General features: G+C 31.9%; 2 protein-coding genes and 1 long non-coding RNA gene across 3 annotated transcripts; all 3 read right to left on the bottom strand.

Moving 5' to 3' along the window:
- Positions 1-18,358: 18,358 nt before the first annotated feature.
- On the bottom strand, positions 18,359-19,526 carry LOC114712974 (uncharacterized). Its single transcript, XR_003737295.1, has 3 exons — positions 19,444-19,526; positions 19,022-19,186; positions 18,359-18,391 (listed from the first exon to the last, which is right to left on the bottom strand). It is a non-coding gene; the product is annotated as an uncharacterized LOC114712974 (long non-coding RNA).
- A 1,833-nt stretch (positions 19,527-21,359) lies between these two features.
- On the bottom strand, positions 21,360-21,743 carry LOC114712980 (uncharacterized). The gene has a single exon (XM_028897548.1). The coding sequence runs from the start codon at positions 21,741-21,743 to the stop codon at positions 21,360-21,362; it is 384 nt and encodes a 127-aa protein (XP_028753381.1).
- Positions 21,744-28,407: 6,664 nt separating this feature from the next.
- Positions 28,408-33,506, bottom strand: LOC114712979 (ankyrin repeat-containing protein ITN1-like). The gene is made up of 5 exons (XM_028897547.1): positions 33,458-33,506; positions 33,034-33,144; positions 31,774-31,863; positions 29,179-29,534; positions 28,408-29,046 (listed from the first exon to the last, which is right to left on the bottom strand). Exons 1-5 carry the CDS (start codon positions 33,504-33,506, stop codon positions 28,408-28,410), a joined length of 1,245 nt encoding a protein of 414 aa, XP_028753380.1.
- Between the last annotated feature and the right edge of the window lie 37,186 nt (positions 33,507-70,692).

The raw sequence follows: 70,692 nt of genomic DNA, 5'->3' as shown, positions 1-70,692 counted from the left end.
CTTGTGTATTAATATGACTTATTTATATTGACTAGTAATAGTCATATGAGAGTCACTTCATAATCATTATATATATATTGGCCAGAAATGTAACTCTTCCATTATTATTTCAATCTCAACGACCCATCATCATTCAACATTTCTGGTCTAATCCTTTCCTTTTTCTCCAATCCTTTTAATCCTCAGAAACCCGTATACACCCTTGAATCAAAACATAGATGGTTTTAGATTTAGCATTTCATAAAATTATTGTTATTATATTTTATAATTTAAATTTTTAAAACTTTTACATTATAATCATGAACTGCGCATGTCAAAATTTAACAATTTAAGTTTATTTTTATAATAATAATTTTATGACATGTTAAATTTCGACCATCCATTTTTAAATCTAATATATAGCTGGATCAAAATTTATGATATATATTTTTTTAAGATTTTTTGGCCAAATCTTGGGAATACTATCCTCCTACAAAATGCATTCTGACTTGAGAAATTTTTTTGACCAGGGGCTTTACAAAATTAAATATATACTAATCAAGAGTTAAATAAAATTTATTTTTAATTTCTTGGTCAATGATACTTAATCTTTTATTGGACATATGCCATACTTTGGATCGTTACCGATGAAGTGTTAAGGATTATTAGAACACTATTATACGTTATTTCATTATTTTTGTCCACAAAAATGCATAAAAAATTGAAATCCTAATTTTAAAATTGAAATGTTAAATAAATAAAATTTTTAAACCTCAAGGAGAAAGATATAAATACTGTAAAATAATGAACGATTGCCGATAATGTTATACATTGACAAAAAAAGGATCAAATGAACATCATTTTATTTATTTAAATAAATAATTTAGTGTAGATTTTTTTGCCAACAATTTATTGTAGATTCTCGACTTTAATAGTTAGAAAATATTATTTATGACATTGATCCAATTCATATCTTTGATGCGTAAATAAATTATATCATTGACGATCATAGGTCACCTAACGATGATTTATTTAAACATTAATATTTATCCTAAAATTTTTATAGGATCAGTATTGATATGAAAGTATTAATGAAGGAGAACATTAAGATTAACCATTAAAAAACTAATGTTATGGATTAATATTTTTAACAATTAAGGGCCATATTACTCCTTCTTTTTTAACACTTTCATGATGATATTAATGTGAAAAACTATTAAATGTATATATATAGATATATATGCATCAGTATATCTATTTTAATTAGAATAAATTTATTTTTAAATAAGATACATAAAATTATTGGAGACGATCTAAACCTTCTCGTGAGTTGGATTTTTTTAATTATAATATGACCATGCGCGCTTGCGGGAAGGTGTGAGCGTGACCTTCGCTGTTTTCAAAAAGTTTTTAACAACATTAACAAATGTGTTTTAAAAAAAAAATTGGGCCAGCCCTTTCCCAGGTATCCAGCTCTCATGTGTTTTTCCCATTATTTTCTTAAATCTTTTTGGCTCAATTAAACATTGGAAGATGTTTGCCATTTTTAAATTAGGTTAAAATACAGAAAACACTTAAACTTTAGATCAATTGCACACCGCCTCCCTAACTTCTAAAAATTTTAATTAAGGTATCTAATATTTCATGTTTTAATTATCAACTCCCCTCCTGATAAAAATAATGGTTTTTGACATGTCAAAACTTTTATATTTTTTTTATTATAAACCATTTTATTTTAAAAAATAATATTTGCCATTTGACATGTAATTAAGTATTTTTTTAATTTTATATTTAAAAATATGGTCAAATAAATATTTTAAATGTTTTTTGATGTATTTTTTATATGTTTTTGAACGAAATGATGGATAAATGAAATGCTTTGCGTTGTCATATCTAAGATTCAAGTTGTTCTGAAAGGCAAAAGCATCTTTTCCATCCAAAATCAAGCACTACTAGCCGTTTTAATGAAGGCATAAGTAGGAAAAGTGAAAAATAAAATAAAAGATTTGAACGTGCTAATCTACTTATGTTTCGTTTTCCTTCCTTCGTCAGTCATTTTTTATCATCATCCTTAGCTCTTCTCCTTTTTTACCAAATCATGTTCAATGATTTAAAGTTTTGTTTTTTCCCCATTATGAGATGAGACCAGAATTGATTTCATTTTTAGATTTTTCAGACAGAACGACACGGTTTTAGGCAAGTCGAAAGGATAAAAAATAACTAAATTGGTAACCCACTCCAACCCAACACCGTTCATCTGGTTTTACACACTTATGATGGCACGGAAAGCAATCATCCATCATATTAATTAATGATGAACCGTGTGTGTGTGTGATGGGCACAAAGCCAAGCCGAGCATTCATTCTGAGGCTCTGGCCCACATAGACATGAGCGCTGGCCCCATAGATCATGAGGTAATGTAATGTAATGAACAATTCCATCCGTATGTTTAAACAATAACAGGCATACCCTCGTTGCCATTGTAAATTTGAAAAATAAAAATAAAAACACATAAATCTCTTGTATCCTTGTTGTGAAGTTTTCTAATCCGAATAATAGAATCGTCTGATAAAATCATGACAAATCCACGACCATTGAATGTAACACATGATTACATATTCACGTCATCAATTCAATAGCGTCCTCCTAATAACCAAACTTAGTGCCTTAGCATTTTAACTAATTTGAATATTAAGAAAATCAGTTAACGTAATTATGCGAAACAAATTAAATGTGTGTTCTTTAATTATTTACATTGAAACTAAATTAAATTTGGATAACAAAAGTGGATTAAAATTTCATATTTAGAACTATATCCAACTTCTTAATTAGCTTTTATATTAAAGACCAAAGATGGTAAGATGAAAGAATATCAAGTCAATGTAACCCTTCCTTCCTAAAGGACTAAAGCACAATTCCAGAATTTTTTCAAAAAATAATTAGAAACTAAAACAGGATACTTCCGCTTCTAAATATAAAAATTAGCAAAAAGGTTTTCTTTGATTCTAAATAAAAATTCTATTTTATTTTGTCTTTGTTAAATGAATAGCCAAGAAAAATGGAGAGAACCAAACTTTTTATTATTTTATAAGAAAACATTATGAGTCTGCTCTTAATACAGAACTTAAGGCCCATATATATAGACCTGCGCAACAGACACTACGAATGGGCATTGAGACTAAGCCCAATACCTATAACTTCAGAACAATCCATTACATAGGATAACACTTCTGACAGTCTTTCAAATTTATAATTCTTTTCCCAAGCTGTAGGACTAGTTTAGGAACACTTCCTTTTTCTTGGTCATTTGGTACTCGAAGGCGTGAGTGGTCTCCATCATTACCATTTATATACTACCACAATTATTTTTACTGAAAAAATATAATAATTACAAAGCTCCAACTATAACAAATGCTTACACATATCATTGTTTTAAATAAAAGTGATGAAGGTTATAAAATACAAGACAATCACTTAAAACACTCAAACTACAGTATGACGGAGCAAGAGTATGGTAGAACGTATTAGTGCAAACGGAAAATAAATGAAAACATCAAATTACACACAAAAGGGATGAAGATTGGTTTTGTTCGAATAATATAAGACTTCTACTTAATTTTGGTGGTTCAAATCTGTGTCGTTTTCCTTGTTCTCAGTCCTTTGGTACTCAATGGGACGACTGGTCTTGAGTTTTGGGGCGGGAATCCTCGACATGCTAGACAATGTGGGACCAAGAAAAGTGGCGAGTTGAGTGATAACCAAAAGGATGACCACCGATAACAAAAGAATATATCTTGAAAGAGCCATATACAATTTTTGATAGTCATCATCGAGCAGGAAGAAATCACAACCACACAGAAAGAGATCCACAAACAAATGATGGAGCCAAACATGAAGTACATACCAAAGTAGAGTCTGAAAGGAACGAATCTCCAAGTGTGAACAGATTGGGAAGGAGAAGTAGCTATAGACAGGAATAAGATGGTGGAAAGCAGGGAGAATAAGAGGCTGCGAATGAAGAGTCTACAAAAGTTCTAAAAGTAAGTGGATTGTTTCTAAAGATTGCATAGCCTTTGTCATCATAACTGCCTGGCACATTGGTACGTGTGGCGTAGGCCACCGACGCAACTAGAGTCGATATGACTAAACATGCTTGTGAGGTTTTAGTGGCCCACTTTCCCACTTTCCTTTGCTTCTCATAAGTTCTTTGTGACTCTTTTTGAATATGTCTTCTGGGGTTTCTATTTTCCTATTCTATCTCTCCCACAAGCCAGGTGGTGCTGAGGCCTTCACAAATCGCATCACCAATATATACACATTGCATTAAATTCTGAGACGAAAGAAATCTTTGGCACCACCAAGTCAATTTAATGTATTCACTAATAGATGAGTATTTTCTAAATTTTTTGTTGACCTCATGAGGAGCAAATAGGAAATAGCTACGTAGATACACCTCACACCAATTGATTTCTCTGGACATGGAAAGTGTTTCCCCAGGATTGAGCCAATCAAGCTCCACCCCAAGCCTTGCTGCCAAATGCAAGGTGTTGTTTCCCTCTTTATCTTCTTGCCAAAACAGACTTTTCCATAGCCATTTCTGTTTGCACAAAAACCTGAATACCTCAGTCTGCCTATATTCTCTTGCTAATAAAACCATATTCTTTCCCTCGGAATTCACATCTTTAATTCTTGATGGAATAATTTGAGAATTTTCTCCACCATCTCTATCACACCATTCTTCACAGCAATCACTAGGGGTGTCTCATCTAATTATTATTGTACCAAACAGTGGAATCACCATTGACTTTGATTCTATCCATAAGCGCCCTTCATAGTTTGATTTACAAAATTAGTTTATAAATGCAAGACTTTTAGGCATAAAAATATATATACTCAATATTTGAAACAACCTTCCTAAATAAACTTAACTTTTCATAGTAACTTTAAAAAATAACTTTTTCTAACCAAACCATCCTAAATACAAACTCAAATTATATCACAATCATATACACTAACTAATTATATAATATTGTTATCCATGATAGAAAGGAGCAGCACCCAATTATACACCCTATCACGGATAAAAGAACTTTTCTTAACTTATTCCAATACAAACTATGTAAAAAATGACCAATCTCATCTAATATGGTTATAAAACAACATATAATGTAGCTCATAAATCAAAATATTAAGAATTAAATCTTAATTCATACTTTATAATAAATTCATAAACAAATCACATGTGATCCTAGGCCTCTGGCTAACTACTAGCACACATATCCCAATAGTACAACTCAAAGGACATAAGATATAATAATGCATGAATCAATTAAACACAATTTATCCTAAGGTGACAATATACAAGATATAACATAGCTCATAAATCGAGAAGACGCTACAAGTCGCTAATGTAGCTTTACTCCTCTTGAGCCTTCCTTGACGTCCTTCCTCTAAAGCTTTCACTTGCAAAATGTTAAACAATAGGGATGAGACAACGTCTCAGTAACTAAATCCTTACCTATCACACATACTAGCATGGGCTAGCAAGGTGTCAGGTGGGATACACAGGGTTAACAAGAGTCGATAGGCATTTATTTAACATTTCAACTCACAATAACCATATAAGACAAATATTTCTACTAATCTCATGCAGTTGATAATTTCAAAAAAGATTACATACTTTTCATTTATTCAAAAGATATAAACATCAATGAAGATCCCATGTCATATGCAATTCCTGAACCCAAGTCCATCCTTATATCCTCCTTATTTCCATCAACTGGACCCATGGGCTAAGTTCTTTCCATTTGACTGGCAACTTTGACAAGCTCATCACACGAGTGATGTGAATTGGCCAAAGACCACAGAGCACTTGGTGGACCATGGGTCCCTCCTCGAAAAACTAGTGGGGTGTCGCAGTTCCTCGAAAAACTAGTGGGATAATAATAGTGGCCAACCATAGAGCTTCGTATGGAGGCCGATACCACGTGGTTAGTATATAAATCTTAATAACTCCAATCATCTCCTTCCCCCACCCAAACTAGATGTATAGGGTTCAAAATAACACATTTATATATATAATCAACCGAATTCTAGAATAACACCTCATAGTCATAATCATTAATTTCTAACAATACAAACGATTTCAATCCTTTTCAAAATAATATCCCACAAGACAGTTCATACAAAATATAATATAATGTATACGAAACTTGGTTATAAAATCACTCACCAACCTCATACCAATACATGTAACAGATAAAATTTAGTTACTTGGTCTTTTTGCTAATAGTCAAGTACAAACGAGGCCCGTACTCAATAAGATTTATATCTACAACTGAAATTAAAACATGATCTCTACAGCATTAGAGTAAACTACTCACAACTTTTTTAGCCTTTAACACTCCCTCTAATACCTTCAACTGTTGCTCAAAATTCTAGCTCAAATGGCTTTTTCTAAGGTTTGGGGTAAGAACACATATATGTGATTTAGATTCAATTCCTAGATTTTTCTTGCTTAAATATCCTTTAATTATTAGATTAGATTATTAAAATTATCAAATTCATAACGTAAATAGAAAAACTACAATTTATAACTTATGTTTTATCTTCGAAAGACTTAGATAAATAAATTTAATACGAGTTAGGTTATTCTCACTACAGAAGTTAAATCCTTAATCTGACCGTTGAATTTAATTTTTTATCTATCATGATACTATCCTCCAAATTATAACTCAATCTAACAATGGACAAACTTAAATATGCTAATTTACTATTCAGGACTCTATCTGCTAAATCTTTAAAAAAAAAAGTGGAAAACATACCTAATAACTTGTAACTCGGAGATTGAAATGACGATCCAACCTTTGAAATTGATGATTCGGATGTCTCAAATGGGCTGACCAAATTTTAATCCGATCCAACGGTTAATGAACTTAAAACTAGCACTTTTTTGAGGCTATCTTAGATATGTGCGAAAATTATTTACTTATTCCAAACTTCACCCACTACCTCCTATATATAGGCTCCTCAAGCTCCTTCACTCTAGTGATTAGTCATATGGGACTTCTATATCATTGCTATTTTATACATCTTTCTATCATTTAGTTAATGTGGGACTTCTTAACATTGCTATTTTATTCATTTTCTCATACACATACACATATATAAAATTAGAATTATTTTAATTGCATATATATATTTAACCTCTACCTATTGTATAAAAGTTTGTTTAAATATTAGAGATATGAAAGTTAGGATGTTACAGTATTTACTCAATATTTTATCTTTTGGTGATAGAAAACTCACAAATACATCATAAACTAACATTTCATGAATCTCTTTTACCATTATCCTCCTCTGTTCGTAGAGAAATTGAAAGCTGCTCAGTGGCAGTTCTTGATATTATTTGTAACATATTTTCATCAGAAGTATGCTGAAGAGGTTAGTTCATTATTTGAAGTGACCATGTGTGCCTCTTCTTCATTTTTCGTATCTGATAGAGACATCTCCTTAGGAATATTAAAGAACCATACATAGTTCATTAAGGACAAAATGTGTTTAAAATTATTATTTAAAAGCAACTTATTGTTATATATAATTAAAATAATACTACCTCCGGTCCTTAATATAAGACTTTGTTTGACTTTTATTTTGATCCTAAATATAAGACCCCAATCCACTTTGTCTCTCATATTTATTTATTTTTTCTTAAGATAATCCTTCTAACAATAGTAATCTAGCCAATACACTTGATTAGTAAGGATATTTTAGGAAAGATACCACCTATTTATTACAAATAACTAACTTAACTTCTTTTCTTAATCTCCTCAAATTAGTCAACTAGCTCTTATAATTAGGACCGGAGGTAGTATATAACATTTTAGATTTCTTTTGAAAATGTTGTTTTACCAGATCTAGATCTAATTAAAGCCAAAAATGTAAAGAGAAAAGTTAAAGAAAAATCTGCTTTGATAGGTCTCGCCTGTACTTCTATCTTTCTATTTTTACTCATACTCCAATTATTTTTGGCGAAAATTTAATCCTGATTAATATTTGAGTTTAATCAAATAGTCGGTGTGTAAAAAAAAAAAAAAAAAGAGGGAGTAAGATAAAGGAAAAGTGTATATTAATTGCACAAACAAACACGTATGCATATTCAACTTTAACAAGCTTAGATTAAAATATTATATATGAAACAAAAAATTGTGTTTATGCATAATGCATTAAACGAACTTTTTTTTAACCCATATATACACCCTCCCTTTCCCCATAAGGAAGGGGAGGACACCGCTCATCATATTCAACATTATAAAATGATCATTTTAAATGCTGTTATAGGGAGCTCGAAAATGCGTCAGAAGAAAGGCAAGGATCCCTTTCACAGAGAAATAGAACTTACAATAAATTGGCTCAACAAGGAGGACAATACTTTTGAGAGCTGAACGATTTGCTGCCAGGAGGTGAAGTAGAGACAGCCCTTCCTTATTGCGAATCATCATTTCTTTCAAATGATCTTTATAAAGGTGAAGTATTTCGATTGCCACATCTGCATTTATAGTAGTACCTCATAAGCATGTGTATATATATATATATATATATATATATATAAATGAATGAAAGAATGAATGTCATAGTTTAGATTTACCAAAATGCCCTTCTGCAATTGCACAATGAAGAATGGCATCGCCGTTGTCCCTTATACAGTGAGCAAAGTCGGTTGAAGAAACTAGAGGGTGAGACATATACTGATAATGAAGCCAAAGAAAAGCTTCTTTCTGGCCATAGAGAGTCGCCTGAAAGAGCGGTGTCTCACCGGCAATGTTACGTCTAACTTCTTACATATTTCAACTTTTTCCCATTGAAGCTGCTATGTGCAGAGGAGTGTTCTTTCGATCGTTCTCAGCCCCAAGGACGATGTTCATGTTTGAGCTATCCTCGTTGTCTCCATCCACTGTAACCACCAAATTATTCTGAGTGAGACATTTCTCTTGTTGAACTAAGAAGTCAATCATGTTTGCCACTACCTTCTCTTGCTCATTTGACACAGCCATATGTAACACTGTGACTCGTGTCATCGTTATCTTGGCCGTGCGTAGCGCGCTTTCTTATTTGTACGTTTCAAATACTTCTGGCCACTTGCCTCTCCAAGCGTCGCTTTGTAGTTTCTCCAGCTTTTCTTGCTGGTCGCCAACTAACGAACTCATCGTCTCTTGCAAATTAAATCTAGACAAGAAATATATACATCACATCCAAAGACAAGGTGATATATAAATTACCAAGCCTCAATATGGAGATATATGGAGAAAATGAACTCATCAAGATGGACCTAAATATGGATCAAGCCTAAAAGGCTTTTGGACATTAAATCAAGTTAGCTTTTAGGCATGCTTCTTACATAAGTCACGTTAGTTTAATTTGGCGTGTAGTCACCACAGAATTAGAACCCTAATCATCTTCATATGTGCACTCTATTCTAAACTGTATGCAGAGATTACTGAATTTCATTTTTCCAATATCCACAAATATTGGTGAACTGTTGAAGCCGACTCAATTTTCTTTATTGTCAACGAAGTCATCAACTATAATGAAACGGTGTGAAATATGAAATATATATATATATATATATAGACACAGACACATAGAGAGGGAGGGGTCATATGACTAGTTATATGAAAATCGGATATATAAAGTACGACCATGACAGCCAAAAGAAGATAGTAAATAACGTGAAGAGAAAGAAGATCAATCCAAAGAAGAAGAATCCGAAGATGAAAAGGGAGGGATAGATCTAGCCAAAAAATATATATATATATATTTATATAAATGACACAAAGAACCAGACCCTTACCAAGAAATTAAATAGGAGGATGAGATTGTGGCTTCACTAACCAAATCCTAAAGAACTGGAGATGAGTAGAAAGACCAAGGTGGGAAGAAAGAAAAACAAAGAAGCATTATATAGAAAACAAATAAGTAGATGTAGATCATCCTTCCCATGAGCTGCGTTAATTTTAGATTATATTTAGTACTATAAATATAACAAGCGCAGCGCAAACGCAAAAAAATCACATGACCATTTCCTTCCAAACCTAAAAAAAATGAACAATAGTTTTAAGAACTTTGGTCAACCTTTCTCTTGGAATCCAGCTATTACTGTTAATTTTGTTTATTTTAATTGAACATATATGGGATCGGAAATGATTTTTATTTTAAAAATTATTATAAAACTTATTTTTAATTTTAGTTCTTTATTTTTTTGCTCAACGTTCCTTCTATATTAAATGACGAATTAATGGTCTTTTTGCTATAAATACAAATAGTACGGGTATTATATTAATTATATAGTCATACAATTTTACATGATTTTTAGCCAAGTCGTTGTAGATTTTTTTCTTACCGAATCCTTACACTTTAATTATGAACATTCATCCTTATATTCATAATTTGTTGATTTATAAGAAAAATGATGTTAGTAACATGAAACATATCTCTCACTCAACATATAATTGGGTTAATTTTGCTATATAGACCTAAACAAAATCAAATCAAAATCGACCATAGTGCAAATTATACAGATGCAAAGAGACGTTTATAAGTATTATAATTTTATTATCCTAATAATAAATAAATTTATTCTATTATTTAATTTTTAAAAAAATATATTTTTTTATTTTGTATTTTATGATAACCTATATGTTGCTTAATTAGCATTCACATGAGTCATAATTAACATATTATACGCATAAAAACTAATGCCTATAATTTTTGATACTAAAAAACTTAATGAAAAGGCCAAAAAACTAGAAGGACGTTGACCTCATTAAAAATGAGCTAAAACTCCACGGACTTAGGGACTAATTTTTCTCATATTAAATATAGGGAAAAAAATCATAATTGACTCCGATGGTTTATATTTTATCCAATGTTGAAATTAGTCCCTAGACTCTAATCTTTTCTAATGGAGTGGTTTAAGTTTTTGGTTTTTTAATACGTCAATCCCTCATTTTCATCCCTATACTTTTTAACTCGGTCAGGAATATTTATCTCTTATCAATATTAATGATATCGATCGATATTTTTTATTGCAAATAATTTATCATTGATGATCATATGTCACCTGACGACTGACGATGACTTATTTCATGCAAAATTTAAAATGTTATTATACAGCTAAGTCAATCGAAATTGGCAAAAAAGAAAAAATCAATCGACATTAATTACCATTTAATGGCTGTACAATTTAAATTATATAGGAAAAAAAGAATATTCATTGAATGCAAATAATACCAATTTGAAGTCAGACAATAAATATTAAAATTGTTAGATATCATGTGACTCCGTCGACAATAACACTGCTAGGATCACAATATTTCTATGCGTCATACCCATGACATGTGCTATCATATGGATAGATCAGAGGTTATAAAATAAGATACCTGTTAAATTTCAAAATGATAAGTAAATTATTTGAACAGATTTTAACTTGTCAAAGTCATTGCAAGAGTTGTCAACATGATCTATTTATTATTTTTAAATTTGGCAGGTTTTTTTTTGTTATTTCTCCGAGATTTAACTCCCATATCCCTATATATTGACCAATTTTAAGAATTACTAATAGGGAATAATTATTATATTTTTTAATCGTGTATGTACATTACTTTTTTGAACTTCGACTATTTATTAAATAAAATAGACATGAACTTATAAACTCACCCAACAAAAAACTTGAAGTTACTTTCTTTTATATGATATACACGCTTCTTATGACTAACATTGAAATATTTATCATATTTCATCTGGAAATCAATAATATTATTATTGATTTACAAAATTGGATGGTTCATATGTAATATCTTATAAAGTACTAGTATAATACTATTAAAATATAAATAAATGTAAGTTGTTAAAATATAATCTACCCAGTTCGCACCTATAGTCTAAAAAATAAATTTATGAAATATTTTAATAATATTTTTTAATAAAATTTTACATTTGAATTATTCATCTTTGGATTTAAGGATCAAGAAGAAATTTTAAAAAGAAAAAGCCGAGAATTCTGAGATTCCGAAAGGTTTCAAATCCCAGAGGATGTGGATCTGGATCTGTGATGGATGAGATTTTGAAACCATTAGAAGTCAACAGACGACGTGGCAATATATGATCATTCTCATATCCATCGCCATAAAAAAAAGAAAAGAAAAAAAGAAGCTGTTATACGCAACACTGTTGGTTTGCTATAATGCGTCACAACAGGTTCAGTGCTTTTTGATCTGTTATTACTGAATAAAAATTGAATGCACCCCACAGTTTTCATTTTATGGACCAAATACATGGCAAGCAAGACCAAGATTTACTCTTCTTTGATTTCTATAATGTGTGTCTAAATCAACCTTTTCTTTGGCCAAAGTGTCTAAATCAACTTTTGCTTCTGGGAACATTTAATTCTTGGGCTAAAATATATCTTGCAAAATTGACAGATTTTATTAGCTCATAAATAATAAGGATAAAAGCCAAAATATGCACAATTAAATATTAGCGCGTGACCAAGAACATCATGTACATTTTTTTCATTTTTGAGTATTTAATATATGCACAAATCCATCAAAAAGTATCTAAAGTTTAAAGAAAATATACTAAAATAACACAAGATTCTAGAGATTAGCACATCAATATATGCACAAATGCATCCAAAAGTAGCTAAAGCTTAAGAAAATGTGCTAAAATAACATAAAATTTTAGAGGTTAACAAGGTCAGCGCTATAAGTCAAATGGTTATTAAGGGAGTTCAATGGAAACGAGAGAAGATTTTAATTTAACTAAACAAGTGAGATTGTTAATTAATTTTTTTATATTTTTATTCAAAATTTATAACTCAGTTTGTTTTTTTTTTTTAAATTGAAATCATTAAAATCCTTTCAGATTCACTTGGTCCCATGCGTTATGAGGTAATATGATGGTACCACATCAGACATATTGGGATTCGTTTCTATATAAAGCAGATTTCCAATGTAAGAACAAAACACAACTACATATTTACATAAATGCAATAAAATCCTTTAAACATCCAAAATCAAGATAAAAGAATATTAAGTCAATGTAATAATACTTCATGAAAGACTAAAGTGCCCTGCCAGAAATTCCAAAAATATCATGAAATTTCAAGAATTACATTAAAATATCTTCAAATTCAAACTAAATTAATGTGTTACGTTGTTATTCAGATATATAAATCAATACTCAAATAATTAGAAACTACAATAGGACATGCTAATCAGATTATGTTGATTAACATGTACTAGAAGAGCCAGGGAGATTATACACTTGTGTGCGTTGTTAACTATAGAAGACTCAAGCATAGCGGTAGACTTTGAACGGGGAAAATAAAAAAAAACAAAAGCATAATGGTAGACTAAAGTGCCCTCTCCTCTCATTTGCAAGCTCTTGGTTTTCATGTCATCTTACCTATTCCCTTCAAAATTGGCCCTTAACACCTGACGCATCAGAGGAAAGGGAAAGAACCTTCGGAGCACTAGCTCTTCTTTTTCATAAGTTTAAGGTTTAATTTATCAATCATTACATTTTATTATATTTTTCTTATTAATCCCAACTTTATCCAATGTAAAACTTTTCACACTAACTCATATTCATTCACATTTTGGCATCATAATGACATTTACAAGTGATAATTATCCCTATAACTAAATTAATTGATCCAATTAATTAAATTACTCAATAGGTTTAAGTCATATATAAGTGAAGTAGAAAAAAATATAATAATTATAAAACTAAAACTACAGTGTGACGGAGTGAGATATGGTCACACATAGTATTACAAAATACAAACAGAAAAGAAATAAAAACATCAACTCAACATACAAAAGCTTTTAAATATCTGTGTCGTTTGGCCCGTTGTTGGTCCTTCGGTTCTCAATGGGACGAGTAGCCTTGCGTCTAGGGCCAAGAATCAGGTCAGGAAGACACAATGTGGGGAGTTGCGTGATAACCAAAAGGATGATCAGCGATGAGTACAAAAAGCAAACTAGAAGAAGAAGGCGCAATGCTTGATAATCCTCATCAAGCATGACCAAATAACCAGCACAGAAAGAGACCCACATAAGAAAAATGGAGAAGAACATAAAGAGCATGCCACAATGAAGCTTGGAAGGAATGTATCGCCAAGAGTGAACATATTGGGAAGGAGAAGCAACTATGGACGGGAAGAAAATGATGGAAATGACGGATAAGTAGAGGGCTAAATATGAAAACAGTCTAAACTTTTGGAATCCTGGTTTGTTTCTATGGATTGCATAGCCCTTGTTATCATAACCACCTGGCACATTGGTGCATGTTGTGAAGGCCGCGGATGCAACAAGGGTTGACGCCATCAAACATGCTAGTGAGGTTTTAGTCGTCCACTTTCTCTCGCTTTTCATAAATTCTTTGTGACATTCTCTGAAGATATCATCTGGGGTCTCCATTTTCCTATTATATCTCTTCAACAAATCAGGGGGCATTGAATCCTTCACAAACTGCATCACCATATCTACATAAATATCTACTTTCATGTTTATATATTTTGATATCAAATAAACGCCAATCAACTTAAACAGTGATAGGCTTTAATTTATTAATGGGCTAAGGTGCGCCCAACACCCTGAACTATTTACCCAGGTGCGTCCAGTGGCCTAAAGTAATTTTGGGTGCATCCAGTGTCCTAAACTAATTAAAATGGTGCGTCCATATCCCAGGCTAACAGAAATGTTATGTTTAACTGTTACTTTCCTGACTCAGCTTAAAGTTGACCACAGATATTCTAAATGGTAGACATATGGGCATTTGATATGTATTATTCTAACTTAAAATTGAATTTATTTCCTTCCTCTTCTTCTAAATAAATTGACTTTTGAGTAAGGATAATACACATGGGGTGCCCATGTGTCTACCATGTGTAACATCCCGAATTTTCTAACTCAAGATGAGCAAAAAAAGAGAAAGTTCATTAAAATTATTTAATAGCTCAATCACAATTGGGAAAAATTATGGAATATTGATTTTTCAAGGTTTAGAAATATTTTGGAAAATTTCAGAAAAATAGTCAGGAGTGGACTTTTGATCTGAAATTCTTAGGAAAATTATTTATGGGTCAATGAAGCTAATGGATAAGAAAAATCCATTTATGATATTTTGGTTTAATTTCTGGATCTATCTTATATTTCAGAAAAATAGGAGAAGGGATAGGATTGGAGGAGTAATTATTTAGAAGGACAAAATGGTACAGCAATTATACAATATACGTGCTGCCTTCTCCTCAAGACATCTGAATCATTTCTCCATTCAACAGCTGGTCATCCACGCGTCTGATTCACTCCTCCATGTATCAGCTGATCACCACCGTTACGCTTCATTCATTCGGTGTCTAACAGAGGGGAAAAAAAAGAGAGAAGGAGAACGAGAGAGAGAGCACGAGAGAGAGACTGACCGAGAGAGAGAAGTTGGCGACGGAGGTGGTGATCGGAGGAGCTACACTTGCATGCAAACCGGTTAAACTGTCAAGGTGAGCTTCATATGTCCATCACTATCTTTATTTTCTGGTTTCGGTCATATTTCCGGTGATGTCGAAGAGAGAGAGAGATATACGTTTTAGTGAGAGAAACTCCCAATGAAGGCTGGACCTTGATGATGATGAAAGAGTAATGCTTGTTGATGATAATGGAGTATGATTTTTAGCTTGCATGTCCATTATATGTCGCTTATTGTTGCTGTAAGTGAAGGGTGGTTCTGTTTTGTGATAGCCGAAACAGAGATTTATATATTCATAGCTGTGGCTTCGTTATTCCTGGGTAACCAGATAATAAACCTCAGTTCTTGGGTTATAGAAACGTTAATACGATGCTGTTAGGAGTGGAGCTGCTGGGTTGACCGACGAAACTGGGTTTAATAGTTCAGGGGTTGGCGTCGGGTTCTGTGGAATTGAAGTGATGAATATATATATGTATATATTTTCTGGTTGCATGTCGGTTTGTGGCCTTCGAAACAGGGGTTGAATGATTTCTAATAATGGCGTCTTATTTTGGGTATGGAACGATGAAAGAAGGTGATTATATATATGTTTGATTGCACGAGTGTGACGGTGGGGGTGAAATTTTAGAATCTAAGATAGTGTAAATGTATATATTTACACGCTGATGCCATAGAAGTGTGGGGTTAATAGGCTCTGTTTCTATAAAAGGGAAAGAAGTGAAGGCAAATCAATATATACAGGTATAAATATTATTAGTGATGTCCGAAGGGTGTTAGGAAGTAGGAATAGGCGATATGATGGGTATATATATAATAACATGACACCATCTTAGTAATATATAAATAAGATTGATGGTGAAATCGCAAGTTTTGAGGAACCTAGGAATGGCTACAAGGTTACCGGGCATATGTTTGAAGTGCCATAAGTTGTAGCCTAGAGCTGGAAAATTCTTCACGTCAACAAAAGTTGTTGGACAATTAACTTTGATAAATGAATCGGGTCTGAATGCATTAGGGGATGATTTTGAGTTTGAGGATAAAAATTTATTGAGATTCAAGTGTGAGTTTGAGAGATGGAGTTTAATGGAATTCACTAGGAGGAGAACCATGTATGATTTGTTCTTAAGGTTTTGAATGATAATGATAAGTGATGATTATGTAAGTTAATTTGTTATATGATCGAATGGTGAATAGAAATGGTTGAAGCTTGGGGGCTTTTGAATTTTTAAGAGGAAAATTGATTAGAACTCTAAAATGTGAAACTTTGAACCAAGGGATATTTTGTTACAAAGTATTGATCTACCTTACTAATATGATAGGTTTTTATATCTGCTCAAGCCCACCAAGAAATAGAAAGAAAGGAGAATGGTAAGGTTTGATTTGGAGGGATGCGGACCAAGTAGTAGTTTTTTCCTACCTTACACTTGTGTATGATTGCTGCATGTCTGTTTGTGTCATATTGCTTTTCTAAAGCATGAGAACATGTAATCCTTAATTCCTTGCATGGATTATTTAGCCGTGATCACGTGTAGCTGATAGACATGGGGCAGTGATTGCCAATTATTTGCGCATTATTTATTCAGCTTGTCTAATAGACATGGGGCAGTGATTGCCAATTATTTGCGCATTATTTATTCAGCTTGTCTATCTGTCATTGCGCATAAATGCTTAATTGCATTAGCTTGCAAGGTTATGTTCCACTTTGGCTTGTTTTGCATGCTTTATGTAATCTGCACATTTGTTTGATGGAAATTACTACTACGGGGATTCATTCATTCGAATCTCACCCTCCAATTTATGATGAACAGTGAAAGCTAGTAGCTCGAAGGATAAGGAGGTTGTTTGAGAAGAAGGTGAGCTGGTTGAAGAGCAGAGATACCTGTTATAATTCTGTAAATTGTATAGCAAAATATATGGGCAAGTAACTTTACTTGCTCTATGGAAATATTATTTTGTATCCTCTAGAAGAAGGAAGTGAGCATTGCCAGGTGCAAGTATATGCTGTCAACCAAGAGCGTTGCTTTATTTTTAATATAATATTATAAGATTATATAGTATGAAATTATTTTAGGTGACAATAGATTAAGTTGAAAGCAGGGTTGATATTGGATCACTCATCAGTTATTTGAAGGTTTGAAATATTTGATCAACGGATTCCAATGTTAAAGGAAAAAAAAATTCCCTGTCTTTTCCCAGGACGGAAACCTGGCGTTAGTGATTCACAAACGTTAAAATGATCCTATTAGTATATATAAAAGTAAGGTGTTGCACCATGTAGAATATCTGGGGTCAACTTTAAGCTGAGTCAGGAAAGTAACAGTTAAACATAACATTTCTGTTAGCCTGGGATATGGACGCACCATTTTAATTAGTTTAGGAGACTGAATGCACCCAAAATTACTTTAGGCCACTGGACGCACCTGGGTAAATAATTTGGGATGCTGGGCGCACCTTAACCCTTTATTAATCGATAAGAATTTTTTGATTGGTGACCTCATTAATAAAAAAAGTAGAACAAATATATAGATACGCACATTGAACCAATTGAGTGCTCTTGACATAATGAATTTTTCCCCAGGATTTAGCCAATCAGCCTCCACTCCAAGCCTTGCTGCCAAGGGCAATGCAGTATTTTCCTCTTTATCTACTTGCCAAAACAGACTTTCACTTAGCCTTCTTTATTTGTACAAAAACCAGAATACATTCGTTTGCCTATATTCAACTGCCAGCATAACTACATTTTTTCCGTTAATATTCACATCCTTGATACATGATGGAAAGGACTTCAAAATCCTCTTCACCATTTTCACCACACCATTCTTCACAGCAATCATTAAGGGTGTCTCAATTGTTGTTGTACGAGATGGTGGCATCGCCATTGACTCCCTCTCTATCCACCAACGCCATGCATTGTCCAAATCACAACATTAATTAGTTTATAATTGCATGATTTTTTTTAACAAAGAAAATACAGCCGTAATAGTTACCATAACATATATACACACTTATGCATACGACTATCGTTGAAAGAGTGTGTGCGCGTGCATATGTGTGTGTGTATTAGGAACAACGAACACACACACACATATTATTATTATTATTATTATTATTATTATTATTATTATTATTATTATTATTATTAAGAAGGATGAGAAAGGAATGGCTGGAAGAGTAACAGCTGAAAGTATTGAATCTTGAACCCATAGCATCACAACATGTTCATAAATAAACATCCTAGAAAATTGAATGCGGGATTGATCTAATCTTGTATATGAGTATTCGTCAAAATTCAAAGGAACTAGAGAACATCCCTAGATGTAATTTACGATTTTATCTTTTGGTGATAAAAAAAAAAAAAAAAAGGGGTTCACCAGTGTGTCATAAATTTGTCGGGAGACATTTTGTGAGCATTGCAGGTGAAGAATGATTTATGATTCAATAATATCAAGTTCTATATATGAAAAGTATAATAAGAATGCTTTATAAACTAACATCTTCCAGTTTTCATGAAGTTTCATACCATAACTCTGTTCTGGTTGCTGGAGAATTGAAAGCTGCTCAGAGGTGGTTCTTGATATTATTTGAGACATATCTTCCTCAGAAGCATGTTGAAGAAGTTCGTTCATTATTTGAAGCGACCATTTGTGCTTCTTCTTCATTTTCCGTATCCGATGCAGCCACCTCTCTATGAATATATCCATGACCCGTACGTAAGTCAGTAGGGATAAAATGTTTTGGAAAAAATTAATTACTCAAAAGTAATTTATATTTATATAAGAAAAATAATATATATATATATATATATATATGTTCAAAATGACTTCTATTCAACTCTAGATCGAATTAAAACCAAACATGAAAAGAGGGAAAGAAAAGTGTCCATTGATGGATCTCATAAGCATACATGTATGCTCTTTTATGTATTTTGACGTGGCGTATTACCTGCTAATAAAAATAAATCCTCGGAGATCATTAGGGGGCATAGCGGAAACAAAATCAAAAGCACAAGCAGACACAAAAGTGTATCCCCAGTCATCACGGCCAAAGAGCAGTCTTCATTGCCGTCATCATCATCAAGATGATCTGCAAATATGAGAAAGAAAAATGCATGAATAAACCATATACCATTTGATTCCCAAACAATAATTATTGATAATCATATCGCCCTTTAAATTTTTTCAATGTAAATTTTTTGTTGAAAAAGAAATATTCAGATGTTGGGAAAGCCAATGACAAAGTGACTGCACTATTCAATTTTGTCATGTATATGGGTCACCGTCAGACCTGGCCTTTCTCGCAGTTTTCGGTAGTTTGGTTTATACTGTGTGTGTAATATTAATGGGATACAAAAGGCTTTGGGGGTACCCATCTTTTTCAACCATGCTCGTAAATCATACTTACTTTCAGCAGAATCATACAACGCATTGCACAGAACCCCGGTTCCGAATTGACGGCGTTCCAATCCTTCCCTCGTCATGGCACGCTTATTCTTCTTAACTCTTAAAAACCCTTCCAAGTTCCAAATAAACAAGCTAAGCCACACGCATATTATTATTTTTATAATGTACAACACAATGAATATAAAAAGCATGATGACCATTTTTTCAACAAAAAAAAAAAAATACACACACCCATATTTGCACTCTTGAGAAGAGTGTGTTTTTGTTGTTGAAAAGAGACCATATACAACATTCGAGAACTCTCAACCATATTCCGCATTATAAAATGGAGATATGTATCATTTTCAAACTTTCTCTTAATAAATTTACAGAAACATATCCAATGCATCAGTACTTTGATTTTTGAAAAATATAGGATATGATTCTTTTCGGACACACACACACACATATAAATATATGAGAGCACCAAAAAATTATAATTGCAATGGAAGAATGACAACTGAGGAACTTAATGAAGAACAATAATGCTTGTAATAAATCATGCTTACATCTAACAACGTTGTTGACAAATGCGCGCAAGAGGTCCCTGACGCACAGTTTGCGTTCACGTTTCTCCAATTCTTCCATTGTCGTGGCTTGCTTCTTCTTCTTAACTTTCAAAACCCCTTCCCAAACCTAAAAGCCAAATGATATAGTCCCTCCAGTCTTTAATATGAGATACATTCTAGAAATTTTTTTACTTGATCCTTGATAGAGCGAAGTTTGTAAAATTAAGTCAACATTTATGAGCTATTTCCATAAAATTTTGTATATCTAAGCTAATTTGTTTATTTGTATGGCAGTATTTGTACTCTTGACAGGTCTATTGTCAGTATCAACGATATTCAACATTATAAAATGGTTTTCAATCGTTGTTATAGGAAGCTTGCATCGCAACAGATGAAATTCAAGGATGAAATTACAGACACATATATATGTATACACGTTGCATTCCCTTAATGGACAGCATAGAACTTACGATAAATTGGACGAACAAAGATCGATCGTTCAAGGAGGGCAGTACTTTTGAAAGCTGAACGCTCTGCTGCTAGAAGATGAAGGGGAGACAACCCTTCCTTATTACGCCCCATCATCTCTTTCAGATGATCTTTATAAAGGTGAACAATTTCAATTGCCACATCTGCACTTAGCAATACTTAGCCATAAGTACGTTAACAATATGAGAAATGGTGAATGTTAGTTTAGATTTACCAGTATGCTCTTCTGCAATTGCCCAGTGAAGAATTGTATCGTTGTTGTCCCTTATGCAGTGAGCAATGTTAGTTGAAGAAACACCACTGCTTCTCATATACTGATAATGAAGCCAAAGAAATGCTTCTTTCTTGCCATTTAGAGCTGCTAGAAAAAGGGGTGTCTCTCCGGCAACATTACGGCGAGCAATTAAGGAGGGTTCCACATCTACTCCACCATTTTCTTACACATTTTAATATTTCCCACTGTTGCTGCTAAATGCAGAGGAGTGTTGTTTCTATCATTCTTAGCCCCAAGAATGATGTTCATGTTCTGACTCCCCTCGCCGTCTCCATCCACCGTAAGCGCCACATTATTCTGGGCACGAACTTGCTCTTCAAGAACTAGCAAGTCCACCATTTTTGCCACCACCTGCTCTTCCTCATCAGAGACGGCCATGTGTAACACAGTGTCTCCCATCACTGTTATCTTGGCCGTTCGAAGTGCCCTTTCTTGCTTGTACGTTTCAAATACTTCTGGCCACTTGCCTCTTCTAATATCCCTTCGTAGTTTCTCCAATTTTTCTTCCACAGAACGTACTGACGAACTCATTGTCTCTTGCAAACTATATTCAAATGCTGTAATTAAACTTTATGCGTGTGTGTATATATATAGGCTACATAAAAAGTTGGGGCGTACCAAACAAGACTACCACGTATAGAAAACATACACATGACATAATCAGAAAGAAGTTAAATATAAACACGAAATATAACTCAAGTCTGATCAATTTCATTTTTATATGATCCACTGATGGTAAACTATATCTTAAGCCAACTCTCTTTTCCTCGTTGTAAGAATGTTTATCCAAACAATGACTCGAAAATCTAAATTAGAAACTAGAAATGTAAAATTAAGGTATATTTTTAATCTCGCCGCACTTGTCTATTTCATATATTTCTGAAATTGAGTATTACAATTAAACCCTTCGCAAATTAAATTTAAATGATGTCGATGAGAACCATAGGTCATAGTTATGCAAGACCAGACCAAACAAGAACCTCCGAAAAGAAAATGTAATTACCATGACACCTAAAAGAAGGAAAAAACTTAAAGAAAGAGAAGATGAATGAGGGGGGAGAAAATGTAACTAACAACAACCAAGAAGACGAAGTCAATGATGTCAAGAAGCAGAGGCTTACTAAATTAAAGAAATAGGAGAATGAGATTGTAACTTCACCCGGACCAAATCCTGAAGAAGCAAAGATGAGCGTGGAGAGCCAAACAAAGAGGCATTATATGGTAACCAAGTAGACCATACGTCCTCCTAAATCTTTCTTCCCGGACGAAAATTCAAGGAAATTTCAACTTCAACAACCCGTCAGCAAAAACGTGTTTGAAGAACGAGCAAAAGCGAAAGACAGACTTGCTTAGCGTGAGGAATGGGCGCTTTTGAAGAAAGGAGGTATAACGAGGCAAGAAACTGCAGATTTGGGATTAAAATAAAGAAAAGAAACAATAATAATGGCAACATATGGTTGTCTTCTTCCTCGCGCTTTCTCTTGTCTTTTCTTCTTCCACTTGTTCTCCCCCCCCCCCTCTCTTTTTAACTTTGCTGCTTCCTCTTCTTGGCCTTCAATTTTCTTTGGTCGTCTTCGTTGTTTTCTCTTCTTTTTTTGTTGTTTTTTTTCTTAAAGACTGGTTCATTCTAATTCGCTAAGCCACCGTTTCCAGTATGGTTCAAGCTTAGTCATAAAAGTAATTCTCTGGTGGTTTCCAGTTCAGCTGGTTTGGATATTGTTAATATTATTTTATTTGAATAATCTCTATAAAGATGATTCTTCTAAAACATATGCATTTTACATATGTTTGGTTCTCTACACTTTCGTCAAGTTTCACTTTTATCCCTCAAGTTTAAAAAGTGTATTTTAAATTTCTTAATCTTAACACTGTTAGTCTTATTTAACAAAAACGTTTACTCAGCAAATATAAATGGCGACTCTACCTTCAAAAAGAAGGAAGCATTTCATGTATTGATGGTGAAAAGATACATTAGTATATATGGTGGTTGTTGGGAATGTGCCATTGATACTTGATAACGCGAGGAATGTTGACATAATTCTATTTTTAAATTCATCAGCATAAAAAAATGTTCAATAATTGAGAGTGAAGTCATGCCCGATTATTATATATTGGACAGAAATGTTGATGATAGTATTGAAATTGAAATTGGGCAGCGCACGTATATTCGGGAATTTAAAAAAAAAAAAGAAAAGAAGTTTATGAATTTAGGCAGGTTTATGTCGCTTATCTTGTTACACCCGCACATTTGTTTAATCAAGTCAGGTTCAAATATTCGTTGAACTTAATTGGAGATACTTCTTTTAAAAACACTTTTTGTGTTCATAAAAACTCAAATTTGAGACGTTGTATTTGAACAATCAAAACTTACTACTACAAAATTTGACTTTCTTAATGCTTGATATTTGTTTTCTGTTTGAGCAGAGAAGCAGCAACCGACAAGCGCTTGGATCGGCTACTTAACAAGTAGTCCGGTGCTCGAGTAGTGGATACGCAGCCGTGATAATTATTCGGTGGTAATGAGACTCCGCACATTGTGGGCCTACGATCCAGCCAACCGGACTAGTCTTAGGGTGTGTTTGGATGAAACCAAATCGTGGTTTGGAGAATAGATTCTGGGGAGAATAGATTCTGTGAAGAATAGATTTTGTAAAAAAGTGATTCTGAGAAGTGAGAGTGTTTGGATAGTTGTTATCAGAAGCACTTTTTATATATATAAATTACTAAAAAAAAGACATAAGTTAATATGATAATTACAGAAAAAATAGATTTTATGATATATTTTAATTTGAAGGAATAAAATTGTTAATAATATATTTTCTACCAACATAATTAATAATACATAAGATAATATAATTAATAATTAATTAATATGTATATATATTTATAAAATATAAGATTAAATATGTTTATAAAAAAATATAACAAGATACATATCATATAGGCTCTCATACTCTCCCTTTTTTCTCCAAAAGCAAAAAAATTTTGCTTTTTCCAAAATCATGGTTTTGACCCAAAACCATGGTTTTGGTTTTTGGAGGGGTGTTTGGGTGATTTATTCCCCAAACCATGGTTTGGGGTGTCACCCAAACACACCCTTAGTGTCGGATACCAATGAAGAAATCCAAAAAACAGAAAAATATCAAGTAACCGAAGCGGAGTTGATATTTATTTGAAGGTTATATCTTAACCACCAAATAAGTGTTATTCAAAAAAGTCATCAAACATTTTTTTTTTGAATTTTGAGAAATTTATAATTAGTTGACAGTTCCTAAAAAACAATTATCAAATAATTAAAGCCAAGATTTGGCTTTTTTGGAAAAAAATTGTCAGACAAATTTATGTTTATTTGTTTTCTTTTTCAAATCAATGTGTCTCATCTAAATTCCCATTATGAGCCCCTGTAATAACTTATGTTTTCACTTTTCTCAGATGCTTGATCTTTCTCCTCCACAATTTTCTTTTCCTTTCATCATTATTTACTTAATAGTCAATATAATGGTCGATGGTATTTTATTAGTTTACATGCAAATGGTGCATTAAATATAGGTAATTAAAAATTGAACATTAATTTGGTATCTATGGTCTTGTCCAATTATAAAATCAGTAGATAGACTTTAATTTTTTAATGGGTTGGCCAAAAAAAAAATTAGCGGACACCGTGTAAGATGTTAACCCTCCTTTCTATAATTTTAAGCTGAATATGGACATATTACTTGTCGGCTCTTTGGACATTCGTCAGCGGGAACACAAAGTTGACTTTGTCGTAGAAATTTGGTTATTTCTAAGCATTTATAAATTATAATTACATGTGAAAATTTGGCTTAAAAAAAAGAAATACATGTGAAAATAATTAACAGATCCAAAAAAAGGGATAAATAATATGTGAAAGTCTTTTTAACGAATTTAATGTTTATGGTAAGAGTTAAGTAATCTAGCTCTTTTATTTTTCAAATGCGCTGTAACTTCGCATCGCGAATTGTTAGATATTGTTTTAGTTTTATATAAATTTATGATATATTTTTTAAATAATTTTTTTGGCCAATTATCCTTGGAGTGCTCTACACCAACAAAATGCATTCTGATTTGATAAAGTTAAAATAAATAGAGTACTAATTAAAATTCCAAAAAAAAAATAATTTTTGAATTTTTGAATTTTAAATTAAGAATTACGATAAAAATATGTCGTGATTTGTTTTTTGAGGATAATTATTTTCTTTACAAGTACAGTAACCAGTAGTGATTTGGAATTTTAAAATTCAACAGATTTTGTTAAAATTTATTTTTAACTTTCTTGGTGAAGAATATAGTCGAAAAAACAGGCCGAACTTGTCGGGCTGGCCCATTTAAGCGCAAAAATTATAAGGGCTAAACTTGAAGTGTTGCCCATCAAATGAGAAATAGACCTTGCAGGGCCAGCCTTATAGGGCCAAGGGCTTAAACAGACCGGCCCTGCAGGGCTGAGGGCCGGCCGGTTTAGGCTCTATTATTTTTTTTAATTTTCTGTGTAATTATAATATTATTAATTTTTTATATTGTTAATAATATTACAAATATTTACTTATTATTATAATTTTAAAATTAAATTTCACGAAATGGTTTGATTTATTTAGTTTTAGAGAATAATTTGTCCAATTAAATTTTTAAAAAATAGGTTAATTTGGATTTTAATAATGATTTGATTTATATTATATGTGTTGATATTTTTTTTTTTTGAGTAAAGTTGATATTTTTAAATTATATACATTTGATAAGAGAGTATTTTTATACTTATATAACTTGTGATTCTATAATTTGAATTAAAAATTTATAAATTTCGACAATAATGTTTCTCAAACTAAAGTAAAATAATAGCTAGATTGCAAACTTTAAAATTGAAATTCTTATAAAGAAAAAAAAACTTGATATTTTTGTTATGAAAGAAAAGCATACTTATTAAGAAGAGTAATTGATTATAGTGATAATGAAGTTTCAAAAGATTAATAATAGTGTTTGTTTATTGTACATTTACACTATAGATGACACTTTTGGATGTTATCTTATTAATAAATGTTTTAGATTTTCTTGGATGTTTATGGATATTTATATATGATAATATTTTATATTTGTAACTTAATTTTATTCATATTTATGTCTTTTATTAATAATTTTATTAGTTTATTTTCTTTTTTTGGATAAAAAAATATTAGAAATGTAAAAAATAACATTTTTTCTTCAACGAGCTGAAAGCTCGCGAGCCAACCCTGAACTCATTAGCTTAAGGATCGGATCTAATAAATTGAGATATTTTTGAAATTTTAGCCCTGTAGGATCGGGCCTTATTCCCATCTCTAGACTTAAGAATATCCTCCTATCGAAAAAATTCAACTCGGATTTTCACACACTTTTTCATGAAATCATTGACAACAGCATGCTTCTAGTTGTTTCTTGCTCATCATTTCACTCTCACCGCAGTCAAGAACGCTAGAAAATAGCGTCCTTTTAAACGGAAAAATGGCCCAAAGCCGCCGGGAACGGTGGCCGAAAATTGCAGTGATGGCAACATGGGAGTCTGTTAGCGGTACTGAGACGGGCCGGGTAGGTTAACCCGTCCGACTAAAGAAGAAGGGCGAAACGACATCGTTTTGTTGTGCCCAAAAATGAGTGCCATCCAAATGCCCATGAAACGAACTGTTTCAGTTAAAAGGCGAGTGGGCCAGACGGGCATCATGGGCCTCTGCAACTTTATTCAATTTTATCTAATTTTACTCAGTTTTCAGTTTGGGCTGCGAAAATTTGGATTTTTCGTTTATTTACTTGTTTTATTTCTGCCTTCCAATTGGACCTAAATCTTTGGGCTTGTGAAAATTCAAATTGTTTCCTGTTTTTGTTTCCCGCGAACTGGACCACGTTCATTTGAGCTTCCAGATCAAATTAATTTATTAAATTCTGGTTTCGTTAACATTGGGCTCTACCAATTTCTTTGCTGATTTTTTTTTCATTTTAATGTTCCAGATTGGGCCCATCTTGGTTTAATTTCAGAAAATGTTTTTGCCACCGAAATTATTTTAATTGCTGGAAATTGGAACTTGGTCCCCTGCTTTTCTGGGATTTTCATGTTTTTCCCAGAACCGCCCTTTCAGTTTCTGGAGTTTTTGTATTAAAGAAAGGGGGGCACAGTGAAGTGGACATTGCCCTTTTGGACCTTTGTTTAGTTTGTTCAGTTCATTCCTTGAGAAATTTTATTTGGGCTCATATTTGGTTATTTGCAGCTGAGAGCCATATTGCTTTAATTTACAGTATTTTGTTATGCTAAATAAATAGCAACTGTTTAACACAGTCTATTTTATGTGCCATTTAAATTGTTTAAGTATAACAGAAATCAATTTGGCTGTTTTAACATATTGGAAAATTTCGCAAAATCCTTTTGCCCATTATTTAATTGTTTAAATATTTTGTTTGAGGCAATTATATATTTGTTTGAATTTTTCAAAATTATATTTGAGTTAGAATATGCTGAATTTGATTTTTAAACAATTTTGGGTGCATAAAATAGTGGAAGAATTTAATTTTAGTTATTTAGTCACTTATGTTGATTAAATTAATTGGTTAAGTTCTCTATTATGTTGTGCATATATGAAATTTAAACACATATAGTTGACAATTGTGATTAGCGTGGAGAGTTGATGAGGAGTAGTCACAGTATTTCTTCTATAGTGCATGCATAAATAATCACATATTGATTTTAAAATATCAACTATAATCAATGAGCAATCATAATTTGATCACATAGATGATTTAGTTAATCCAATTAATTAGTCGAAACTCTCATTGTACTGTGTGTATATGGAATTTAATTATACCTATATGATATTGGTGATTAGCATACATATTTTGTTTAAGAAGTAGACATGGCATCCTTATACACATGTTCTATGTATAGACAATCACATGTGGATTTAAAATATCAATTTTGTTTAAATGTATAATTAATATTTATAATGATTTGATATCTTTGTGATGCGCATGTAGAGTTGAGGAGTAGCCATGAATGGTGAAGTTACATAAGCGAGGTTGAAACAGAATAATAATTATAAAACTCAAACAACAGTATGATGGAGCAAGGGTCTGCTTACACATATTATTCCAAACGGAAAAGAAATAAAAACATGAAATCACACACAAAAGTGATGAAGGAATAATACAAGAAATGCACTTAATTTCGGTACTCAATGGGAGAAGTGGCCTTGAGTCTTGGGAGAGGAACCGCGCGAGTGCTAGACATTAATGGGGGACCAATGAATGTGGGGATCTGGCTAACAACCAAAATGATGATCAGCAATGACGTCACAAAATAAAGTTCAAGAGCATGGGACAACTTTTGACTGTCATCATCCAGCGTGAAGAAATAGCCACCACAGAAAGAGATCCATAAAGAAACAATGGAGGCAAACATGGAGCACATGCCAAAGTAAAGTTTGATAGGAACATGTTTCCAAGAGTGCACAGATTGGGAAGGAGAAGCAACTACGGTTGACAAGAAGCAAATGGTAGACACCAGGGAGAAGGACAGGGCCGTAACTGAGAAGGCTGAAAAATATTTAAATGCTGGTGGCTTGTTTCTAAGGATTGCATGGCCAGTGCTATCATAACCGCCTGGCACAGTGTCACGAGCGGCAAAGGCCACAGACATAACTAGGGTCGACACCACAGAACATGCTTGTGAGGTTTTAGCCACCCACTCTCCCTCGGTTTTCATAAGCTCCTTATGACTCTCTTTGAAAATGTCATTCGGTGTCTTCATTTCCCTATTGTATCTTTCCAGCAAACCATGGGGTACTGAATGCTTCATATACTGCATCACCATATATAGATCCACCTACTTTAAATAATGACATGCTTTAATTTATTCATTAATAATTAAGAATTTCTTGATAAAAATTTCAATTCCCATGTGGACTGTAGTACAAATTACATGGATACATACCTCAAACCATTTGATTTCCGTTGACATGGAGAGTGCCTCCCCAGGATTGAGCCAATCAGGGTCCACTCCAAGCCTCGCTGCCAAATGCAATACATTGTTTCCGTCTTTATCTACTTGCCAAAACAAATTCTCATTTGGCCATTTCTGTTCACGTAAAAAGCTGTATACGTTTGTTTGCCTGTATTCTATCGCCAGTAGAACTATATTTTTTCCGTCATCATTCATATCTTCAATCCTCAGGGGAAATAATTTCAGAATTTCCTTCACCATTTCTTCCACACCATTCTTGGCAGCAATCATTAGGGGTGTCTCAATTGTTATTGTGCCAAACACTGGTGTTGCCATTGACATGGACCCTATCCACCAATGCCATTCATAGTCCCAATCACAAAATTAGTTTATGATTGCAGGCTATTTTTTGGTAGAAAAATATGCTCATATACCATGGCAAGAGTATATATTTAGGAAAAATGAGTATAAAAGAATTACAATGAGTGTGTGTGTGTGTGTGTGTGTGTGTGTGTGTGTGTGTGTGTGTGTATAGGTATATATTATGGATGAGAGTGGAATGAAAGGAAGAATATTAGCTGAGTTAGTGTTGAACCCGTAGCGTCACAGCACATTCGTAAATAAACATCCAAGATAACTGCATGCGAGATTGTTCTAACCTTATAAGGTTAGACCATTATTATTTACTCGATATTTTATCTTTAATTTGGTGATAGAAAATTCACAAATGCATCATAAATCAGTCGTAAAATTTTTTTTGTGACGGTCATTGTAGGTGAATAATGATTTATGATTCTTAAAATGCTAACTTCTGCACATGAAAAGGACATTCATAATGCTTTAACATGTTGGAATTTTCAAGAAATGTGTTTTTACCCTTATTCTCTTTTGTTTGCAGTGAAAGCTGTTGAGACGGGGTTCTTGATATTATTTGCGACATATCTTCCTCAGAAGCAAGTTGAAGAAGTTCATTCATTATTTGAAGCGACCATGTGTGCTTCTCCTTCATTTTTTGTATCCGATGCAGCCATATTCCTAGGAATATCAAGGACCGGTGGGTCAGCAGGGACAAAGTGTTCTAAAAAAAAAAAATATTTTTGAAAAAGCTATTTATAATTATATTATAATTAAAATGAAATATTTTCAATTGAGAGACTTTTTATTCCCAAAACGGTTTCTTTCCAGATTTAGATCTAACTTTCAACCAAACATGTCAAGAGACGGAGAGAAAAATATACTAGTACTTTGGTAGATCTCACATGTTAGATGAGACACCCACTATTCCTCTCTCCCTTTTTGTTTATACTCAAAGTTTATCTACAGAGAAGCGTTAAATGTTGTCTGTAGTCATATAAGGCATGGAAAAACAAGAAAAAGAGCCAAGTAATAAAAAAGAAAAGTGTAAATGACATAGCACTTAAAAATTTAATTAGCTAGTTGATATTAGAATATTAAATAAAAATCTGTGTGCGTATTCAACTAATTTGAGTGGGTTCACATTCGTAACTTATGGGGGCCATGTTACTATTATTACGATTCTTATGAAATTCAACATATGTACGCCGCATCAAAAAATTTTGAGTGGGAACATATATATGTATATATAGAGAGCGAGGGGTGTGCCAATGCTAGGAATATGCAGCAGATATATAGATAGATAAATATAGCGCGCAAGTTATTCAGAGATAGTCATTAATCAATACAATTTATGGAAACAGTTTCGGGTTCAATGCTCATCGTAATGATGAGACCGAAACCAGTTTCGGTGCTCATTATAGTAATGAGGACTGTCATGGTCATTATTGTTGCAATGAAATCTATATCATTCAGATATAGTTTTAATAGCCTAAATTTAAAATTTTTAACTAATAATTTTTAAATAAAAAAATTATTTTTAGGAACCATACATTTAAGAAATTATATTTATTTTGGAGTGTGTGCCTTTTAAAGGAAAAAGGTTTTTAAGAAAATAAGAAAAAATTAAATCTCGACCATCCATATTAAATTTGAATGGTTTAGATTTGATTAGCATTATGTGCTCATTACTGTGATAAGTACCAAAACTAGTTCTAATGATGAGTATCATTGTGGTTTGTATAGTTTAAATACAATTTTAATTGTTAGATTTAAAATTTTATTTAAATTAAAAATTATTTTTTGAAAAAGAAATTATTTTTATTTCATATTCTATGCACAATCAAATAATTTTTCTCAAGAATAAAAATAAAAAATAACGATTATTTAGGATCATCCAGATTAGATCTAGCTAGATGGTGCACAGTGGTCATATATAATGAGTTATAGATACTTATGCCTCCACTTGGCACCGAAACTTTAATATTAGATTTAGGATAGATGACACAATAAATTAATAAATATTAATTATATATAATTATATACTATATATAATATATATTAATATTAAAATTAAAAATTATACCTATATATATAATGTTAATATTAGGATCCAGAATTTTGGATAATTTGAATAAGAATTTCTATGATATTCCATTCCTGCAAATTACATCAGCGTGTCTCTCTGTATGGGTGCACGCGCCTATATATATACACACACGCATGACATACCTGCCACAAGTGAGGATGGTAAAATCAGGATCAGCCGGAGGAACAGCTGCCACGAATGTTTAAGGACGACCGAAATGTTTTCTTCATTTTCTGCAAATATTAATGAAGTCAGAAAATCTGTCAGTGTCTTAACTATATGAAAATCTGTCAGGGACAAAATTGTTGTTTTAAGAAATTTATTATTTAAAAAAGCAATTTATAAACATATATAATTAAAATAAAATATGTTCCTCTTGGAACTTTCATGAATCTTTTTACCGTCCTCCTCTTCTGTCTGCACGGAAATTATATGCTCCGGATCAGAGGCTCTTCTCGATATTATCTGAGGCGACCATATCTGCTGGAGCCATCTCCCTAGGACTATTCAGGACCCATATGTAGGTCAGCATAGACAAAATGTTTTAAGAAAATTCATTATTCAAAAGCAATTTATAATTATATATACTTAAAATAAGATACGTTCATTTTAGACTTTTTCCCGCAAATAATTAAAACCAAACGTGTAAAAAGAGAATGAAGAATGTGTTTTGATGGGTCTCACGTGTAAGGGGAGACCCACTTGTACTTCCCTCTTTCCGGTTTTATTTGTACTCCAGGTATATTTACAAGAAAAAATCTGTTCTAATTAATTGTTGTGTGTAGTCGAGTAATCGATTGGGAAGTAAGATTTAAAAAAAAAAAAAGTAAATCACACAAACATGCATGCATGTAAATGACATGGGGTACCTGTTTTAGAAAATAATAAAGGAGAATCATGCATAAGGATGAAATTCACAAACTTTTTCTTCCTAATGATTTGGCTTGAATTTTCACCGGAAATAGTAGTGTGCGTCCCATGTTCTTGTGCTCATATATACCACTCCAGATCTTATTATAAGTCACTTTAGTGTATTTAATGATTGTTTTTTAATGCTATCTTCATTTAATTCTCATTGGAAAGAAAGAGAAATGAGAGAGAAGCGGGAATGATTTGTAAATACAGAGAAGGAGGGGGAAAAATTTAATAAGGGTAAATTTGAAAAACTTTATGAATTTAATGCATTCTTTAGCACGTGAGAATGAGTTACAAGTGGCTTATAATAAGGACAGGAATAATACATGATTTTCATTTAATACATGTCTTATGATTTTCATTTAAAACTCTCTCCTCTGTCGGTGTAAGAGAATATTAATCCAATACAAAAGCCTCACGAGTACCCATCATTCAATTCTCCATATATATTGCACTTATGAATGACAAAGCTTGTAAATATTACTTACCTGTAACATACTCCTTCAATGTATCATAGATGACCTTCACACACGGTTGGCGATCACGCTCCAGTTCTTCCTTCGTCGTGGCCTGGTTCTTCTTCTTAGCTCCCACAATCCCTTCCAAGTACCAAACAAACAAGTCACACGTATTTTATTATTTAGATATATAAAGTATAATTCGCTGCATCGTCTTTATGATGAGACACATTCTAGAAATTTTGCTTGGCCCTTAATATAACAACAACAAATGATGGGCCTCATCCTTTTTAGCTGGTGTTAGCTATATAAATCACACGATGTCATTATATTGTATCAACAAACAGATTTTTTGTTAAATTATTAATCAAAAAGTCTCACTTAATAATTTTATTAAGCGTTCTCTTTGGCCTTCTTTTACCCTTTTAGGACTCCATCCTACTTGATAATTTACTCTCCTCACGAACACATTCAATGGTCTTCTTTATATGTGTCCGAACCATCTCAACAAGGACTGTGCTTTTATATCACATACACATTACATTCCCTTCACAGACAAGAGAACTTACAATAAATTGGACGAACAAGGTTTGATCGTTCCAGGAGGGCAGTACTTTTGAAAGCTGAACGTTGTGCTGCTAGGAGATGAAGTGGAGACAACCCTTCCTTGTTGCGCTTCGTCATCTCTTTCAGATGATCTTTATAAAGGTGAATTATTTCAATTGCCAAATCTGTAAATTAAAATCAAAGCAAACCAAATGCACTTAATGAATAATACATGATTAAAACATGGGCATATATTAAATAATGAATAATTGTTTCTATTTACCAATATGCCCTTGCTCTATTGCACAGTGAAGAATGGTATCGTCATCTTTCCTTTTATAGGGGGCATGGCGGCTGGAAGAAACTTGAGAGCTATCCCCATAAAGATAGTAGTGAAGCCAAAGAAAAGCTTCTTTCCTGCCATAGAGAGCCGCTAGGAAAAGTGGTGTCTCACCTTCGGTGTTGCCTTCAGCAATTAAGGAGGGTTTTTCTGGGCTAATCTTCTTACACATTTTAACATACCCCATTATTATCTTCTCACACATTTCAACATTCCCCATTATTGCTGCTAGGTGTAGAGGTGTGTTCCCTCTATTATTCTTTGCCTCAAGAATATCCATTAGCCCTTGGTCAACTAAGAAATCAACTATTTTTGCTACCTCCTTCTCTTGCCTATTAGACACAGCTATATGTAACACTGTGCCTTTTGTCCCCGGTATGTCCTCCTTGAAAAGCTGCCTGTCTTGCAGGCACGTTTCAAATACTTCTGGCCACTTTCCTCTCCTGACAGCGCTTTGTAGTTTCTTCAGCTTTAAATCCCTTCCTTGGGTGTCAACCGACGAACTCATTGTCTCTTGCGAATTAAATTCAAATGGTGTAAATTAGATATACATATACATATATGCAAGTTACAGTTATGGAAGTCGAGGCATACCAAACAAGATGCCCATCAAGAATGTATATACATGACTTCCATAAAAAAGTTAAATAACATAATTATTGGGAACGCTAATACACACATAATATCAAAAATTATGCGTTCAAGATTGTTGGTTTAAGCCAAACTGTACGTGCAAATGATTGATTTTCATTTTTCTAGCATCCACAAACGGTAACCTATATCTGAAGACAACTATATTTTCCTTGTAAATGAATATTTATCCAAACAGTGACTCGGAAATATAAATTAGGAACAAGAAAGCTCTTACTTCTTTTCCTGTCGTACATATATAATTTCATTAAGGCAGTCAAACTCGTGACCAAAGCCACAAGAGAAATGTAAACGAATTTAACATATTTTTCAAAGCCTATATTTTTTCAAATGACTTCTAAATTCAAACCCTTCCCAAATTTAATTTAAATGACGTGATTTAGTTATGGAAGACCAGACCAAACACGAACCCCGAAAAGAACATAAAACAAGGACACCCAAGAGGAGGAAAAAACTTGAAGAGGTTAATGATGTCAAAGAAGCAGAGGCTTACTAAATGAAAGAAATAGGAAAATGAGACTGTAACTTCACCCAGACCAAATCTTGAAGAAGCAGAGGTGAGCGTGGAGAAGAGAGCAAAACAAAGAGGCATTATATAGTAACCAAGTAGACCATACATCCTCCTTGATCTTTCTTCCCAAACGAAAATTCAAGGAAGTTTCAACTTCAACAACCCGTCAGCAAAAAAGCGTTTGAAGAATGAGCAAAAGCGAAAGACAGACTTGCTTTTTGGCTCAATAAATACGAAAAGAGATATAAAAAGAGATTGAGTATTGATTAGCGTGAGGAATCGGAATAGACTCAGGTCGAAAGTTTTTGAAGAGAGGAGGTATAACGAGGCAAGCAGCTACAGATTTGGGATTAAAATAAAGAACAGAAACAATAATAATGGCAAGATGAAAAAGGAAGGGATCTAGCCAAAAAAAAAAAAGTAAATGACACAAAGAACCGGAGCCTTACTGAAGAAATAGCAGAAAAATGAGATTGTATGTGATTTCACCAACCAAATCTTGAAGAAATAAAGATGAGTGGAGAGATCAAAGATTAGGTGGAGAAGAAAGGAAAATAAAGAAGCATTATATAGATAACAAATGAGTTGATGTAGATCATCCCTCTCGCCAGATCTGCATTTTAAATTATACATATCTATATTGTCACGCCCTGAAGATTAAGGGTGACCGGCAGGGAATATGAGAACTCACATTCTTAAAGCATTTAAGACATACAAACAAATGCTTGACATAATAATTACTAAAATCTTAAGGGTTCATCCATTATTTCTAGTTCATATATAGATTTATTTCTTATTGTCACAATAGTAAGTTTTTTCTTTTTTTTAGGGTAGAGATTTTGGAAGAGCTTTCCTTGTAATCTCTCTTCTTCTTCTTTTTTTTGTGAAAATTCTAAAACAGCCCATTAGTCGAGCAGCAAAATAGAGCTTCGTTCCATAACCACAATATACATATACATTTATCCCAATGTATCAAAAGGAAGTAGGGATCCTGCCTATAAATTACATGGAGCATCTGAACTGCAAAAATAAATACTAAAATGTAAACTTAGATTTACATCATTAAAAGATATTCTGAAACGTATCAACAAGCTTTGATTAATAATGATCATCTTTGCTGTTCAATTGGAGGTACAGAGACAAAATAGTTCCCATTAATAAAAATAAGGTAAAGGAAGTGCTAAAAGAATAAATGATGCAATATAATCATGTAAAATAAATAATTTACCATTGCTTTTAAATTCTTAATGAGCCATGAAAACATAAAAGAAAATATATAAAGAGGTTTTGATATGCAACTTAAACCCAACACAAAAAAAACTTTATTTATAAATTCAAATCACGAAATAGTGTCAAAAACTCTTTTCAGTTGAGGACTTCAATAGAATGAGTAACAAGCATGGATACATAATGCATGAGGGTAAGTAACCAACAAGCGTGGCTAAAGCCACGAATTCAAGCATGAATGACAAGTACAACTAAAGCCACAAATGACGAGTGCAGCTAGAGCCACGAGACAAGCGTAAAAACAATGTGCATGAATAACAAGCGCTGCTAAAACCACGAATAACAAGCGAGTTCGATATTAACCATGGTGCACCAAGAGCTAACAATACTACTGTTAGCAACTAGTGTTGGTATTCAGTCCTCAAAGGAAAAAAAACATTTTCAAGCATGCATGAGATCAATATACCATTAAATGAAAGATATCTGTATCCCGTAATGAAATCTTATAAAGAAAGAATATGTTATAACAAATAATCCCAGCATGAAAGTTTTCAAATAACATTTTCAAAACTTTCTTTCAAATTCCGTTAGTTACTAAAGAAGGATTCTTCTCAAACAATATAAGTTCATACATGGACATTTTCAAAATATATAAATCATTGCTCAAAATCATTATTTCGTCCAGGCATTCAAATATCAATAAGCAAATGTTATAGTTCCAACAAACCTGTTTTCAATCAAATAATATTTAAAACAAAAACATTGATAAGATAAACAAATATAACATTAAAAAAGCATATTATTTATAAAAATTATCATGAAGCGCTATTCATTAAACAACTACTTATCTTAATCATACTACTTATTTTCGTTTATAAAAGTCTGCAATGTGCTTACTCCTAAATCTCTTGGTGTCACAGAAACAAAAGAATTTTTAATAACAATTTATTCAATGAAATTTTACTTAATTCTTCTTCTCCAGTAAGTCTCAATAAATTAAAAAGATGTGAGCTTATGTATATAAATGTTTCACTCAATGCCAACATTCAAGGGATTTCATTTAAATTTCTGTAGAGTTTCATATATGGATATTATATCTTCAAAAACATTTTCTAATTCAACTCAATAATACTGCACAATAATCCAACTCCTTTGTTACATCATTCCATCAGTCAATTTATAAATATCCATTAATCTCAGTTTAGTTAAATTCTTCCACAAGATTGGACAGCTATTCCAAGCACATCTTAGCTGAACTCACATAATAAATATCATGCTATAAAAATCAACAACCATATAGCCCTTGAGCATCCAAATAACGGGTTACCTTCATTATCATGTTCTACTTACTAGCCAAGCTACTACAAACATCCTAAATACAACACAAAGCTACACAAGTTAATTTCTCAACGTTATTAACATGACAAGTAATTAGATTCCATAGTTCTTCTTTTGAAATCATCAAAATATTAATATAAACATATCCACATACTTCAGTCCCTCAAGTCTAAACCAAACAAAATCTCCCTCATTCTTTATTCACACATTTCGTCAAACACCTTATAGGCATTCAACTTGACTCAACAACCAAATGTAATCTACAAGTCGGCAGCCGTGAATCATTTCTACTATATGAACAGAAGTATATATGTTTCAGCATCCATATTCAAATAAACATTATATAATCCATAAAACCCAAAATTTATCAAAACTCATTGCAACACCCTCCCCACTACAACAAAACGGGGGAGACGAATAATGAAACTCCTCTCAAATACACTGTTACTCAAGCAAAATAAATAAAAGATTTTAGCTTACATAAATCCCTGGTAGCAGCGACTATGAAGGAAGATTAAAAAAAAAAAGAATAGAGCTTAATCTTTTCCAAGCTACGGAGGCACCAATCAGAGCAAAGAAGAAGATAGAATGGCAGAGCTTGAAGGAAGAAATGCCGACATCGACATTACTAGCACACCCACAGCACACAAGTCGCCAATGAACACACGGGCAGGGGAGGATGGTGAGAGAAGCGATGGAATCACGAGATGGGGTTAGGTGTTCTAGGTTTTCCTTCTAGGAGCTCTACCTCCATTTTCATTTTTTGCCCCACGCGATACTCTGATAGGGAGTAGCAGGAAAATAAAATCTCATTTAAACTTGAATCTTGAGATTTTTTTAAGGGCAGTTTTGTAATTTAATTTAAAAAAAAAAAAGATAAAATTCCCCTCTTTCGCAAACCCAAGATTTGAAGTAAATGCATGCTCAACAACCTCCACTGCCACCTAGCCCCCGACTTTTCTTCATCAATAGACCACAGTAAATAACAAAAGAATTAATTAACTTATAATTACATTATCAAGATTATTACAATTATTATTTTTCTTATCTCTGTTTTTTTATGAGTTTTTCTTTTCTTTATTTCAAGATGGGCTTACTTTCAACTATACCCGTTGTTATAAAATTTAAACCATACCCTTTTTTTTAAAATTTACTTGATCAATTAATTAGTATTATAGATCTTAAAAATTTTCAAATTTCTGTATCATTACAATTGCCAAATATACTATTATTCTTACTGCCGTCGTCAATGTGAACTCAAAGATGCGTGCCTCTACAAATTTAATTATTTCTAACCATTTAGAAGTACATGTAATAATAATATAATAAACAGATTTAAACAAGTGATAAATAATATGTGAAAGTCTTTTTAACCGACTTAAATTTTATAATAAAATCTAAATAATCTGGCTCTCATTTTATTTCTTAAATGCGCCGTATATAACTTCGCATCACATGAGTAAATTAAAGTTAATTTGTTGGATCCTGGCATATTGCTTTAGTTGTATCAAAATTTACGATAAATTTTTGAAGATTTTTGACCAGTAGTGTTATACTCCTACAGAATACATTTTGACTTGAAAAAAATTAAAATATATACTCATCAAGTGTCAAAAAAAATTTATTTTAAATTTCTCTTGGTCAAGAATATTTATCATTATTGGGGTATATGCAATACGTTAGATCGTTAACGATGCATTGTTAATACTATTCTACAATTTAGTTATTACATGATTTTTGTCCATCAAAACCCTCCTTTGGCATAAAAAATCGAGTTTCAATTTTAAAATTGAAAGGTTAAATAAATAAACTTTGCAAATTTCACAACTTCTCGAAAGAGATAAATTAAGTAATGTAAAATAATCAACGGTAGTCAATACTGTATTGTAAAAATTAACAAAAAAAGGGATAAAATGAACATCACATTTTGTATAAATAAATAAGTATTGTTACAATAATCAATTGGAATTTTCAAACATTGATGATTCTCTGTAGAGAGAGGGCGAATGCTCTGAAATGGATGGACAAAATGGATCAAAGGAGATCCTTGACTTTAATACTCCCTCCGTTCCTTATTATAAGAGACGAATACCCAAATTACATTAATAAAAAAAACAGTTAAAATTAGTTAAGAACAATCAATGTGTAAAAAGTATGATTTTTTTTCCAAAAATACCCTCATTAATAAAGGAAGAGAGCATGAGAGAAAACAATTAAATTATTAAATGAAAGAGAAGTAGGAGGGAGAGAGAGTATGAGTTGGAGACAATAAATAAGGATAAAATAGGAAATTAACACACAAAAAATAGAGACAACTTTTAAGTGTCTCTTATATATAAGAACATACTATAAGTATCAAATGTCTCTTATAATAAAGAATGGAAGGAGTAGTTCAGACATTATGGTTTACGATATTGATGCAATTCGATATCAGTAAGAGTTAAATTATTTATACCATTTGATTATCAAAAGTCACCTAACGATGATTTATTTAGTTATGGCAGGTAAATGAAACCAATTCGATATCAATGAGAGTTAAATTATTTAATAGGTTATTATTTAATTACATCAATCGAAATTAATTATATATAAATAAATTTAATGGCCAGCTAAATGAAACTAAATTATAGATAAAATAGAAAATGCATTGAAGGTAATTGACATTTTATCAAATGCAGATTAAAGAAAATAATACTAATTTCAAACTATAGTCTATAGATGAGATTATGACTAGAATATCTAACACTACCTCTGGTCCTTAATATAAAATCTTATTTGATTTTTATTTTGATTCTAAATAGAAGATCCCAATCTACTTTGTCTCTCATATTTATTTATTTTTTTAAAGATAGTCCTTCTAATAATGGTAGCTCTAACCAATAAACTTAATTAGTAAGGATATTTTAGAAAAGATAACACCTATTTATTATAAATAACTAACTTATTTTCTTAATTTACATAAATTAGTCAACTAGTTCTTATATTTAAGACCGAAAGTAGTATCAATTTGAGGTAAATAATGAAAATGCCAACATATCATGTTCTTTAATGCTCCCTCGCAATGCCCCTCTGTGCGCGCGCGCGCGTACTCGCACGGTCACACGCAGGATGTGGACCTGGATCTCTGCGATGGATATACGATTTTGGAGCCATTAAAATTCAGGAGATGACCGGGCAAATAATACTATATTTTATTCATAGCCGTAAAAAATGTTCAATAATGGAGAATCACGTCAGGCCCAATTAATTATAGGCCCTGCCTCTATCCAATCATTCAGTACAAATCAGAAAATTAAGATTGTTGTTCTTTCAGCAATTTGAATCGAGAAAAATCATGCTAACTAAAAACTCACCCTTGCAAAGTGTCTAAACCAACGCCATTTTTTATTTTGAAAAAAAACGACCTATGCGCTTCGGCACAAATTCAAGGGGGGGAAAAAAGTAAGAGTAAATTATACTATTTGAATTTGAGATTGTTAAAATTAGATCGATAAATAAACGGGAAGAAAGGGAAGACCAATCCTAGATTAGAAGGCAAGGATTTACCAACAAAGAAAAAGTAAATGGCACAAAGAATTCCAGAGCCTTACCAAAGAAATAGCAGAATGAGAGTGTGCCTTCACCAACCAAATCTTGAAGAACCAGGGATGAGAAGAAAGATCAGGCGGCAAAGAAAGAAAAACAGAGAGATATTACATAGAAAACAAGTATGTGGATTATCCTTCCAACCGCATTTTAGATAATATATAATACTATCTAACAAACACAGCACACAACGTAAAACACCAATGATTATTTCCTTCTTGGATGTTTTTACTTTTTGTCTTCTTCCTATTCTAAAATTGATTGTGAGTCGTACATAAAAAGTAATTAATCTTGACATTTTATAAATTTCTTTTTTTATCCTATATATTAGATATTAGTCGCAAATGCAAAAGGGCTTATTAATTTACACCAGTTATAAAGGCCTTTAACATCGATTCTCCAAGTGGGATAGAAACACTCAGTCTCAGTGTAAGAAGTTTAAAACTTTCTAAACCGGTTATTGAACTGGTGTAGAAGAGAACTATTCTACATTGGTTATTATGATTTATGAAATTCGGACCAAACAAAAACGAGAACATCCATTCACACACAAATGCATATATAACCATGCCTCACCCAAAAAAAAAAAAAGGTACATATATAACCATGACTCCCAATTCCAAAAGTAGACAAACGGGTAAAAGAAAAGGTAGAAGGAAATGACTTCGAGGTACCAAATAACGCATCGGCAAAGAAATATTAGTCATAAATATAAGAACTTGTTACGAATTTGAGTTGATTAAAAAAATAAATTTAATTAGTTATTTGAAATAAATAGATGTTGTCTTTTCTAAAATACCCTTACTTATCAAGTTTATTAGCCAGAACTACGATTATTAGAAAAACTATCTTACAAAAAAATAAATAAATATGAGAGATAAAGTGGATCAGGATTTTATATTTAAAATCAAAATAAAAATAAAATAAGATCTTATATTAACAACCAGAAATAGTAGCATCGTATGAATCCTATGCAACACCTTATTAGATTGTACAGTATTCAAGTGTAGTTGTAAAAATAACATTTTTATTATATTTTTATAACATTTATAGTTTTCATTTTAGTTAGGATAGATTTATTTTTTTAACAAGTTACACTTGAGCATTGCATTAAAAAACAGGGTATGCGATCTAAATCTTATCGTGAGCTGGATTTTTTTTAATAACATAATCAGTTGGGCAGTAAGAGATTTAGCTATTTTCCAAATTTTTTTCCGTAAAAAAAATTGACCAATGGTGTTCAAAATGTTTGGCTAGGCCGTTTCTTGGAATCCAGTTACATGCCGTATTCCTCATTTCACAGTTCAATTAAGCATAGAAAGATGATTTTCCATTTTTAAAATTATTATAGAGCCTACTTTAACGTTATGCTTTTACTTTTGGGGGGGGGGGGGTCCATCCATACTGAATGGTCACTGGTTTTTCATTAGTTCACGGACGGGACAAGTGGTGTAGGGCTCTGTTGTTAATTTATAAGTCATTTAACTAAAAAATCATTAAATTTATAATTTTTTTATGTTTGTCCTTATTAAAAAAAATTAAAAGTATATTTTGTATTTTTTCTCACCTATTTATTAAGTCAATAGGGATAAAATTAGTAAAAACATATTAATTACTCTACAAAAGACTTATATTTAGGAACAATTTTTTTCTTAAAAGTAATTTATAAATGGAACGGAGCACTAAATATAGGTAAAAGTTAAACATTATTTTATTTTGCCGACAAAAATTGAACATTAATTTGGATTTAAGACCCAAAAAAATGCAACATCCTACTTTGGAAACCCTTATCCGGGGACGGAAGTAATCTTATGATTATTAAGAGCGGCTAGACAGGAAAGCTCAATCTCATTTACTTCAGTTTTATTATTCTCCACAATTTTAGGCTAACTTCAAAATCCACAACATATTCTAAAAATAACGAATTGAACTCGTTCTTATCTCATTTCAAAGCTCAGTGAGTTTTCAACGTAGGAAATATCATAAAATAGACTTATCCTCTGTTTGAATGGGAAGAAAAGTTGAGGGGGAAAAAATGAGAGGAGAGAAAATGGAGAGAAGATATTATTACCTCTCATGTTTGGCTGGACAAGAAAAAACATAAAGAAAAGAAAATGAGTAAATATATAAATGACTAAAATACTCGTTCTGTTATATCAAAATATATCTTGATTAAAATCAAATTAAATATCATAATGAAAAACCATATTTACATTAACATAATCATATAATTTAAAATCAAATTATTTGATAAAGATATATTATCATGCTATTATATTTTAATATCAAATAATTTTGTAAAAAAAGAAAATAATAATATTTTGTGTAATGTAATGCTAAAAAAACCAAAACAACAACTCTACTTGTTTTTTCTTTCAGTTTATTTTAGAAGCATTTTTATTATTTTATTTATTTTATTTTTTGATCAAGCAAACACAGAAGAAATACTTGATAATAATAAATAAAAAAAAAAATAAAAAAAGGTATTGTTTTGCTAAAAAAACATATGTAAGGGTAAAGGGGAAAAATATACTTTCTTCTTTATTTCTCTCTATAAATGGAGAGAAAAGTTGGGAGGAAAATGGGCTATGGGACCCACCTTATTTTCTCCACAACTTTTCTTTCCTCCCACTTTTCTTTTCTCATCCAAATAAGGAAAAAACCACTTCTTCCTCTATTTTTTTTTTCTAGTTTTCCTTCCTCTCTTATTTTCTCTCCATCTAAACATAGCATTAGAGCGTGGCAAACAGAATAAATAAATAAATAAAAGAGAGAATTGAATAAGCAAATAAAAGAGATAGTGTTATTATTTTGCATGTGATTGAAATTGACCAAAAATATCGGTGGATGATGTATAGATTTATTGCGAGACAGGAGAATGGTCAGCTACCGCATATTGAACACAAATGTCAGTGGGCAGTTGAAATTGAAATAGCACTGTAATTCATCCGGATATAATTAATACACTCCCTCCATCCCTTGTTATCACATCTAAATAATCCAATTGTGGGATTTGAAAAAAAAATTTACATCAATTAAAAATAATAAATAAATAAATAATATATTTTTTCTGAACATATCTTTATTTATAAAAAAATAAATGAGAGAAAATAATAATAATAATGATAAAAAAAAGAATGTATGTAGTGTGGATGTTTGGAAAAGAAAAAAACTATGATGAAAATGTCGTTTATTAATTGCAACTGAATGAATACTAGATATATAGATAGATAAATGAATAAATAAATAAAGTCGATAATGTTATTATTTTGCATGCGGTTGAAACTGACTAAAAAATTCGGCGTCTCATTAGTTGTTGAGAGAATCACGTCATGCATTATTCAGAGAATCACGTCATGCATTATTCAGAGAATCACGTCATGCTCAATTATTATATATTGGACAGATTTCAATGGGTAGTTGAAATATTTATCATTTTGCTTGTGACTGAAACAGACTCTGCCATTTTTTTATAAAAAATGATTATGATATGTATCCTCTCCTTATAAATAAGTATCATTCATTCACCTTTATCAATGAAACATTCTTTCTTCTATAACTATCTTTATTTTAATAGTTTTTTATTCTTTCTTATACTATTTTCCTGTCATGAATAAAAGTATTCTTGAGGAAAAAAACTTAGAATTTTGATATATTTATTATTTTTAAGTAATTTTAACTAATTTTTTTGTCAGAATTTTAACCAAATTTTTCATTCACATAATTTAGTCAACTATTTCTTATAAATAAGGAGGGAGAAAGCATAAGCAGATGTATCGTCCGAAGGGAGATGAGACAAAAGTTTGCTTTTAAAGTGATAGTAATACCCTTGAAATCTTATTTACAGGGCAGAAGAGGGAAACAATATTTTAGCTCTATTTATAATGTAGAAAAAAATTTTGTATATGAATATGCAATTTTATCCTTCATCTATTGTCATACTAGCTTTGTTTTCTAGTGGTATAATGCATATTAACTATTGACTAAAATATATATTTGGTCTTTTAATTTTATACAATATTTAGTTTGGTTCCTTAAATTTTAGAAGTATATTTTTGGTCATTTAATCCTAAAATTATTAGGCTTAAGTGATGCTGTTTTGTAACAGTCATGGTTGTTTTCAAAATTAAATTTAATATGTTAACTTAATGTTATCATTTTTTATTAATAATTTTAGGATTAAATAACTAAAAACATACTGTTTTGAAGATAAGTATCAAAATTGAAAATCTTTTATAAATTTAAAGAATTAAATATATACTTTAGCCTTAATTATTAAATATGAATAAAATTGCAAAGTTGTTAAATTTTAATATAGAACTAATATTGTCATGAGTCTTTATTTACAGTTTTTCTATTTTGACCGTCTTTTTCTGCCATTTTTCCTTTAAGATTTTCTTTTTGTGTGTGTGAAAGTCACTTCTAAATAGGAGTAGAAAAGTAGTACTCTTCCGCTCTTAAATATAAGACTCATTTTATAATATAATTTATACTACAAAATAAATATTATATTTAGGATTGGAGGGAGTATAATTTTAGCACGTCATTGATGAGAGAATCACGTGGTGCTACTCAATTTCAACAGCCCACTGGCACTGGGCGGTTGAAATTGAATGAGTACTACCTCTAATCCTAAATACTTCCTGCTATTTATATTAGAAAAAAATTAATATGCTCGTCCAGTTTCATCAAATTTTGAATCACATCTTTATATTTGTATAGTTTTCTTTTTTTTCCGTAAGTGATGTTAGTCCTTTTGATCTAATAAACTTGCAAATGATCATTTGGGTAGTGGGAGCTTTGGCTACTTTCCAAAATTTTTTCCATAAAAAAATTGACCAATGATGTTCAAAAAGTTTGGCTAGGTCATTTTACTGTTCAATTAAGCATAGGAATATGACTTTCCATTTTTAAAATTATTATAAAGTTTACTTTAACTTTATGCTTTTACTTTCTTTTGTCTTTTTTTTTTCCCCCGGGGGGGGGGGGGGGGAGAGTTCCATCCATACTGAATGGTCAATGGTTTTTCATTAGTTCACGGACGGGACAAGTGGTGTAGGGCTCTGTTGTTAATTTATAAGTCATTTAACTAAAAAATCATTAAATTTATAATTTTTTTATGTTTGTCCTTATTAAAAAAAATTAAAAGTATATTTTGTATTTTTTTCTCACCTATTTATTAAGTCAATAGGGATAAAATTAGTAAAAACATATTAATTACTCTACAAAAGACTTATATTTAGGAACAATTTTTTTCTTAAAAGTAATTTATAAATGGAACGGAGCACTAAATATAGGTAAAAGTTAAACATTATTTTATTTTGCCGACAAAAATTGAACATTAATTTGGATTTAAGACCCAAAAAATGCAACATCCTACTTTGGAAACCCTTATCCGGGGACGGAAGTAATCTTATGATTATTAAGAGCGGCTAGACAGGAAAGCTCAATCTCATTTACTTCAGTTTTATTATTCTCCACAATTTTAGGCTAACTTCAAAATCCACAACATATTCTAAAAATAACGAATTGAACTCGTTCTTATCTCATTTCAAAGCTCAGTGAGTTTTCAACGTAGGAAATATCATAAAATAGACTTAGTGCGTGCAAACTGAATAAATAAATAAAAGAGAGAATTGAGTAAACAAATAAAAGAGATAGTGTTATTATTTTGCATGTGATTGAAATTGACAGAAAATATCGGTGGATGATGTATAGATTTATTGCGAGACCGAGAAGCTCAATTACGATATATTGAACACAAGTGTCAGTGGGTAGTTGAAATTGAAATGGCAATATAATTCATCCGGGTATAATTAATACACTCTCTCCATCCATTATTATCACATCTAAATAATCCAATTGTGGGATTTAAATAATATCAACATCAATTAAAAGTAATAGATGTATAGGAAATATATTTTTTCTGAATATATCTTTATTTATAAAAAAATTAATGAGAGAAAATAATTAAAAAAAATGATAAAAGAGAATGTATGCAGGGTGGATGTTTGGAAAAGAGAAAATTAAGATGAAATTGTCGTTTATTGATTGGAACTGGATGAATAATATATATATATATATATATATATATATAGATAGATAAAGACGATAACGTTGTTATTTCCATGTCGTTGAAACTGATCAAAAAATTCGGTGTCTCATTAATTCTTGAGAGAATCACGTCATGCATTGTTCAAAGAATCACGTCATGCTCAGTTATTATATTGGACAGATGTCAATGGGTAGGTGAAATATTTATCATTTTGCTTGTGATTGAAACAGACTTAAAAAAATACTCCCTCTGCCCGTTTTTATAAAAATGATTATGATATCTTCACCAAAAAAACAATGATTATGATATGTATCCTCCTCTTATAAATAAGTATCATTTATTCACCTCTATCAATCAAATATTCTTTCTTCTATAACTCTCTTTATTTTAATAGTTTTTTATTCTTTCTTATACTATTTTTCCGTCATGAATAAAAGTATTTTTGAAGAAAAAAAACTTAGAATTTTTATATATTTATTATTTTAAAGTAATTTTAACTAACTTTTTTGTCAGAATTTTAACCAAAATTTTCATCCACATAATTTAGTCAAATATTTCTTATAAATAAGGAGGGAGAAAGCGTGTGCAGATTTATCGCCGAAGGGACATGAGAAAAAAGTTTGCTTTTAAATTGATAATAATACTCCTCAAGTCTTATTTATAGGGCAGAAAAGAAAAAAAATTTAGCCCCATTTATAACATAGGAAAAAAATTTGTATATAAATATATAATTTTACTGTTTATTTATTATTATATTAGTTTTGTTTTCATGTGGTATAATATATATTAACTATTGACTAAAATATACATATGGTTTTTTAACTTTATATAATTTTTAATTTAGTCCCTGAACTTTTAGGGCTCGTTTGGATTGCTGTTGCAAATGGTAAAAGCACACAGAAAAACGTGAAACTGAGGTTTGTGACTTATTGTAGCTCGGAAGATTGTTTGGATGGGGTTTCTAATTGACTTATAGAAAAAAGTAACTTTTTTAACTGACTTATCCAACGCAATCTGGATCAATTTTTCTAACTGACTTATGAGAAAATTGTGAAAAACTTACGACCTAATTAATTATGTGATTCCATTTACTTTAAGTAGAGACCAAATAAATTTTAATTTATATTCATGTTTGTCCATTATGTATATTTAATTAATTATCTACAATGTATCTTCAAATTTTTCTTCGTAACAAATATTTTTATTCTATAATTTCACAAATGAACTATTTATATTTTATCATAATAATTTTACGTGTTTTTTAAAACTATTATCACATTAAAAATATAAAATTTCAAACACTACTCCATGCCCTTTTTAGTCATTTTACAACTAAATTAACTTTTCTATTAATCATCCAAACAACTTTCAACTTTTTCAACTGATTTTTTAAAAGCACCTATCCAGACATAAATTGCATTATACAAACTGACTTTTACTCTAATTTCAGTTACAAAAATCAGTTGGCTTAGAAGTCAGTTTTGCCCAACGCTAATCCAAACATACCCTTAAAAGTATATTTTTAATCCTTTAACCCTAAAATTGTTAGGCTTAAGTGATGCTATGTGGTAACAATTATGATTGTTTTCAAAATTAAATTTAATATGTTAACTTAATGTTATCACTTTTTATTAACAATTTTATGATTAAATAAATAAAAGCATACTTTTTTAAAGATAAGGATCAAAATCGAAATCTTGTATAAAGTTAAAGAATTAAATATATACTTTAACCTTAATAATTAAATAGGAATAAAATTGCAAAGTTGTTAAATTTTAATGTAGAACTAATATTGTCGTGAGTCTTTATTTGCAATTTTTCTATTTTGACAGTCTTTTTCTGCCATTTTTCCTTTAAGATTTTCTTTTTGTGTGTGTAAAAGTCACTTGTAAATAGGAGTAAAAACGTAATACTCCTCCGGTCCTAAATATAAAACTCATTTTGTACTGTAATTTACATTACAAAATAAATCTTATATTTAAGACCGGGAGTGTAATTTTAGCATGTCATTAATGAGAGAATCACGTAGTGCTGACTCCATTTCAACGGCCCACTGGCATTGGACGGTTGAAATTGAATGAGTACTACCTTCGATCCTAAATACTTTCTCCTATTTATATTAGGGAAAAAAATTAATTTGCTAGTTCTCACCATAAAAAGAAATTAATTTGCTAGTCCACTTACATCAAATTTTGAATCACATCTCTATATTTGTATTTTTTTTTTCCTCGTTAGTGTTGTTAGTCCTTTTGATCTAATAAACTTGCAAATGATCATTTGGGTAGTAGGAGCTTTGGCTACTTTCCAAATTTTTTTTTGTAAAAAAGTTGATCAATGGTGTTCAAAAGGTTTGGCGGCCGTTTCTTGCAATCCAGCTACATGCCGCATTCCTCATTTCACTGTTCAATTAAGCATAGGAAGATGATATTCCATTTTTAAAATTATTATAAAGTTTACTTTAACGTTAGTGCTTTTACCCTTTTTTTTTTTGGGCCAACGTTCCTTCCATACTGAATGGTCAATGGCTTTTCATTAGTTCACGGACGGGTCAAGTGGCGTAGGGCCCTGTTGTTCATTTAGAAGTCATTTAACTAAAAAAATGTATTAAATTTATAATTTTCTTATATTTGTCCTTATTAAAAAATTTAAAAGTATATTTTATATTTTTTCTCACCTATTTATTAAGTCAATAGGGATAAAATTAGAAAAAAAAACATATTAATTACTCTACAAAAGACTTATATTTAGGAACAATTTTTTAAAAGTAACTTATAAATGAAACAGAGTATTAAATATAGGTAAAAGTTAAATATTATTTTATTTTGCCGACAAAAATTAAACATTAATTTGGATTTAAGACCCAAAAAAGAAAATGCAACATCCTACTTTGGAAACTTAAGATGAAATTGTCGTTTATTGATTGGAACTGGATGAATAATAAATAGATAGATATATAGATAAAGACGATAATGCATTATTCAAAGAATCACGTCATGCTCGTTTCTTATATATTGGACAGATGTCAATGGGTAGGTGAAATATTTATCATTTTGCTTGTCATTGAAACAGACTTAAAAAATGATTATGATGGGTATCCTCTCCTTATAAATAAGTATCATTCATTTACCTCTATCAATCAAACATTCTTTCTTCTATAACTCTTTTTATTTTAATAGTTTTTTTTTTATTGTTTTTTATACTGTTTTTCCATCATGAATAAAGTATTTTTTGAGGAAAAAAACTTAGAATTTTTATATATTTATTATTTTTAAGTAATTTTAACTAATTTTTTTGGTCAGAATTTTAACCAAAATTTTCATCCACATAATTTAGTCAAATATTTCTTATAAATAAGGAGGGAGAAAGCATATGCAGATGCTTCGCCCGAAAGGAGATGGGACAAAAGTTTGCTTTTAAAGTGATAACAATACTCATCAAGTCTTATTCATCGGCGGAAAAAAAATGTTAGCCCTATTTATAATATAGAAAAAAAATTTTGTATATAAATATGCAATTTTAATCTTCATTTATCATTATATTAGCCTTGTTTTCAGGTGGTATAATGCATATTAATTATTGACTAAAATATACATTTGGTCTTTTAACTCTATATAATTATCAATTTAGTCCCTCAACTTTTAAAAGTATATTTTTTTGTTTGGGCTTAAGTGATGCTGTTTGGTAACAATTATGTTGTTTCAATAAGAGTACATGCACTAAAAAATCACATTCAATCTATTCTATTTTACCTTTTCTGGGACCTTCGGTGCCGGATTGCACTTTGGTAAACATAGACATCAACGGAGGACCAAGGAATATGGATAGTGAGATAATGGCAAGGATGGCAATTGGAAAAACAAGAATTGCGTAACTTGCCAAAGAGTGGCCATGGAGCACTTATGATCTGCCTGTTTTCTGCCGCCAAAAGAAGTGTAGATGGAAATAATCTGCCCGTGTTCTTTTCCTCGTCATTCGCAACTTTTCCTGTAGATGGAAATAATTCTAGGATCTTCTCTACCATTTCTGTGGCACCATTCTTAGCAGCAATCATCAGGGGTGTGTCAACTATTATAGGCCCTGCCTCTATCCAATCATTCTGGACAAATCACAAAATTACATTGTTGTTGTTTCAACAATTTCAATCGAGAAAAATCATGCTAACCAAAAAAACTCACTCTTACAAAACGTCCACGGTTAACTGAATATTTCTATTTTTTTAACGAAATATGACCGATCATAATTCATCGGTGATATATAGGTAATTCTGATTTCAATCGATGTGATCCATTGAAACAATCGATTTCTAATAAGTCGACATTGACGATACAATAAGGTTTGTGTCCTCTCAAGTGACATATATGTAAAACAACGCCATTTTTTATTTTGATTAAAAAAAAAAACGACCCATGGACTTCTACACAAATTGAAGGAAAAGAAAAATTAAGAGTGAATTATCCTATTCGAATTTGGGATTGTTAAAATTAGATCGATAATAAAATGTTTCGTGCTGACAATGTTGATTCAGTCATAAATTTTGTTAAAATTACTGAAGTATCTACTATGTTTAAAAATTTACACTATTTCCTGTAAAATAAATATTGAATTAGACAAATTAATTATTTCTTAAATATATTAAAATTACATTCATATAAATCTTTCTATTTTTAAAATATTCAGAAACTTTTCCTGAAAATAGAAAAACCTAAAATGGACCATGTAATTTCAAATCGCTCATGACAAATATTTGCGGTTGATTTTTGTTTACAAACTTCAATGCATTTTGAAAATAGAAAGATTGTTAGTATAATTTAATAAAAATATTCATGAATAATTTGTATAATTTACATTTTTCTTTTAAACGAAGTTTATATTTTTTTCATGAAATTATATACTTTCTGAAAGAAACTAAAAAAATATATTGATTTAATTTACGTAATATTTTATCATTAATTACTCATCCGATAGTGAGGTCAAGAATGATTAATTACTCTGTCTAAAATATCATGTTTTATATATTTATAATAAATTAATAATGCTTTATGATCTCATGCTTCGAGTTTAAAAACATTTTTTTACCGCTGTCCACTTCGTATGGTTTTGCCGAGATATCCTACACTATTTGAGTAGACCATATGTGCTTCTCTTTCATTTTTCGTATCGCACGGAGCCACTTTCCTAAGAATCAGAACCCTCAGTCAGTTGCAGCAAAATATTTTTATTATTTTAAAAAATAATTTATCATTATGCATAATTAAAATAAAATATGTTCATTTAATAAACTTTTGTATTCAGCGATTGAGTTTAACCCATCGATATTATTAGGGATTTTTTTCTTAAATTTAAATTTCAATAAAGCAGCATATGACTATAATTAATTTTATTCAGTAGTTTCACTACATAAATATTTATAAGTATACAGCTATCAAACTCATCTACTACACAGGATATATTTAAAAGAAAAATATATCATGACATGAATCATCACTTATAACGGCTATATAATATTTTACTTAAATGAGTTAAGAATAATTTTTCAAAGAAAATAATTTATCTCGTAACAAGAAAAGTGTAATGTAAAGTAAGATAAGTAATGAATGTATCAATAACACTTTGATCAAGTTCATTATATTCATTATGTTAAATTCTCTAATCACACGTGACATTAATTATTAATTCACATGAAACAAAAGACTCTTTTCTTAATTTGTATAGGAGCATGCGAGCCCCAAAAAAACCCAAAAAAAAAAAAACAAAAACACACATCAATATTTATGTAAGCTTCTGTGTATCTATGCATAACTTTAATAATTTCAACCTAAAATATCAAATAAAGAGTTGAGTGTAAATTCAACCAATCGAGTGGAAAGGAAAGCATGTTGCATATTATATAAGGTCAATAGTGTATATATGGAGATCAACTGGCTCTGTCAGAGTTTTGTTTATTGTCAGTTTCCCTTATAGATGAGTTCAGGTGTCTATATTAATTGAGTGCCGTAAATCGCAGAACTCTAACTCAGATTCAATGTCGTATATTTTTAATTGGAGAAAAAGCCAAGGAAGATATATGGATTTCAAACTCTGGTGCACAGGAAAAGGGTTGTATCATTATTGTTGGCAAAGATTGTGGAAGAAGAATGTAAGCGAAGTTAAAAGGACGAAGGACAAAATCTTATTCTTAAGAATGATTGTTGCACATGATATTATCAACATTATCAACGGTTATGCATTTCAAGTAGTGGCAGGAGCATATCTTAAGAAAAAATTCGGAGGGATTGGTTCAAAGCATACCACAAGGTGAAAATTGTTTTTCACCGGATGTGCCTAAGAAGGTGTATATATGTAGGGGTTCATAGTGGCTTGGGTTTTGAGTAGTTTAAGGATGAAGGACAATCTATATTCTTTATTTGTTACTAGCATAGAATCTTAAAGTTGTCAATCCTTGCTTCAATAAGTGAGATAATGATTTAATCACATACAGAAATGAATCCTCAAAGTGCACATACAATTTCACGTTAGAAGTAAGTTGTTTCCACAAAAACATAGTTTTGGTAGTTTTCAATGCGAAATCAAATGCACCAAAATGGTTGCGCCGTCCAATTCTCAGCTTAAAGAGAGATTAAACTAATTAAACGTACCAAAATATGTTGTATAATGTCTAACTGTAGGGTCAATGTAGATCTAATATATGGCTATGTCATAACTGTTCTGTGTGTTGTTAGTTTAGATGAGTCTAGTTGTTTGCATAATGTGCTGTGCGACTCAATGACCAAAGAGACTAGGGTTTAACGAAAAAGACTAGTCTCTCACAACATGATGAATCAGGATTCAAATCTCTACAAGGAGAGATGCTTATATGTAGTATCCGACAATGTCTCAGATAGGATTACGAACTCCGTTGGTCATTGATATAGAGATGTAGAGATCCATATCTGGCCTGGTTTTCATCGGGAATCATAGTAGATATAGAGATGGATATATAAATCATATCTCTGTGCTTATGTACATATGATTTTCATCTAATAAAATAGGCCTTTACGCTCTTATATGCAGATTCACATGGCATATTACCTGCTAATTCAAATAAGTCCTCGAGAATTGATGGGAAGAGTAGCAGGAAGAAAGCCAATTTACACAGCGAACGCACAATTAGATTGCCTATCTTGGCGACCCAAGATTCTCCATCTGCAAATGAGTCACAGAATTTATTAGTTGCTAAACATGTATGAATAAACCATATACCGCTCCATCCCCACACACTAGTTATTAAATTTTGTTAATGTAAAATTTTTGTTGAATTAAAATAAGGAGTGAAGATAATATTCATATGTGGGAAATGTTACTCAAATGTATTGACATTCTTTAGCTGAAGTCTAACTTATCAATGGCTTGGATGATAATGTGTACGTGGCTATATTAATGGAATACAAAAGCCTAGCGAATGCTCATCATTCTCTTATCCATACACACACACTACTTGTGGTGGTTAATATCAAAGCTAGATAACTAATTTGTGGATACTAAAAAAAATTAGATAAATTAGTTATTTGTAATAAATTGATGTTATCTTTCCTAAAATGCTTCTATTAATCATGGGCATTGTAAATATCCTTGATAGAGACTTATTAACATGTGCAATAATAACCACATGCATTACTTGGGGGCAAAATGAATAAATAGTGCTAACAAAGTGAATCGAAATCTTATATTTATAACCAAATTAAATCTTTAACTAACTTTTATATTAAGGAGGGGAGGTAGTATTTCAGTTACGAAAAACAATGCTTGTAAATCATACTCACATATAGCTCAATTCTGCAACACATTCATTAGGGCCCAGACGCATGGTTCGCGTTTTCGTTGTTTTTCTAATTCTTCCCACCCCGTCGGTGCCTGCTTCTTTTTAACTCCAAAAATGACTTCCAAGTTCCAAACAAACAAGTATTATTATGTTTATAATTTAAAGCACAATGAATAAAAAGCAGGATAACTATTTTTCTTACTCCATTATGCCTCAACCACGGAACATTGTGGAAAAACGCTTAAGCTAACCCGCACTTATTAGTTTAATGCTTTTCAAATTGTAGCGTTTCTCGTAAACAGTAATTAAACAGAGCGGGACTACGAATCTCTCTCCCTGTCGCCTTCTGTTGCGCATCACAATAATGATAATGCCATTATTTCTTCTTCAACGACTTCTAGTCGTTGATATGAAGGCTAAAACGGATCTCGTGGAGATTTCTTACTGATGGGATGACAGAAAGACGATGTACTTACAGTGGTAAAGAAGTCGAACAACGAAAGATCGAGGAGGAAGATCAGTACTTTTGAAAGCTGAAGGGGCTGCTACTAAGATATGGAGTGGAGACAACCCATTTTGACAGCGCATGTTCATCTTTTTCGGATGATCTTTATAAAGGAGAACTATATGGATTGCCAATTCTGCGAAATCAAAGCAAATTCCATATGCACTTGAATAAAATAAAATGAAACATTATAACAGTGTGGCAATATATGACAGAATGAATAACTCTTTCCATTTACCCAAATGCCCTCCTGCTATTGCACAGTGAAGAAAGGTATTATTGTCGTCTCTTTTATAGTGATCATCATCAGAAGAACCTTGACGGCTATGCATATAAAGATAATGAAGCAGAAGAAAAACTAGTCCATTGTTATGGAGAGCTGCATTGAAGAGGGGTCTGCGTGACCGATCCTACAACACATGTTAATACCCCCTAATATTGAAGCTGCATAATGCAGAGGAGTGTTACCATCCTCATCATTCTCAACCCCAAGGACAAGCTTCTTCTCATCGCCGCCACTTTCATCCACGGCGGATGACAATAACGGCGCCTCCACATCCTCCTCCTCATCATTATTAATTCTCTCTGGACAAACAAACCTAGCCCGCGAGGCGTTTCACCATATACTCAACCTCACTAGACACTGCCGTGTGCAATGGGGTGTCTCCTGTTGGCGTTATCTTGACCGAGCGTAGCTCCCTTTTTCGCCGGTACATTTCAAGGACTTCAAACCACTGGCCATTCATGGCAGCGCTACAGAACTTGTCCACATCTTCATCAACGATGTCATCGGAAGCCATTGTCTCCTGATGTATATCAATTAACTTTCATGACCTAAGCGAGGCTCATTTTTTTAATTAATTATTGGGATAACGGATAAGGCCTCAAAGACGTTTGGCTTAAATCAAGTTCACTTTCAAGTAGCAAACTATGTGCCTGTTTGGCAGGGCTTAAATTGGTCCATAAGCCACTTATTTTGGGCAGAAGCCCGATTGAGAAAGGGAGTGCCGTTTGGGAAGGCTTAAATCCAATTGAGCTTATCTTTCATAAGCTCAAGTAACCGTGCGTTTCCCAAAAGCTGGAAGGAGGAGCTTTTGAAGAGCTTATTGGACTGTTGATGTGTCAGAGCTTATTCTCCCATTCATTATTCCCTCGTATTCCTTTCTTCGTTTTTTTTTTACCAGGAGCTCTCTCTCACTTTTGCCGTATTTTTCATGATGACATGTTGCTGATCAATTTAAATTCATTCCTAGAGTGAGCAAAACACTAATGAGGATAGTCAAAAGAATTTAAGGTTTTAAAATTTAATTTATTTATTAAATTTCACTTCTCGATATTAAATTAATTTAAATTTATTGTATATTAGTATAAATTAACAATCATCATCAATATAAGTTATCAATTGATATTAGTATAAATTTATCAATATCATATATAAAATGAAAACCAAAGTTAATGTTGTATATTTACGAGTATCATTCATTCATTCCAAATTTTTCAATCAACTTTTTTTATAAGAAAAATATCTTAAAAGGACATTTAAATAACTCAAACTTTGATTTTAATTATTAAATTTATCAAACTCCTACTTAGGTCACATGATTTAAAAAGAGATTTTCACTTCTTTATTATATTATCTCAATTTAGTTTTTTTTTCATACTTCACTTTATATTTAAGATATTTTTTATGATTTCTCTAAGGTGTTAAAATTTAATTCACTCTATAAATTTGACTTTTTCATATTAAATTATTTTAATTTTATTGTATTATGTGAAATCATGTTTCATTATTTATTAAAACTCATATCCATTTTGGTCATTTTACAACTAAACTTACTTTTACTCAACCATAATCCAAACAACCTTTTACCAATATCACTTTTGTAATCTAGCTTTTCTGAACTCCAATCCAAACACAATTCAACTTATTCAATTTAGCTTTTACCCAACTTCACTTTTCCATAAGCTACTTTTCCAATCGCTAATCCAAACGGACCCTATATATTCAAGTGATCAGCTCCGTTTTCTTCGTCATAAATGAATATTTATCCCAACAATAAATTGCACGCGTCATAAAACTATATTTAGATTGGCTTTTGTTAGGAATTGATTGTATGACTCATGGCTTGGTTTAATAGCAATCATGATCTACCCTCACATTCTCACTTTTTTGCAGGAAATAGTACATGGAATGAAGCACCTTCTAATTCAACATGTTCTCAAGAGATTGAAAAGTTGTTACAACAGTTAGACTCCTTCCAAACTCAGCTAGAGTCTCAAATGCCTAATCACATCTATACCCATGACCCTTCTTGGATGAACCATCCTCCACATCAATCACCTAACCTATCACTGAAGTTAACTGCCCTTAATTGTCGCTTTGGGGTTACTCCAAAAATTAACCGAATTAATGCAATATAGTGCAAAACTCGGGTCGTTTCACTTTGAGGAGCCGAAAACGAAATTAAACCCTAGTAAATAAATGCAAGTAACCTAAATTATAAAAAGGATTTTTGATTGATTTTGAAAAAAATGCTAACTAAATGCCTTGAATTAAATTGAAATTAAAATACTTTTTTTTCTTTTATATAAAAGATGATTGAAATAATTGAAGATGAAAGAAATGAAAATGAGACATACAAATAACACTGATGATAATCAATCCTTTAATTCAACAACTCAGGCAATCATCACTCTAAAAGATATGGGAGTTAAAACAATGAATTAAGAATTATAATTAAGCTTTTAATCCAACAACCGAGCCACTTCGAATTGCCTCAAAATATTTTTCCAAAAATTCAAATTACTAACTGCAACCAGAATAGTAAAATGAAATTAAGGATACTAAAAACCAATGCTCAATTAAATTCTTAAATTTACAACAATAGACTTAAAGCTAGCAAGAGACAATATGATCCAAGATTCTAAGCCACCTTAGAAAATCACAATATATTAACTCCAAAATCAATACAAATGTCATAACCACAACATCATAATTGAAATCAAAGCTATAAACAGCCCAATATCAAATGCTAACCAATAATCCAGTCACAATAATCCCCAAATATAATCAGATTAAGCAATACAATTATCCCAATAATCAGAAAAACTATCCTAAGACCTAGGAATTGTTAAACAATTATTGAGTAAGAAATTAAAGCAACTAAAACTCCCCTTTGATGATCCAAGATCCTGCCATTATTGTTGAATTAGAGAATTAAGAATTAGTCACGGTTTGCCATCAAAATTGTGATTAATGTTCTGCTGCAAATTTCCATGGAGGCACACTGTTCACGCCGTCAGCTCCCTGCTTCGTCGCCCAACGTGTGTGTCGCGTCTTGTTGCTCTGTTTTTTTTTTTACTTCTCAGCCGCCGTCCAGCTCTTCGCCCGTGTTCGTTCTCCCTCAGCGCCGTCCAGCTCTTCGGTCTCCTCCTCAGCTCGCTGGTTGTGCCGAGAAGGGATGAAGATGAAGACGATGGTGATGAAGGGAGGTTCCCCCTGACCTGCGCGTGCGCCTCCTCTGTTTTTCCAGCCGCCGTCTGCGTGTGTGTGTTTTCTTCTGCCGCGCCTCCAGCGTCCGTTTTGTTCAGCTTGTTGTCAACGAAGAAGAAGATTAATTGAATATTAGGTTGGAGGAGCAAAACGCAACGTTTTGCTGCCCTTTTTTTTTAATTATTTTTTTATTATATTTTTTTTCTTTTTTTAAATTTTCATTTTTATTTTTAAATCTTCCAAAAACCTGCAAACAAAATTCAAGAATAAGGTAGCATTAATTGTCCTTAAAAAATCAATTAATCATAATTAAATCAAAACATGACAATTTTGCCCCTATAAAATAATAATTCAAAATTAAAAAAATCAATTAAGGCAAAAAGAGACCAATTAAGCTAACAAAACTCATATAAAAGATACCAAAATATATAAAAATAATTGAGTTTGTCAATCACTCCCACCTCACCAACCATACTTTAATTATATATCTCCACTGTATACATACCACCAAGAACCATCTCCTTTTCCATATGAATACTACCACCAACCCTCATCCCAATCCAAGTATCATTCTCTTTCCCAATCTCATGAACATCAATCCAATGAACCTGACCCATTGCTTATTATTCCTAAGAAGGACCAGATACGATTTTTAAGAGAAGCTTATGACCGCTTAAATTCATACTACCATGGATTACTTGAAGAAGCACAGATATCTGGAATCTCAAAGAAATTAGAGGACGAGTTAGGAGAATGTAAGAGTGCCTTAGAGAAGATTTTGAGTGATATAGCTCAAATTGAATCTAAGAATGGGAAGGATGAACTAAAATGCCCAGATTTACTCATACAAGAAGCTGAGATGAAGCAAGAGCATCTACAAACTTATCAGAACTTGTGCCCTACATCAGGTAATATTGATCCTCTTCTTGAGGAGATTGATCCTTATGCTACAACTACTATTCCTGTTGAAGTTATTGATGATGTGAGTGATGATGAGATGGATGAGGAAATCATAGTTGAATCCCCTCAAATGTTTAAAAATGAAAATTCTCACTTGAACACTTCTAATAGTAGTTGTTTAGTTGATGATGTTACTTGCACTGTCATTACTTCTTTGTGTGAAGAACATGCTTCTCTTTCTAGTGCTAGATTAGATGGTGCAATTGATTCTGATTTGAACGAACCTCTATCTTGTTCTTGCAATGCCCACACTATATGCATGGATTGTATTGATAACAAGTATGATATACTTGTTGGGTCGCAAAAGCAGAACTTTAGTAAACTGTGCGCATCGCCTTCTAGTATTAAAAGTGCTGACAATATAAAGCATGATATTGATGTGAGTTGCTTGGATGTTAATCTTGTGGAGAAATGTGAATTTGACCATAGCCTTGGAAATTATCTTTCTGAAAATCCCATTGAGTTGCATGCTTCTAATGAGTTAATAGGGAAAGATTCAAAAATTTTAAAAGACAAAATTGTAAATAAGAATGAATCTTTTCATCTAATTCTTTCTTGTGACTTGCCTCTTGATTTAAGTAGCTATGTAAATAATAATATTGCATTGCATAATCATATTCTACATGAATCTTCTTCTTCTTCCACTCTTTTTTCACCCACCTCTTGTGTTAGTAAAAGTGATGTGATGTACTCCAACAACTGTCAGTTGGATTCTTCATCTTCCACTTTGCATACACAAGACATTTTTGAAAATATTCCTAATTATTTGATTCCTATAGAAAGGAATCCTATTGACTTTCTTAGGTGTGATATTTACTTGGAAGATTTTGCCACTCAGATATACCTATACTACTCTAGATCTTTCCAAGTTTTTCTTTTTGGACTAGATACTGCTGCTTGTTCAATGTTTCCCTTGCAGGATCCCTCACCACCAAGAAATGTCAATGGAGAAGTGAGCACACTAAAGAGATATATGTTTCTCATCCGGGATGAGAACTTCTCCTACAAGAGTTTGAAGAGATTTCGTTCTAAAGGTTGTCCCTTTCTTTCCTTAACTTTTATCTTTTGAATTACTTGCTTGTTTTATGAGATAAGTGTGGGGGAGGGACATAGCCAGTAGTAAAAAGGTGTTTGTGTTTTGTTTTATTGTTTGTTATTAGTTGCATGCAGTACTTTTCCTACCTTGTCCATGCACATTTTGAGCTTCCAATTGTTCATATCTTTAGTCTAAGCTTGCATTGAGGACAATGCAAGGATTAAGTGTGGGGGAGTGAGTGTTATGTTTTGTTAGAATTTGTTTTCAAAAAAAAAAAAATTTGCCTTTGGATTTGCTCCTGTTTCCTAAGTATTGCTGCTATAATTGCTCTCTTCTTTGCCTTATTGGTTGATTTCTGAATTGCATCGCATGATTTGAGAATAATTCTTGCTTAGGAATTTTGTTGTTGGTTTCTGTGTCCTCCTGTTTTCATTCGCCTCAGTGTTCTGCACTGCTGTATGGGCGAGTTGATATTTTCTCTGTTGTTGACTTGACTTTTGTAATCCCTGGGCATCTCTTTTAAAATCCTTTTGCACAATGCTTGTAAATGTTGCACTGTTGAGTTTGATTGCATTTGAATTGAGTGATTTCTGTTCTTAGTTGATTAGCATAGTAGAATGCCTTTAGTGCAGTGTTATTAACCTTGTTTCGTAGCTTGATCCTTAAGGAGGAAACATCTTGGAGAAAGCTTTGATGGAAGGATTGTTGAGCCATATATTTTCTCATCTTGTGTGATTTTCATCTAGTTTGCTTAACCTCTAGAACTTGTCTAGATTCTTTTTCAAAGCTGCATTAATACCTAGGTTTGTGAAGATGATATGGGCATTCATTTCTAAACCTTTACCCAAACACACACCACTTCATTTAACCTTTGTTCACCCCTTTGAGCCTTCACTTTCATTCCATTCATTTTTTTTAAGCAAGTGTTTTGCATGAGTTACATTTGGATTTTTTATTTTGAAAAGTACATCATTAAAGTCTATATCTTTGCCTTCTTGGGTTTGGATGCCAAAAGAAAAAAAAAAGAAAAAAAAGAAAAAGAGAGATAGAAAAAGGCAAGAAAGAGAAGAAAATGTTTAGAAAAAGCCAAAGAAAGAAAGTTATTAAAAAAAAAAAGAGAAAATAAGTTGCAACAAAAGAATAAATTTGAAATAAGGCATTCCATGGTGGTTTGAAGAGCAAGGATTTCTGTCTCAAAAGGTTAAAATCTGCACATTAGTGTTCTTTCATGATTGTACTTTAGCTCACTTTGAGTTGATTCTTTACTACTCATGCATTTCACTTGTTAATTCATTTCATTCATTTGGCCTTATTTTTCGACATTACAACCCTTCAAGTCCCCTTGATCATGAACCTAAGGTATGTTAGTGGTGGAGATATTAGAATTTCTACAAGCTTATGGTAGGTGCTAATCTAGGTGGATTGAGTGAAATTTTTCCCATTTGAGAGATGAGTGAAACACTTCTACCATATGTGAGCTCTATTATATTTCTCTTCTTTTATCCTGCTATGTTTCTTGTGTTAATTTTTTTGCACTGAAGTATTCTATGATTGTTGATTAATTAAGAATAAAGGATTGCTTGAGTTAGTTGCACATTCATGCTTAGTTAATTTTATGGTTGCATGCATTATCTCTCTATTGGATCCCTCTGTATTGATGTTTTGCCTAGGAGTACAAAAGGCTAAATGTGGGGGAGTTGACAAACTCAATTATTTTTACATATTTTGATATCTTTTATATGAGTTTTGTCAATTTAATTGGTTCCTTTTTTGCCTTAATTGATTATTAATTGGTTTGATATGTTTTATTTTGAATTATTATTTTATAGGGGCAAAATTGTCATATTTTGGTGTAATTGTGACTAATTAATTTTTGAGGACAATTAATGCTACCTTATCCTTGAATTTTTTTGCAGGTTTTTGGAAGATTTAAAAATTAAAATTAAAATTAAAAAAAAAAAAGAAAAAAAGAAAAAATAATTAAAAAAAATAATGAAAAAAAAGGGAGCAAAACGCACCCATCTAATAGCCCCTAATATCCAATAATTCATCACCCTCATCCGGAGAGCAACGCACACGCGAGGAGACAGAGGCGCAAGCGGCGCTGAAATAAGAAGGAGACGGGCGCTGGTTGAAAACGGTGGGCGAAAAGGAAAAAAGAAAAAAATAGAACAGAGGGATTCAGCGTGAACGACAACAGCGCCTTCATCTTCTTCTTCTTCTTGGCGTCAACAGAACCAGTGAGGACCAGAGGACTGTGACAGCACGACAGAAACAGAACAGAGAGCTTGAACGGCGAAATGATACCTCCAGCTTTCATCGTCCATTGGCTCCTTCGCTGTTGTTCTGCTATGGTTGTGATTATTGAAGCATACGGTGGAGCTTCAGTGATGCAGGGACTTAGCTAAATCTTTCCAATTCTCTAGAGCAATGGTTATGGCTTGAACTTAGATCTTCAAAGGGGAGTTTCAACTGTTCTAATATTTACTTCTTTCATTATAATTGTGATTTCTAGATCTTAGAATGAATTTTATAATGTTTGAATGGACTGTGATGGTTTATATTTGTATTGAGATTGGTTGTAGTTATTGGAATCTTTGATTAGCATTTAACATTATGCTGTAATTAGCTTTAATTTCTTTATATTGTATTGAGTCAAACTATGTTTTGAAATTATTGTGAACATTTAGTGGTAATTCAAGGTGGCTTGGTTATTGGACTAAAAATGTTAATTACTTTTCTTTGATTTTCTTTTTGGCTAATTGTGCTGAAACAGTTTAATTGTGAATAATTAATATGCAAGGTGGCTTAATGTTGATTATTCTAATTAAACCGAGTCTAGGGGGTGGCCCTTAGAGTCTTTTGAATTTAGCTAACTCCCAAATTAATTGAAGTAATGATAGCCTTAATCATTGTGCTAGAGGATTGCTTTTCCATTTGTTATCACTTCTTAATTCTCTTTGTTTATTTCATTCATATCCATTCTATAAACTAAAAATCCAAAAATTATTTACTCATTTTGCATCCTTTTAAATTATGTTAATTAGTTAGTTAAAAAGAAAATCAATCCCTTTCCAACTCAATTTTTTTTGTTTTTGATACTTAGTTGCTTAAGATTTCAAATAAAGGCTCCTCAAAGTGAAACGACCCGAGTTTTGCACTATATTGCATTGTTTGGATTTATTTTTTATTGGGTACCCCAAAGCGAATGACAAAGGCTCTCATCAATGTATAATATGAAATGCTTTGTGTTGTTATATCTAAGATTCAAGTTGTTCTGAAAGGCAAAAGCATATTCTCCATCCAAAATCAAGCACTACTGGTTGTTTTAATGAAGGGCACAAGTTGAAAAAAGTGAAGGGGAAAAAAAAGATTTGAAGGTGCTGATCTACTTATGTGTTGGTTTCCTTCTTCAGTCATTTCTTATCATCATCCTCAACTCTTCTTCTTCTTTTTTTTCCAAATCATGTTCAAAGATTTAAGGTTTTGTTTTTGTTAGTATGGGATTAAGAGATCAGAATTTGATTTCAGATTTAGATTTTTCTGGCAAAACAACACGGTTTTGGGCAAGTCGGAGGGAGAAAATAATTAAATCGGTAACCCACTCCAACGCGGTTCACCTGGTCTAACACCAGTTTTGACTGTTTTAGCTAGTTCAATACCATTCAAATTTTGACCGGTTTACCTCTTGAATCAGACTGGACCCCAAACCAGTTCATCAATTTTTTTGTTGAACTGGCCGGTCCGGTTCTTTTTTTTTTTTTTGACATTGAGTTTTTTTTACCTTGATGTTTACAAAAACAGGAAAAAATGTTCTAAGAAAATTTAAATTAAACAAGCTTCAATAAATATGATACGATATTGCATTTTTGTCAATATATGTTTAGGCTTAAACGGAATCAAGGATAATGACTTTCGCATGTAATATTTACTTTTGAGAAATTTTGAAAACACCATGATGATGATGAAGAAGAAAGAGTTTGAGCAATCGATCTCTATTTATCAAATTTTAAAAAAATTATAAAAAAAAATGGCATGATTATTTTACTAGTTAAATTAGATTATGCACTACTACTACTTGATAACATGTTATTTGAATGTTTAAAATTATATTTGGAAGGGAATATGACCCTGATTAATTACTTTTGGAAAAAAAATAAATTCAAAATAGCGATACAATTTTTTCATTAAAAATTTAAAAAAAAAATCGTGGGGAGGGATGGGGTTATCCCAGCAGCACTCCCGTGTGCAGCAATCTACTTGGACTTATTAGGGAGCACAAAATCTCTAATTGTGGATATTATATGTCCAATGGCCCAGACATTGTTGCCACACTAAATCTGATGCTAGAAATAATTTTTTTTTTCCCAAGAAAAAGGTGAAACAAGAAGATAAATGGATTTGGTTTAAAAATATTTTTAATGCATTGAACAAAGTAAATAGAATGATAATATAATTTTTTCCGCACGTGTGTTAGATATGTAGATGAATGAAAATGAAATGGAGAAATAAAAAAACTGTTATGCCTTTGTCTTAAATAAAACTATTTCAGACGGAGAAAATAAAAGCCCAACCCATAAAACATCGTCTCATCTGTCGGATGACTCAGATCATTGAAGTCCAAGACCTGGGCCCTAGGCCTGAACATAAATGTTGTTAACCCTCAAAAAGCCATCACGTATTTGCGTTGCACGGTTTATGTTGTTGACGGCATTAAAATTTTGTCCATTAGCTTTTTTTTTTTGGGTGCACGTAAGAGTCTCTCAAATCACTTTGGATTTGATGCTAACTTTTATCAAGCTGAAAGTGTAAATGTTAAATTTCTTAAGATTCGAACTTGTATTCTTTTTCTTAAGAGAATGAGATCACTTATCATCTCAACAAACAGTTTGTTTGTTTTGTCTATTAGCCCTTTCTTATATTCATTAATGCTCTTCTAGCTGTATTATGATAGTTTAGAAATGGAAATAGTGATGAGTACTGTGTAAATTAAACCAATTTGCGAATGTGTTATTGTGTTGTTCATCAATGTGAAAACAATAAATAAGCCATCTTGCAACACCTAACTTTTATATACTGATAGGGTCATTTTAATGTCTATGAAATACTAACACCAGGTTTCTGATCTAGAAAAAGACAGGGAATTTTTTTTTTTTAACATTGAAATTCATCAATCAAATATTTTAAACCTTCAGAATAACTGATGACTGATCCACAATCAACCTTGCTTTAAACTTAATCTATTATCACCTAAAATGATTTCATACTGTACAATCTCATAATATTATATTAAAAATATAGCAACGTTCTTAGTTGACGGTACATACGTGCACCTGGTAGTGCTCTCCTCCTTATATATGATACAAAATAATATTTCCATAAAGCAAGTAAAGTTACTTGCCCATATAACATATATAATAAAATAAGTATTAACTTATCAAGATATTTTGCTACATATTTACAGAATATAACAACCATCTCTACCTTTCAACCAGCTTACCTTCTTCTTAAACAACCTCTTTATTCTTTGAACTACTAGCCTTCACTATTCATCATAAATGGGAGGGTGAGATTCTAAAGAACTCCTATAGTAGTAATTTCCATCAAACACATATGCAGATCACACAAAGCATGCAAACCAAGCCATATGGAACATAACCTTGCAAGCTATGCATAAAAAGCATTTAAGTGCAATGACACATAGTCAAAATGATTAGCTGAATGCACAATCAATGGCACATAAGGCCAGACATACAATGGCTCGTAAGGCCGTATAAATAATGGCTCATAAAGCCGCGTAATTAATGGCTCATAAGGCCTCATATCTTTCAGCTGCACGTGATCACGGCTATTAACTCATGCAAAGAATTAAGGATTACATATTCTCATGGTTTTGAATAGCAATATAGCACAAACAGACATGCAGCAATCATACATAAATGTAATGTAGGAAAAAACTACTACTTGGTCTGCTTCCCTCCAAATCAAACCTTACCATTCTCCTTTCTTTCTGCTTCTTAGTGGGCTTGAGCAGATATCAAAACCTACCATATTCATAAGAGTATATCAATATTTGATTGAACTGTAATTCATAAATTAATAACTTTCTTTAGATCCCAAATCTTCTTTAATCTCTACCCTTATATAATAGTTGGTCATCCTGGACAATTTTTCTTATTTAAACTATTCTTTGGAATGCTTCCTTCCTTATCTTAACCCATAGTATTACTTTACTTAGTAACTGGCCATCTTGATCAAGTAATATTATTTTTATATGTTACATTAACTCGTAACTTATTTTAGTTTGGAAAAATAGTCATTCATCATTCATAACTACTTGACCATTATTAATCTCTTTAACTCCATCCAGCCTTTTAATTAAATCTAGATTAATTTTCCAGATTGAAGGACAACACTTGAAACTTAATCAATAACTTTCTAAGCCATTATCTCACTCTATATATACAAGCTTAGCACTCAAAATCGGACAAGACCCAAAGTATATTAAATTCGAAGCTCATCTTTTCCGGCCCCATCACTATTAATCTATCTATCAACTTCGAATCCTCAAACTCACTTTTAATCTTTCACATTAATTCAAACTATCCTTCTTGTAAGTGAAGTTTCAAAATAGCTTTCAGATTTACTTCCATATAAAAACTTCCAGACTTTCACTTCCATTAATACTCAACCTTCCTCATGCATATATTCTCCCATAGCCTCATAATCCTCTTATACAGACTTTAATCTATACTAGCATATACTCTAATCATTTGAAATTTCCATTCATCGGTTAGTAATCTCGAGCAATCTCCACCATAAATTTTAAATCAACTCCTCTACCTTTCATAATCTGAGAATTATTCCTAACTTCAAGACTATCTTTTTTTTCTTTTGTAAGCTCTAAAATGTCTTAAGGTATTAAAATTCACTCTTATTCTTCTCTTAAACCTCCAATAACAATTTCAATTCTAGTTTCATAAACTTTCAACAACTATTTTCCTTCTTAAAATAAAATTTCAGATTCAAAACTCAATCTTTCAATGTCCTCTACTCTTAATTCAATACAATCTCATCCGTTCCTTCTGCTTGACAATTTTTTACATTAACCACTATCTTATTACACAAGGACCCTTCTCCTTAATTCTGAAAATTATTTCACACCTATACTAATATCGAAATCAACTTTTGAATGCTTCTGCCTCAAATCTGGAAATTTTACAGATTTCAAATTCATCCTAAAATTATTCCCTAGCAATTCTTGATTATATTCCCTCTTAGGACTGTTACCCAATATAACTTTTAGCTTAACCACATAAAGCAGTAACTTCTGGATCAATGTTGAGTTCCAAAATTCAACCAATAACTTGACAGCATCCCAGACGTACACACACACACACACACAACCCAAGCACTAAAAATGCTCACATCTAGAAGAATTAGAATTAAATAATTACATCAAACTAAATCATCTCTACTCTCATAACCCGAAACCATTTAATTATGTGTGTGTATATCTATATATACATTGAACCCATATCTTACCTATCTAATTCTTGCAACATAACCCTTAAACATGTCCACATATTAGATTCATTCATTTACTGTCTTTATCTTTCAGACTTCTTAATTCTAATAGCTAGCTTCCTTGGAGAACCATCATCTCAAACAAATCATGCTTAATTCCCTATCATACCCACCCCCTAATCATTAATTTATTTATCACCTTTAAATCCTTAGGCATATATCAAGTCATTAAAGGGGAAATCCAATGACCAACACAACCTTCATTTTCCATGCCTATTTCGAGTAATCTCCCTTTATCTCTTAAAAAGGATTTCTAAATTGAAAGCTTGCTTTAGCTCTTTTCAATTCCCCAATCTCAACTTCCATTTCAATGCTTCACTCTTCTTAATCTCATGATTCCTAAACCATCCGAGCACACACACCTATTTATACTTCAACCCTTTGATCTTTAATCATTCTTTCTTCTCCTATTAAAACTTCAACCTCATTATCATAAATCTGGAAAATTTCCAAACTCCCCATGTTTCCTAAATTTTTCCTTAGCACATTAAAAATTAACTTGCAACATCAAAAAAAATCATAGTTATAAGCTTTAGTACAACTTCGATGCCATTGTACTACCTATGCAGTATAGAATATATGTACACACACATAAGCTCCAGTTCTCCCCTTTCATACAGATCCAAAAATCACCATCACACATTTAACACACCTAGGTAGATATATATATATATATATATATATAAATTCAGAAGTCGGGACTAATCAATCTTACAAGCATACATCAAACACTTCACTTTTATTCGGCCAACACAGAACATATATATATTCTACTCCTCTTCTTAGCCAGAAGTTTGACAGCACTGAGAACCAATCAAAGGTTCTGACTTCAAATCTTATAAACCAGATTCAGTCAACCAGGAAACAAAGAAGTAATCAACATGCAACTTCATATTCATGTATTACACGTTTCCTCTCTCCTAATACCTCAAACTCGATGCCTTTCAACCCAGAAATGCCATGCTCTGTTCGGGGAATCATGAAACAGAGGCAATAGTGACATGCAAGCTGGAAGATCAACGCCAAACACTTCCATCTTGTCACCAAACACGATTCCATCACCTATCCTCTACTTTCCCTCACTTCCTCTCACTAGAACTCCAGCTCCAGCGACTCAAAACTTGCTATCTAACCATCATTTGCAGAAAACAACAATAGAAGAGTGCTTAGGAGGCTCACCTTGCAAAGTTAATCGATTTGCATGTAATAGAAACCACCTCCGGTCACTCCTCCAGCTCCGCCACGCTCTGCTTCTCTCGTTCTCCCTCTCTCTCTCTCTCTTCTCTACGGAAAACCGAAATAAAATGAAGGAGGTTGAAAAGGGATCAGATGGTTAAAAAGGAAGTGGCACGTGAGAGGGAAGTGGTGTAGCTAAATGACTGCTATGCCCCTCCATTTCCTCCTCTTATTCCAATTTCATCCCTTTCTCTATTTCCACCATTCCTTCTATTTTGTGAAGTATAAAATATATATCCAGAAATTATTTCACAATATCTTATATGGGTTTACATTATCCGTTAGCTTCTTTGACCCATAAAATAATGTCTCTAAAAATTTTGGGTCAAGAATTAACTCGTAACTATTTTTCTTGAATTTTTCAAGAAAATAACTCTTAATTCCAGAAATTAATCCTTAAACCATTTTAAGGATTTTATGCCTCAATTATCTTCTTTACCATCACAACTGGTTATCCTAAAATTCTCAGATTAAATATATCTATTAGAATTATCTATTAAAATTATTTAAGCCATTTTTGGAGAAATAACTTTTTCAAAATATCTCTAAACCCTGAAAATCAATATTTCATAATTTTTCTAATTTTATTTGGTCATTAAATAATTTTAATAAATTTTTCTCTTTTTTACTCATCTGGATCAGAAAATTCAAGATGTTACACATTCCACTTAAAGTAACGTTCACAACATGATATTCAAATTTGTTATGAATTGATGGATGATGGCATGGAAGTAATCATCCATCATATTAATTAATGATGAACCCCATGTGTGTGTAAGCGTGTGATGGGCCGAAGCCGAAGCCGAGCATTTCATTCTTGA

This window comes from Neltuma alba, unplaced genomic scaffold, assembly GCF_004799145.2.
Source record: "Neltuma alba isolate B1F8T4 unplaced genomic scaffold, ASM479914v2 tig00011406_pilon, whole genome shotgun sequence".
Classification (NCBI taxonomy): Eukaryota; Viridiplantae; Streptophyta; class Magnoliopsida; order Fabales; family Fabaceae; genus Neltuma; species Neltuma alba.
The sequence above is the reverse complement of the archived record's forward strand: the minus strand, read 5'-3'. Positions and strand labels throughout refer to the sequence as shown.

Bases quoted from the DNA above. Each gene is read 5' to 3' on its own strand.
- LOC114712980 (XM_028897548.1), bottom strand. From the start codon at position 21,743: ATGAGTTCGTCAGTACGTTCTGTGGAAGAAAAATTGGAGAAACTACGA.
- LOC114712979 (XM_028897547.1), bottom strand. From the start codon at position 33,506: ATGGTTCGGACACATATAAAGAAGACCATTGAATGTGTTCGTGAGGAG. The intron at 29,535-31,773 runs GTATGTCATGCG...ATTGGTGGATAG, and splicing joins ACCATCCTCACTTGTGGCAG to GGTCCATGTCAATGGCAACA. The intron at 29,047-29,178 runs GTATGTATCCAT...ATGGTGATGCAG, and splicing joins CGGAAATCAAATGGTTTGAG to TATATGAAGCATTCAGTACC.